Source organism: Passer montanus, unplaced genomic scaffold (genome assembly GCF_014805655.1).
Source record: "Passer montanus isolate IOZ18808 unplaced genomic scaffold, ASM1480565v1 scaffold30, whole genome shotgun sequence".
Lineage (NCBI taxonomy): Eukaryota > Metazoa > Chordata > Aves > Passeriformes > Passeridae > Passer > Passer montanus.
The window spans coordinates 6,922,185-6,994,273 of record NW_024367708.1 but is presented as its reverse complement, the minus strand read 5'-3'; the positions used below and the strand labels follow the sequence as shown (position 1 = coordinate 6,994,273).

The 72,089-nt window shown below is 41.3% G+C and overlaps 2 protein-coding genes across 2 annotated transcripts; both read left to right on the top strand.

Annotated features, from left to right (window-relative positions):
- Positions 1 to 32,116: 32,116 nt before the first annotated feature.
- On the top strand, positions 32,117 to 54,571 carry OBI1 (ORC ubiquitin ligase 1). The gene is made up of 6 exons (XM_039714641.1): positions 32,117 to 32,243; positions 36,873 to 37,008; positions 37,991 to 38,082; positions 39,707 to 39,955; positions 43,120 to 43,208; positions 52,231 to 54,571. The coding sequence occupies exons 1-6, from the start codon at positions 32,172 to 32,174 to the stop codon at positions 53,732 to 53,734; spliced, it is 2,142 nt and encodes a 713-aa protein (XP_039570575.1). The 5' UTR covers positions 32,117 to 32,171; the 3' UTR covers positions 53,735 to 54,571.
- Positions 54,572 to 63,035: 8,464 nt separating this feature from the next.
- POU4F1 (POU class 4 homeobox 1) lies at positions 63,036 to 65,192 on the top strand. Its single transcript, XM_039714634.1, has 2 exons — positions 63,036 to 63,358; positions 64,215 to 65,192. Exons 1-2 carry the CDS (start codon positions 63,236 to 63,238, stop codon positions 65,190 to 65,192), a joined length of 1,101 nt encoding a protein of 366 aa, XP_039570568.1. The 5' UTR covers positions 63,036 to 63,235.
- The last annotated feature ends 6,897 nt before the right edge of the window (positions 65,193 to 72,089 follow it).

Sequence of the window (72,089 nt, the reverse complement as noted above, 5' to 3'; positions counted from 1 at the left end):
CAGTCCCTTTCTTTGACAAAATTTTCAAAAATTACATCATTCCCAGGAAGAAGACTGATACAATATCCATTTTTCCTTTTTGAGGCAGGTATCAGAAGTGTTGGAATAGATCACTGACAACCTCGACCTAGCACTGGAGAGTATAATTGGCTAAGGTTATACTTACACTAGAAAATCAAGGCCATGATTGAAATGGTAGAGCAGAGTGAGTACCTGTATTCCAAAACACATTTTTTTCTTCCTTCCAAAACACCTACTAGTAACCATTCCTAAGTCTGTCTTCTGGACAACACTCAGTCATCATCTGGCAGAGGGCTAGTTTGTAGAGGGCTAGTTTGCACAGCTTCAAAGTCACAAGTATCAATTGATGGCTAATTGCAGGGCTCAGAGGACGCTAGTGTTGGAGACTGAAATTTGGTCCTGTTCAATTTAGTGGTGAAGATGTTTTTGACTGGATAAAACTAAAAGTGCAAACACCTCAATCTGCACAACATTGCTGGAATGGAAGGGAAACACAACTGGAACTACTGAGCATCCCCTGCCACAGAGAGGGAAAAGTCACCTTCTAGCTCCCAAGGGAGTGAAAAAGACATAAAACTTTTTTCCTTAGAACTCACTCACCTCTAAAGATAGGCAGTGGGTGACTATAAAACTGACTATGAGTAATGGGCCATTAATTTTCATTTGCAAAATGAGACAATATTATACCATTTTTTACCAGGATGATAAAACGGAAAAGCTATTTATTACTTTGCCACTAAGAAACTGGCTTATGCTATGGACAAATTATTTTGAAAATTTATTTTGAAATGTAGGTAATTGTGCACAAACAGTACAACTGGAATAAAATAGAAATTAAGTAAGGCTACTTCTTAGAAAACATGGCATTTATGGGTTGCTACAGAATCTGTACACTGCACAGTTTGATGGTACCTGCAGTAGTTTCTATGGAATAGAACCTTATTCAAATGGAGAAGAGGTCAATATAACTGAAGCCTGAGTAAATAATGCCCAGAATCCTCATGAGCTGAGCTTTTCTTGAAACAAGAAAATGCTTTGCTTGTTCTGGTTAACATCTGCAGGTTAACATCTGCATAACTGTAAACTTCTACATGAAAGTGGAAGATTTCTTTATAGGTGTGTCTGCAGATGAGGATGCACATTGATAAGGACATAGGTTAAATTCAGACATCCATGTGCATGAACATCTATATTTTTAATTGTGCACCAAGGGGAAGAGTTTTCAAACTATTTTTTAAAGAAATTTATTAAGCTATTTTTCATGTCTCAGGTGAGCTTAATAAATTAGAAACACCTCATAAAACATTTTACATACCATCTGATTTTACATAACACCTGAGTACTATGGTGGACAGATGGACATCATAAAAAGGGAATGTGATTTCCTGTTCTAACTGCACTGGTGTCTTCAACACTGTAGTAAGAGTACTTTGGTCAGCCAATTCACCCATTCCTGTTCATTCCACGGCCCTCCTCCACAAAATGAGTGAGAAAATAGCATGAGAACCTCATGGGTTGAAATAAAGACAGGGGAATCATCATAATGGACATTACAGACTCAATTAGGGAAAATTAAAATAAAAATTGAGTTGGAAGATTAAAAAAGAATCCATCCTGCTCCTCCCCCTTCTTCCCAGGCTTAAGTTTTTACCTTCATTCCCAACTGCTCTGCTCCACCCACTCCAAGTAGTACAAGGCAATGGGGAAGAGGGTGTTGTACTCAGTCCATTACAGCTTCTCTTTTCTGCCCCTTCCTCACTCTGATCCTCTGCTCCAGCTTGGGTCCTTCCTTTAGGCCACAGTACTGTGAGGACTGCTCCAGTCTGAGTTCTTTACATGAGGTGCAGTACTTCAAGAACACACTGCTCCACTATGGGTCCCTCAAACAAGGCACAGGTCCTGCCAGAAAGCCTCCTCCTGCCTGGGCTCCTCTCCATGAGGGGCAGTTCCTGCCAAGAGTTTGCTCTGGCCCAGGGCCATCATACGCTGCAGTTTGGTATCTGGTCCACCATGGCTCTCCCTGTGGGCTGCAGGGGATATCCGCCCCACCACAGAGCACCTCCTTCCCCTAATCCTTGGTGTCTGCAGAGTTGTTTCATGTTTTCTCACTCCTGTCTCACAGTTGCTGTTCTGCAGCATTTTTTTACCCTTTCTTAAATATGTTATCACAGAGGCACCATCAACTGATAAGTTCAGCTTTGGCCAGGTAGAACTGGCTCTGTCTGACACTGAAGGCAACTTCTGGTGTATTCTCAGAAAAAACATCACTGCCAGCTCCTCGCTGTGGACACCTAACACGAAGACCTGGCTTAGAGTACTACAGATCACTCTCTGGAGAGGCAGAAGCTTGACACCAACCAGCAATGTGCACTTGCAGCCCAGAAAGGCAACCAACCATGTCCTGGGATGCTTCAGAAGCAGTGTAGCCAGTGGGTCAAGGGAGGAGATTCTGCCCCTCTTCTCCAGCCTTGTGAAACCTCACCAGGAGAGGGGCATTCAGCCTCAGGGTTTCCAGCACAAGAAAGACATGGGCCTATTTGAGCAGGTCTGGAAGAAGGCCAGGGCCACAAAAATGATCAAAGGGCTGGAGCACCCCTCCTATAAAGACAGTCTGAGTCAGTTGGGGTGTTCACCCTGGAGAAGAGAAGGCTCTGGGAAGACCTCAAATAAGGTCTTTCAAAACTTAAAGGGACTTAGATAGAGAAAGACTTTTTACTAAGGTCTGTTGTAACAGGACAAGCAACAACAGTTTTAACTGAAAGAAGTTAGAAGAAATTTTTTAAGATTATATTGGTGAGACTCTGGAACAAATTGTCCAGAGCAGTTGTATATGGCCACCATTGGAAATGTTCAAGGCCAGGTTGGATGGGGCTTTGAGCAACCTGATCTAGTGAAAGACATCCCTGCCAGGGGACAAGCATAAGAGTGATCAGGAGTTTGGACTAGACAGTCCTTAAATCCCAAGTCATTGGGATTGTCCTTTTCAACCCAAGCCAACCTATGACCCTAAAAATAACTATTACATAATTCAACAGCCATTTCCTCTGTCATTAAGGGAAAGACTAGCACTTTTTCAGGTCAAAAGCTATTGAGAGATCATTGCACACAATGCTGAGACTGGAACAACTCAGATACATTCAACTTGTTGGCAATGTAATTTTATGAATGCTTGACTAGACCAGCAATGAAGGAATTGCTGCTGTGTGACCCCAGACAAGCTGCAGCCTGTCTTCCCACCAATTTCTAGCCTATCTGCTTTAAAACTAAGTTTTCTGGGAAGAGATTATCTTTTGTCTATATTATTCCACATTTGGTATGATATGGTGCCTTCCAGCTGGAACCACTAGACACTATCGTGATACAAAGTGCAAATAAGAATATTTTGAAGTATTTCTATTCTTCATGGTTATTCCTTAAATTTGATGTTATTCCCAAACAACTTATAACAATATAATTCTTCTCCTGAAATGCAATGTTTGCAATAGCACTGACAGCCTACAGTATCATTGTCTCTATCTACATGACATTTTCTATCTATCTATCAGTAGTACTGAAATACCTTAAAAATATTTTTTCATTGTCTTATTTTCAAGTCATACAAAGCAGAGGCTCTCTTCCAAACAAAGAAACAAAAGCTGTAATAACAGATGGAATGTATTATCCATATGTATTTTCACCATTATTTCACAGGACTGTTTGAAGAATCCATCTTCATGGCATTGTTCCATCCTGCTTGAAAGATTATGGCTGTCAGTGTTCAAAGGATGAAACCAATCTGTGGAAGTCCAGCCACCTCCAGTGACGTCCTGTGTTTTCTATCTATTAAACACTAAGCTGCTCCCTGGAGGTCCTTATTAGGCCTTTTTATTTTTTTATTTTGTCTTAAAAGTTGTGGTCAAACAACCATTTTAGATTTAGGATCACAGTACTTTCTTATGCGTGGGACAAGCAAACTGCAGTAACCAATTTGCAACTCCATTCCTTGATTTCAAATACATGCAATGGTTAATTGCTTGCTTCTTATTTTTTCTGCTTTTTCACCATAAGAATATAAGTAGATGTGTTTTTTGACCTCCCCCCTTTCCTCACACCACCACCTGCCAATGAAGATGCTTTACAGTGTAAATAATTAATGCTGTCATCTTAATTCCTAGGCTGCTACCAAGAAGCATGGCCTCTTCACAGTTTCCTTTCTGTTTCCTCAGTTATTGTTGCATCCATAATGAAATGCAACATGGATGTAAATTAAAGCTACAAATTTGAACACAGAGATGTTTAAATACATCCTCACAGTAATGATAGGTGAGCAAAGCTGAACATGTCCACTATTTCTGACACTCACCAAACATAAGGTCTTGCAAAACAATCTGCTAGTCAGAAGACTCCACACAACATGAAGATTCGCTCATTATCCATGATTAAGATCTTATGCCTCTGTTTGTGATTTCCAGAATATTGCTGGCAGATGCACTGTGAAAGTTGCTTTCCAGTTTGCCTCCAAGACCCCCAAGCCTCAGAAGCAGAAAACAAGAATTCACTTTCTTCTGCAATTACAACATAGACTGATACAGAGCAGTTTCAAATTTTTTCAGAACAAGTTATCGGTCAGCACTTCTTATGAAGTATCATTAACTCAGATCCAGCATCAGTAAAATTATGCTAAAGACCATGCAAGAAACTTTAACAAGATCTGTTCTTGGATAGATTTTGGGTTCTAAACAAGTGTTTACCCAAATATGCTTCATAGCCTTACAGAGGTGTTGTAGTGTTGTTGTACCATTGTTGTGTTGGTTAGGTTGCCAATTTTCAGGTAAGAGACATTGCCCATAAGATTGCATGCAGATCCTGCAGTCATTGCTGCTGGCACAAGCTGGGGATGATAGGGAATATGGGGTGGCACTTACATATTTAGAATTACTTATAGGACCCTAAATATTGCATGCCAGGAAAGAGTAGCTTGAAAAACTGGTGAGCAACAGTACTGGTGCTTCCAGAATTTCAGAAAGTACCTTTATTTGTTCAGGACGTCAGTCACCAGTTTACATCACTAAAATTGAGATGATCCCATTAGTTTGATTTAGCTACCTTCCACAGGCACCTGAAGCTATTTGGGATACCCCAGGGCACTCCACCTGCACTTCTGCTGCTGCTACAGAGAGTCACCAGTCTCCCATGACTCCTGTGTGGTATCTGCCAGCCCCATGTACAGGTGTGAGATATTTAGGGCGCTTACAATGGTCAAAGGCACCTATAGATGCATGACCAACTTGAGCCCATAGCAACAGACTAGAATCTCACCTAAAACATTGTTTAGTCTAAGATGCTTTTCCAGGCTTTGGTCTATTATCAGTGGAGAAATACAAGCACCTTCAGAGGATATTCATTCCTTACTAAAGTACATGTCGAAGATGACTGAGATGAACTGTCCTCAGAACATTATATTTCCTTTGTCCAGGAATGCAAGACTTCTAACAAGTGACTATTCACTTACTATAAATAAAATGCCTCATTATAGTAAGTGAATATCCACAAATGTAATTTTAAGTATTTTCACATGGACAAATGTATTAGAATTAGATGGAATGTTAAAATTATTAAGCTCTTCAAACTCAGTATTTTTACTTCAATTTTATTTAGTGCCTGTGAAGTTTTGGACTTTCAACAGAACAAAGCACTTTTTTCCTTTAATGTTCAAAATGTTGTTTTCACAATGTGGAAACAAGAGAAATTTACACTTTGGAGCAGTATCATGAGGCCTACCCTTGAGTTATATCTCCCAATTCCAATTTAGTGGTGCACACAGATGGGCCTGTCTTAGTTTAAAGATTAATATCTAAAAAATGTGGTTTTCTACAGCAGCAGTTTCCAGACTTTTTACCATACTGAAAATCTCTCAAATATATTCCAGTGGAGGCTCCAATCTATAAAAACAAAAAAAAAAAAACCAAAAAAAAAAAAGAATTAAGGAAAATACCTACAGCATCATTTTCATGTATAATTTAATAGGTCTTCATATTTGTGGATGAAGTCCTTAATATAGACTATTGGTTAAAGAAGATAGGCTACTAGAACCCACTTTCAAAACATAAAAGGGTAACAACAGCTTTCAGATGTACATTTTAAATATAATTAATGAAGTAACCATCACAAAGAAACAGAAATATGATCAACCCTTTTACTGGCAACTAAAAGTCAATAAAATTGAAGCCACATTCTATCAGAAGCAACACTCATTAAAAGGGTTCAAGTTGCTTTTTGGTCTTCTTTTTTTCTAAATTAAGATTTCTTAAAACTCTGAATAAGGTTTTTATATTGTTTTTTTCCCCTTAAAATCAGATGAGATGAACCCTGCCACCCTTTCTGTCTTAAAAAAAATTGCATGTAAAAGTAGCTGGAAATTTCATCACAAAATCACTAAATACATAAGAAATTCTGCTAAAAATTTAACCACATAACACACTTTGGATTATCCAATAATTTTCCTTCAAATACAAGAAAGAGCAATTCCAATCAAATATCATTTTTATAAATCAGTAAGGCTGTGAATCTTATCAAACAAAAGTGACCAGTTTTCTTAGAATGAGTTTGAGGACTATAGAAGCAGATTTCAGAGAAAAAGTGCATGTGACAACAGAGGGAGTCTCTTCACATTTTGTTGATGATGATGACATTTCAACATCTTCTGTCAAAGCTTTTGTGTTCCTCCAACTTCTCACATGCTAATACATTAGATAACTCTAACTAATGCTAATAATACTCATAATTAGATAACTCCAATTTCTTAAGAGATTAAAAGTCTGGACAGTTAAATAACCAGTCTTATACAGCTAAATAATCCCAAATCAACACAGAGTTGACTTGGGGTTATTTAGCTCTATAAGAATAAAAATATCACTGTAAAATACATGCATGTATTCCACACCAAAACCTTTGTATTATGATGAGTCATCCCTATCATATCTCAGTCCTGAGACCAGAAAATTCAAGGGAAAAGGTAGATGCAACAAATACTGAACATGCACTGGACACCATGAGCAGAAAAGCATGTGTATCCATCACTGCCTAGTGAACTTCCCCAGAGGATTCACCAAGTCTTGTCATTGAGGCAAATACATGAAGGAAAAATCCTGTTCACCTGAAGTGAGTTGGGGTTTCACCCCTTAAATCCTGGATGAAAACACAAATCAGGACTTTGGTATTATGTAGAGGAATTTCTCATTTTATATTGGTTAAGTCTTGACACTTCAACAAGAGTTACACACCAATTAATTTTTCAATATGTTTAAATCATGGGATCTGCTAAAATATGCAGGATTTCCTTCACTCCGCAACACAGTTTAATATTATCCTTAAAGTAATTATTTCCATTTTGTCTTTTTAGAGCAACTCTTTACAATATCAAAGTCCCTGTATTCTATCCAACAAGTGTGCACAGGCAGTGGAGACTTCGCCTTAGACACTAATTCCAATGAAGAAAAGCAAAATTTCTCCAGTTCTTAATTTCACTGGGATTTTTCACCACAAACAAGATAGGAATAAGCAAGACAATTTGGATTGTTTTTTTAAATGTCACACCTTGGTCACAAGACAAATGCAGAAAAATTCTCTGTTAGGAAGGTGTTAGGCAAACTGTGTACATTGGGTTGCAAAATCCAGTCTATCGTTAACAATGCTGAAAGCATGAACAGCTGAGAAACCTCAAGTATATTGGGGAAAGCTACCCAACACAAAGATAATGAGGAAAAAAGAGAAGGCTGCAATTTTCAGGAGCAATACACCTCAAACACTGAGTTACCATAATCCAGAAAAGTGGGAGTTAGTATGTGCTACCTGGAAGGAGGAATGCAGGGTAGGAAGAAGAAGGAAATGTGGAAGGTAGCTCACTCAGGTTTGGGAGTCCTCTGACTATCAAAAGAACGAAAGAGAAAATGCATAAATGCACTGAATTCTCTATCCTGCAAAACAAGATCCATTTACCCTTAGAATTTCCTTTTCACCTCATCCTGCTGCACCAAATGTTGTGAAATACAAGTCTCTGCATAAGCTCAGGAGTAGCAAGTGTCTGGTTCCCAGAGACACAGAGAACTAACTCAGTATTTGGAGACTCTTCCCTCTTTGCTAAGGCTGGCTTTTTTTATTGCTGTTTTAGACTACAGAGGAGAGAAAGAGAAACGCTGTCATGGTATCATCAGGGGCTTTTTAAGACTCTACAAGGCAAGCAACCAATACAGTGCAACACAGTCCTCGTGCTGCTTTCTTTAGTAACTCTTCTATTATTATAATAATTGAAAATTATAATTAAAAATCCACCCCTGGTATAGATTAATCCAACTTTAATTTACAACAATTGCCACCAGACTGCAAACTGTTTCCACATACAAAGTGTTTAATATAAAATCACTATCTAAGAATAAGAAAAGAAATTGTACAATGTTTAAGAAAAAACACAAGAACAAGTCATAATCCTTGAACACATTAGCAAAGTCTAAGGTAAATTAGAGAGCTGATAAATATATTATCACCAACAGTGCATAAAGAAATATTTTAAGTAACATAGGGAAAAGGAATAAAGTTATTAAAATATAAATGACTTTTTCTACAATGGTATATGCAAGAGGTCTCCACTGTATTAAAGCATATAAATATAATAGAAAAGAATGAGCTGTGGGTACTGAGGTTTTCTACATTTGATTATTTTTAATGTAGAATTCAGGCAGGTATAAAAGGCAATATACTACAGTTTCATATATAAATGAAGCAGTAAGTTTCAGTAACTTGAAAATAATTTAGATTCAAATTGAAGTTAGCTCCAAATGGAATTGAGTTGTGAAATAGTGTTGTCAAAAACGAACAAAGATCTAAATCTAAAGTTACTATTGGTTAACAGAATATTGGTTAAAGACCGTGATTTGAAGCCCATATTACTTTAAAAAGAGACAAAACCGAGTCTTTAAGGAAAAGCATCTGGTCCATGTAAGACATAATTTCAACTTGTTAACAAGTTAGCAATATTTATTTTTATTACTAGTTTTATAAATACAAAAATCATATTTAAAATGCAACCACAAAAACTTTAATCTGATTTTTAGAGTAATATTTCAGAAAACGGTCAAAAAAATCAAATATTTTCTTATCTACAAGTAATGTTTTAAACTCTTTTTTATTTAAAAACTCAGTTGCCTTATGACCGTAGTCACCAAATCATTTGGTTATTTTATTAAAATATACATCAATAAGAAATGTTAAAATCAGAAGTGACATTATTTTGGAGGGTGAATTTCTAATGAAGCAACACAGATTTCATCCTGTGTGAAACAGCTGGACCATGACGAGATCGCATTAGCACTAATTAAAATGATATTTTTTTGGTGCAGTTTTTGTTAATCCAGCTTCATTGGACTCAAAAGGATTTCTGAAATCTGTAATAAAAGCTATTATGTAATCTTACTCCAGTTCTCTTGCATCAGGTTACTGTGTGAAATTTCCCTATAATAAACAATATTTTCTTAAAACTCTCATTCAATAAAATCAATATTAACTTTTTACTATTATAGCTGGTTTTTCCCAATATATGATCCTCATTTAATTAAAAAAAATTAAAGCTCTAATTTATTTTTGCTTGATGAACAAGAAAAATATCATATTAAAAGCAACATTTTGCCATGTTTCTCTTTCTCCCTCACTTTCCCAGGTCCCTGTTGTTTCCAATGTATAATTTGCAAAACATATTGCTTCAATACTTACAATGAGAGAGGCGGCCCAGCTGTGGGAGGGAAAGGACAGCAGTCTCCAATATTACCATAATAATCTGCCTAAGGTCCCATGAGCCCTCTGGAGTATACAATTCTCTATACTGCAGGCCCCAGCTGGAGAATGTTCTCTTGACATGTATGCCAACCTTTGCCTGCAGGCAAAATAAAAAAAAGGCAGAGAAGTAATCATGAAAATAAAAAATCTTGTCAACTGTGGTAGGATGCAGTTTCCATGTTTTTTTTGCTCACGTAGGCAGTCGTGCTAACAAAATGATCGGAGACTTTAAAAGACTGCAACTGGTATGTGTTTTGCTGGAGAGGGGAGAACATCATATGCCACACTAATTCTGCAATTTTAACTTTGGGGCAAAAAATGAGCAGTGATATTGTATTACTGTCAATATGCATGACAGCTTTATTTACCTCTTCTTCTGATGGCTGCTCATTATGGGATTTAAGCAGGAAAGTGAAACCCTGACAGTGTGGAGCTAATTGCAAAGGGCCAGATTGTGATCTCATTGTTTTGTGTTGGGTGGTTGGGGTTTTTTCATGGTGATGAGGGCTCTCAGGCAAATAGTCCTGCTGGCTCAGTGGGACTAATTGGGAAATAAATGCCCATTCCTGTGAAAGGCACGCAATTGGCTCAGCAAACTTTCAAAAAAAAAAATTTAAAAAAAAAGAGCACGACTTTAAAATAAATGAAGGGAAAAGGTGGTTACAAGACACGTGTATAAAATCAAAGACCTAATATATGCTTTTGCCCTTCAGTTTCAAACCCAATTTGTATGCAAGAAACCAAGGTCTTCTGATTTCATTCAAACAGAAGTAAGAGAAACACCAGCACCAGAGAGCTCAGAAAAGTCTCATGTTGTGGTAAGTTTCTAAAACATTAAAAATAGCCTTTTCTAAAGAAAGAAATAATCTGTGTGCACCAGTCAGAGGTTGCATTTTCAAAACAGAGTTGTCAAAGTAGGACAAAGAGCTATTTACCATTTTAATTCTAATTAACAACAAAGCCAGATTTTCGTTTACTTTCTTTTCCTACTAGAGGACATATTCCCACTGAAAGGCATAATATTTCATCTCACATATGAGATGAGATTTCATCTCACATCTCACAATAACATCATGGATTTTGCAGGACAAAGAGCTATTTACCATTTTAATTCTAATTAACAACAAAGCCAGATTTTCATTTACTTTCTTTTCCTACTAGAGGACATATTCCCACTGAAATGCATAGTATTTCATCTCACAATAACATCATGGATTTTGTAGGTTGTGCTTGAGATGGAAGATCTTTTGTATTAAACCAGTATTCAAACTGAAAATGTCATACCTCCTGCCTGAACGAATCCAGAATATACCACCCACCAAAGAATTATGGTATATTTCTTAATCTAACATATTTTGGACAGAACAGATTTGTGTAACCATAAACCATTTTGTAAGCAGAGTGAAAATGACTGCGGCAAGGTAACAGACGAGAGATGCTCCAGGCTCAGAGGACACAGGCGTGGGAGACATTCAGAGACAGGAGCTGCTCCAAGCAGGAGAATTTTTAATTCAGTCAACATCTCACTCCTTCCTTCCTGCTCCCCACTAACCCACACAGGTTTTGTTTATGCAGTGAACAATAACAAGCTTGTTAATTTAAAAGTACTTTTCACCTACCTACCTATATGTAAACATGGGTAGGATTATTTAATTCTACAAAATCTGTTTAAATCTCCTTTGCCTCCTATCTTAAAGAAGTAACAAGAACATGTTTAGCCCAATAACTGCTCTTGAAAGGTATTCACAGAAACAAGGCAAAGAGTTCAATTTGTTGTCTGAAGTGGAAGTCATTACTTAGACTGGGTGGGCTTGTGAGAGACCCTGTCTGTCTGGCACATGAATGAGGTCATTCGTTAAGTCTGCTAGCCATGTGGAGCTTAACTAAAGATGCTGGAAAATTTCAAATGAGGAGAATTTCAAATAGATATTGAAACTACTGGGCCAAGATTAAACAGTGTAGAGAAAATTCCACGTGACTGCAAGAGAACGAAGGAATCACAGCCAAAGTGCATTTAGACAGACTTGAAAAGTATTCCCTCACAAAACCACTGAAACTGAAGAACATAAAACTCCAGAAAGAAGGGGCTTTTGGAGTCCAATGCACTCACCATTAGGAGAAGTTTTCATGTAGTGCAGCTTGGCACCTAGGTTTCTAAAATGTCCTTTTGTCACCTGTAATGGGATATGGCAGTAAAAATGCACAAATAAACCCCACTTATTACCACAGAACGAGCTGGAAGTCTGGTTACAATCACTGAGGCCAAGTATATAACCTTGCCACCAGATTCATCTGTGTATGCATCTGTGTTTCTACAAGAATGAATATAATTTTAGGGATGTTTTCCTTCTCTGTTTTCTGGCTTGTGCTAACTACTTACTGCTGTGAAGCCACAGGTCCATCAGTAAATCAGATACTCCCTGGTACACTCACTTGCACTGCAGCCAAACTGCATCACACAGCTCAGGTGACCATGTTTAAACCCAAACCCCACTATTCACTGTAACAAGGTGGCCTTCTTATCCAAGCTGCCTGCTGGGAATCAGAGATGTTCTTCATAAACTCCCATATCATCCCCAGGAGCAGTATGAGAAAGCATAATTCACCATGGGCCAGAACCATGGGCAGAAAGATTTCTGACATTTACCAGTACAGATGTAGTACTAACACAATTTGCTCATATTTGAAATAAATGTAATGGATTTTTTCAGGTTAGTGAAACCTCCATAAACATATTAAAAATAGTTATCATCCTGCAAAGCTACTGTAAGTAGTTCAAAAAAGTAGTTTATAACTGGGTTACAGATCTCTGCAAAGCATTCGTGCTTTATTTGCTGTTTCAACCACCCAAAAATAAATAAAGTTTGATACGTATGTCATTGTGAAATAAAAGAAAAAAATGAGTTTTCACAAAATGTAACTTGAAGATATGCTAGCTTTAAAAAAAGTGTTTGGTTTACATCTGATACAGTTTTATGAATCCAACCAAAAAAACCCATAAAATTTGGACTTACACGTTTGCATTTTCCTTCAACTAGAAGTTATTGCTAGAAGTAACTAGAAGTAGTCACTGATATTAGGCAAGGCAGTAAGTATTTTGATTGATAAGCACTAGGAGTAGGACAGGAGGCCAGAGTCAATAGCCACAAAAAAAAAACAGTGTCTGGCAGAAAACATATTTCAACACGTTTAGTCCTCCCATAAAACATATTAAAAATAGTTATCATCCTGCAAAGCTACTGTAAGTAGTTCAAAAAAGTAGTTTATAACTGGGTTACAGATCTCTGCAAAGCATTCATGCTTTATTTGCCGGTTCAACCACCTAAAATAAATAAAGTTTGATACAATATGTCATTGTGAAATAAAAGAAAAAAATGAGTTTTCACAAAATGTAACTTGAAGATATGCTAGCTTTAAAAAAAGTGTTTGGTTTACATCTGATACAGTTTTATGAATCCAACCAAAAAAAACCCATAAAATTTGGACTTACACATGTTTGCATTTTCCTTCAACTAGAAGTAGTCACTGATATTAGGCAAGGCAGTAAGTATTTTGATTGATAAGCATTAGGAGTAGGACAGGAGGCCAGAGTCAATAGCCACAAAAAAAACCCAGTGTCTGGCAGAAAACATATTTCAACAAGTTTAGTCCTCCCATAATCTTCGAATGGCACAATTTCATAATTCCATAGTTTTGTCTCAATAGCCACAAAAAAAACCCTGTCTGGCAGAAAACATATTTCAACAAGTTTAGTCCTCCCGTAATCTTCGAATGGCATAATTCCATAGTTTTGTCCTGATAGTAGTAATACAAGTAATACATAATTTTTGCAAACTAACTTTGTCTTACTTTTATCACGCAGTGGGATATGAGGGACTGGTCTAATCCATTTGTCTTAGCCAGCTATTTTTGTTTGGGATGAAATCTGGAAGTTCTTGTCTCTTGTTAAGATATGATTACTGAGAGATGCCTCTGCCCGAACTGAGCTGCAAACAAGACCATAGGCCAAAGTCAATAGTACAGATTTAATGTAACCATGAAGGGTTAGTAAATTAGAAACTCTATTAGAAATTGAAAAGAAAGGAGATAGTGAGGGAGAGACAGACAGATTGTGCAGAATATAGTAACCACACGTGGATCCAACAGCATTCCATGGGTTCTTCCTCATTCTGAGCTTCTCGATGGTGAAGGGTCCCAAGGTTGTTCAAAACTTCTCACTCTTTATACATTTTAGCAAACAAATTAATGCTCATTGCCTAGACATTTCTCCCATGCTTTGGGTTAAATGACTCTAATGCTAATCATTTTGCATGTTCAGCCTTCTTTTTTTGAGTTGGTGAGTATCTTGGGTAGATGGATTGAGAGTTGGTGATCATGGTCACAACCCCACTGAAATTACCTTTTACCCATTCTGATCTGATTTCAGCACAGTTGCTGAATCGACTTTCCTTGTGGCCCATAAGTTCTGCACTCTTTGTGTCCATTATCACTGATGCATTCTTCTCCCTGAGTTTTGTTATCCTCACCCTAGGTCTGAGATAACACTCAGACAATTGTATCACCTTTATGCTATCTGTGGTATCTTATCTTACAGTCGAAGTTCCAGGTATCTACAGAGGCATATTTGAAGGGGTGGGGAGATGGGGGCACAGTTCAATGCTTGGTGGTGGTTAAAGATGCCATCTGTCCCATAACTTGGGGTGACCTTTGTTTGACCAGTGGTGTGCATGTAAGCAGTTTCTTCTTTACAAATTTTGCCACAGTGGGAAAATTCTGGAAGCAATTTTTTTTTTTACTTTGTTTGTCTGGCTGCAGTACCCAGGTTGTGTTAGACAGATCTCACCTCTACTGGGCCTGGAATCAGCACCATCCCGCCCCTCCCTTCTGTGCTTGTTTCATGGCAACCTCCTTCTGTGGCCTTAACAGTGTTTGAGACAAACAATTGTGGGGTTTTTTTTAAGTCCTCACATGTCTCTGCAGAGAAAGTCTAGTCAGCCAGCTGATTAGACAGTTAAAGTTAGGTAAAACAAATGGCCTGTTTCTGTTACTTCAAGTTGATTTGGAAAATCTTTCTAGGCATGAGGTGTGCCAAGTGCCTTTAAAAATCCAGCTCCAAATCTCTGCAAAATCCCAACCACCTGTGTTATGAGCTCCGTCTGCAAGTACTTTTTTGAAAATACTTTTCCACGCTTAACAAAGTCCCTTGGCTCATGTCAGCAGAAAATATTTGCCACCAACCCAAATGGTTCAAAACTGCAGATGCTGCTGAGAAGCTGGCTCACTCTGCATGAGGAGTTCAGATGGCACAATAGTGCAGGACACTGACAAAAAACAAAAACAAAGCAAAAACATGTACAGCCAGGAGTTGCCCAACAGACCTGAGATGAAGAGAACATACCTCTCAAGCCTTCCCAGCACATTTTGGGATTGGGTACTCCACAGTTGCTACAGACTTGATGCTGAAAAACTTTTCATTGAGTGTCACAGAATCATAGAATGTTCTGAGTTGCAAGAGACTTAAACATCCACACAAACAGAAAGACAAAATATCCATACAAGCATTTCTGAAAGTGGGAATAAATATTTCTACCCTGCATTGAGAAACAATCTTTTCCCAATAGGCCTTGAGCACCTAAACTCAGCCATGCAATATAATTGTCCAACATATCCAGTTGTTTCTTTGGGGATAGCCAGCTTACCACTTTTACTCGGAAAGAAAGTAGACAGAGATTCATCCTAGAAGAATAAAATCCCTACATTTTTCTGGATATAGCTCAAGACCAATCACTGAGTCTTAGCAAGTTAAAAAGAAAAAAAAAATTACAATTAATGTCTTCAGTATTTGCACTGTCAAATAGTCTTCTGTCTTCTCAAAAACTCTTGGATGATTCTGAAAATGCTCTACATCTGTTATGATGCTTATCCCACATCAAGGGACTATATCTGCTGAACGCAACACACCATTCACACACATGACTAGGAAGATAGAATTTGTGAGATGCTACCCACAAGTTATAAAGTTAGTGATAGGATTTTAAAACAACCTCTCACATAAAGAGGATAATAAGCATTGATTATCAGGAAAAACTGACATAATAGATACATTCCAAAGGTGCAGAGATTTTTGTTTAGAAAAAAAAGAACTCAGACAATTGAAGAAAGCAGGATAATGATGTTAATATCCAGGTGAAAAGAAAGCTGTGTCATGTCTCACTGTCTTTTCCTTTTCTGAATTGTCTAGTATCAGTAAATTTTATTCTCTCCTTCCTAATTCTGTCAGCATGCTGCGCTCAGTACACCTCCAGTTCAAGAATGAGATTGTGATGCTGTGATTGAGCTGGTTACAAAAAGAAAACTGACTGTGATAATTCAGATTAATGTACAGGCATCGGTTTCCTTGGCAAGCTGTTAGCACAGGTGCAGGTCTTTACAGATGCTCAGCTCTCTTTTTTGCTTCCAGAGTTTTCTCTTGTCTGATTCTCTGTCTCCCAGTGAGAATGAAAGGGACAGTTCCATCACAGGTGATTTTACTTCTTAGTTGTTTTCCTTGACATCCACTTACAAGCCTAAAAGCATATTTATTCACTATTTGTTTTGCTGTCACAACTAAAGCCTTCCATCAGATACAAGAACCTCACTTTGAAACATACCAGAAGATTACCTCTGTCTCAGAAAGCTCTAGGGGGCAAGTCTAATTTACTACTGTAGACTCAAAGGCAGGGGAGAAGCTAGTGATGGAAATGTCATTCACTGGGGGGCCAAAACTAATAACATTCCACAAGAATGGAAATATAATTCCTTCTGAACAGGAAACATAGGAATGCAACTCATACAACCATAACTCAAAAATAAAAAATGTTAGATTTGGGAGTGGAACAATGTGGAGCCAATTTACTACTTTGTCTGAGAGATACAACAAAAAAAGTGGCAGGTCCTAGGTAAGTTATTAATAAAATAATTTATAATGGCACAGAAGGCTGATCCAAACAGCTGAATTTACAGCATCCCAAACACAAGTTTGCCGAATCCAGGAATTCAAATCAGGACTGTTCTTTTGGTGTATGGAACAGTGCTCCTATGGTGGAGCAAAGGTTAGGAAACCATAGCTCCAGAGTTACACCCAGGAAGAGACTTGAGGAACCCTGTGACAAACAACACTGAATTAAAATCCTTCATAAAAAGATCATTAATCCCAAATCCCAAATTCAAAGGCTGAAGCATCAAGTTGAAAACATGTGTGAAGATTTACTATGGTGAAAATTCCAGAAGTGAGAGTCACTGGAATTCATGTTGTACACAAGAAAGTGTAAGGGTTTTCAATTTCAATTTCTATGCTTTAGAACCCCTTACAAAGCAGTGTGCGAAGACAGCAAGTAGCACAAGGGAGTTGGAGCCACAGAAAAAAGCATGCTCAGGTTGTTTGCCCTTACAATGCTTAAGCCAGAACTTACAGCAAGAAATCACTACCCATAATAGCACTGTCCATTATTAAAGTCCAGGGACATGTTCTGGCTGTATCTCAACTACACACTGGGAGCACTAGGCCGCTGCATGCAGCAGTCTCACATGTTTTTATGCTGCTATTATTACTTTCAGTTCAATATAAGGAATCCCAGACTGCTGCCCAGACAGGATGTAGCTGGATCCAAACTATAATCATAGAATCATTGAATCATTTAGTTTCACAGAGACCATTAAAATCTTCAAGTCCAACCATTAACCCAGCACTGCTGAGAACACCACTAAACCATGTCCCTAAGTGCCACATCTATACATATTTTAAATACCTTCAGGTGACTCAACCACTTCCCTGGGCAGCCTGTTCCAATCCTTGACAACCCTTTCATTGAAGAAATATACAGTCTAAGACACAACTTGGGGCTGTTTCCTGAGACCAACCCTCACCTCACTGCAACCTCCTTTCAGGAGTTGTAGAGAGTCATGTCACCCCTGAACCTCCTTTTCTCCAGACTAAACAACTCCAGCTCCCTCAGCTGCTCCTTATCAGTCTTGTGCTCTGGACCCTTTGCCAGCTTCACTGCCCTTCTCTGGACACTCTCCAGTGCCTCAATATCTTATTTGCAGTGAGGGGCCCAGAACTGGACACATCTGAGGTGTGGCCTCACTAGTGCTGAGTACAGGATTGAGTACAGCATTGAGCGGGACGATCACTGAGTACAGTGATTGTCCCCTGCACTCACTAGTGCTGAGCACAGGGGAACAATCACTGCCTTGGTGCTGCTGGCCACACTCTTGCTGATACAGGCCTGGATGCCACTGGCCTTCTTGGCCACCTGAGCACACTGGTGGCTCATGTTCAGTCAGCTGTCAAACAAGGCCCCCATGTCCTTTTCTGTCAGAGAGATGTCCAGCAACTTTCCCCTAAGCCTGTAGTGTTGCATGGGGTTGTTGTGACTCAAGTGCAGGACCCTGAAACTTGGTGGTTAGACTTCTTTCTGGAACTCTTCCACAGCCCAAAAGATATCACAGTTAATGTTATCTAATACTGGATCTCAAATGTTTTTCTCTCTCCACTGTACCCAAGTACCTACAATGCCATTTTTTTCAGAAAACCTTGTTCAAGAGTACCTTGAGGCTGAGACCTAGAAAGAAATTAGCTTCATTACTCTTCACATTTCATTTCACATTCATGAACAAAAGGTATTTGTATCCCCTCTGTCACATGTATGGCAGTATTAACTTGCACAACCATGTGATAGGCAATAGTCAATCATGTCATATTTGCCTTTAAAAAAAAAATTCACCAAAAGTGGACTTGTACCACAATTGTAAATATCCACAAGTCAAATGAGAAGAATCCATCTCAAAGTGACAACATTTTTTTGTGCATAAAAATGTTAGGCACTGTTTTAAGCCCTTTTCCCCAACCTACTCATGATAGAAATGGGAGTTCTAAGAGAAGGAGAACCTTGACTTTTCAAGGGAATAGTTCACACATTTTTTACCCTGTAGTGTGATGAGGTAACATAGCTCAAGATCATGCAATGATACACATTCACAGAAGAGCTACTGAAGATGACCTCACAAGAGGAGAAGTTTCAAACATACAGTTTTAAGAAATAATGTCATCTAAAACACTATAAAATAGTGAACTCCCTTAAAATAACTTGATGCAAACTCTTTCCCAGCATGTGACTGCTTGGCATGGTCCAAACCTTCCACTGGTATTCATCTGCAGATGACCTGCACAGTTTATTGTGAGGTTTTGCTACCTGCTGACTTTGCACCTACACTAAACACAGGTTGCTAAAATTCTCCACTAGATCATCCCACAGTTTGTATATATAAAGGCTGACAGAACTTCTTTCAGAACAGATGTAGATGTTGGCTTCCTCACCTGGGGCACATTTGATCACAATCAACAGCCTTTTACTCTCCAATAACACATTATTTCAGTTGTCCACTCCAGCCAAGGAAATTGGGACATCAGCAATGAAGGGGTGCTTTAATCCTTGAGCACTGATGTTTAAAATAGACACCCTGATGCACAAAAGTGTTCCAAACATGATAGCTGGCATCAGTCCCTACTTATATACTGACTCGATTATTTTTCCAGAGAAGATTATTGGTTTTCTTTTCAATGAATATCACCTTCCTAATGAACACCTGAATGCAGCATGCTACTGCCCCTAAGAAAGGAAACCCAGTCTTGGTGATATTCCGTGGATACCAGGGTTTTGTCCACAGTTTCTAAAGTCTCAACAGAAACATTCAAATAATACACACCAGATACCTGGACCCTAACTGAGCAAAACACTACTTTTTCTTGCTTAAGATAACCCTAAAAACAAATTAATGGATCTTTCTTGACTGAAGTGCTACAGACATAGTATAACCACTTTTTTATTCTTCAGAATAGGCACCCTATTGCCCACTATAAACTTAGCCTATATATAAGAGAAAATGTTGGCATTCAATTTTTTTGCTAATTATTTCCCTGTTAAAATGATAATAAAAAAATTTCTTATTATTAAAAAGGTAGGAACATATGTTGGAAAAAATGACTATGTGAAATACGAGCAGTGACAAACTTGAAAAGTGGTCTCACAACATGCCTATTGACATATGGTACCCTTGGCAGCATAAGTGGTCATTTAATGAGGCCCATTGTAGACTGCATGTAACTTATGCTTTAACTTTTGTAAACAGCACCTAGTTGCTATGGCTTGAGGCTCTGTATAAATCATTAAACAAATATATTCAACAATTTATACAAAATCAAGAAGCAGGAAAGCTCCATTTCCATATTTAAATCTGCCTGTATGTACATCATTATTTTATTAACTTCCCAACAGATCCCCTCCATCTCAAACTGTGTTGACAACAGTTGGCTTTTATTTAGCCTATACTTATAGAATTTTGTATGGAGATGTGGAAGCATAAGTTACATTGGGGTTTATAACCTTTCTTTAAGTAATCAAGTCAAGAGGGGTCCATGACCAGATTAATAAAATGGCTACTTATAAGGAGATGAGCTATGGCCACAAGTCACCATCAAATCAAGAATTACAGAGCGAGCATATACAATCTTTTCCAAGCTCACATCAGGCCTCTTCCAGAAATTGAAAGAGACAGCCCTACAAGGGCTCGAGCACAGTCTTTAAACTTAATGTGAGTAATCACATTAGCATCAGTTGAACTTCTCTTGTGCTTAAACACATGTAAGTCCTTGTGGTATTGGTATCTAAATTCATATGGTTAGACTTTATGGAATACAGAAACTGCAGAGTGCATAAGTGTAAAAAAATGTCCTTCTACCGTTGATTTTACACCCAAAGAGTTCAGTTCTAATAAAAGGCACACAAAATAATGGTATAAAATTATTCTTATCCCTTATTCTCAGAAGCATCAGTCAATGAGAAGAAAAGACTATAGCCTATCCATATTTAATTATAAAGAAGGTTTCTCTCTGATTAATTGAATCATTAAACATGCACAGATACATTTCATGGTATTAAATATTAGTTACCTTCCAGTATATTAAGAAGTAAAAATCAGAGTGGATTAAATGGGAAGAATTATTCTTAGAGTACATCTTGCAGTGCATACCACCCCTCACTTGTTTCCCAGGAAACCAAATGAAAGCATAGACATTTCACACAGAACAAGAAAATGTGCATAGGCTGCAGAACAACTGGCAAAAAATCTTGACTTCTTTTTAATTTATTTATGGTTTAACAATTGTACTGTTTATTCTAGCCTTTACAAATGAACAGTTTCAGGAATACTCATAATCTGGTGCTGGCAGTTGGTGTCGCCATTAAAAATACAATAAAAACACTAGTTTAGGCATTAGGAGACATGGAAAAACATACTGAACCAAAATATTCACAGCATATGTTCATAATAACAGAGGATTTATCGAAACAAATATTTTTATCTGAGAATCCATGTTTTAAGTGGCAAGTAACTGTGTTAGCAAATGCCATGCCTCAGTTCACAGGTTTGTTTATATATATATATGTATATGTTTATACATGATTTACACACAGAGAATTTATTTCTGTCCTATAACTTAATTAAAAAAGAGTATAAAGGAGAATATTAAAAAAAAAAAAAGGAAATTAGATGTCACTCAAAGAAATGACAAGGCTGAGAGAATAGTTTGGAGCAGAGGCTTTAAGCTGCCATGCTGTGCCTTTCACAGCTGCCTACACTTCATGTCATTAATAACCAGTAAATAAGATCTGCAGGTGGGCATATAGGGCACCCTGAGCCAAGAAGCTGTAGCTAGGGCTTCTGTCTCTAAGATGGGTGGCCAGGCTCATTTGCACAAGGCTGCTTATGTTTCCATACAGAAGTGTAACCCTACTTAGCATAGCTTCAGGGAAGCTGCTACAATAGAGAGAATGCTAATTACTGTAACCAACTGGCAATGATGCATCCAAAATTAAATGGCCTGTGACTGAGCAGATGAACAATTTTTATAGCCCTAAGTTCAGGGAACATGGATATTCTGTCAAATTAACAGACAGTCTATTTGGTCTTAATAGGTAAATTGAAGTATTTTAAAACACATTTAAATGTGCTATTAAGTTATCAGTTATTAAGTGCAGTTCTCCTTTCAGCTTAAAGGTATACAATTTGAATCTAAAATGCCTCTAGTTATTACATTAAAAAATGAAAACACACAACCAAACAAACAAAAATAAACTTACAACATTTTATAGTCCCTAAAAGCTTAATTTTCAGGTGAAACTGCAACATTGCCTCTGCTCCTACTCTTAGTTCCTGTTCATCTCTTTGTACTTCGGCAAAATTCCCACTGAAGTCAGTAGCAGCTCTGGAGACAGAGGTCCTCAGGTACAGACACTGGAGGCTGCCTCCTCAGTTTTCAATTCCAGTGAAAGCTGGGTTTGTTTTTTTTTTTCAGGAGAACACTGTAAGATCAAAGTTCTTACTTTACTTTCTACAGTGAACATTCATAAGAAAATCAAAACCAAGGCCAGATATAAATAGTCCTTGATTTTTCCTCATTGCACTTAGCAAATTAATTAGCCATATATTTCAGCACAGATGATACAGCAATCCAGGTTTCCTATAAGCACTTAAATAAATTCATATATTCCTCAACTAACTTTATTATATCTTTAAAGTTACCAAAGATCTTTGTCTGAATACTAGAAAATACTTGATAAAATGAAAAAAAAAAAAAGTGAATAAACTATGTACAAAAAAGTTACAAAAGGCAAATTTTATTGCCAGAGTACAATCCTTTTCAAAGGATGTTTTGTAGAAAGTAAGACTCACAAAGAAAATTATTGGTGCAGTATATCTGGAAAAATGGTTCATTTAGAGAATTGTCAGCAAGCAAGACTGGTTCATTTCAGGAAAATACAATTGTAAGCAAGTCTGCCTTAGTGTCCCCCCAGAAATAAACAGCTGGCTCTAAAACCCACTGCACTTAGGATATTATTACAGAAATGTCACTGAAATCAAGATCTTTAGTTACTGGTCAGACTTCACTTTTTTGTCAACTGAATTGAAGCAGACATTTCTTCACCCAGCTTTCTAATACCAAACTGTGGGATTCACCTTGTCAGCCGTAAAACAAATCTACAATATCTGGCAAACTCACTCTAGCAACCCTTTATAGGCCCTGGGTTAAAACTAGACACTTGTAGAATACAATTCAGCAAATTGATTTAGGAAGTTTATCTGAAGATGTGATGTCATATCCTAGAAAGCTCTCTTTCTTGGCAGTGACTCCTAGATGTGGTTGGTGAAATTTGCTTTTTGTTGGATGAAGAGGAATCTAAAAAAAATTCTTACTAATTTTTCAGACAGCCAAGTTGTGCACCCTGCACTCCTTTCAAAGGGCTCTTTATGAGTTCCTTGAAGAGAGCACACCCACCGAGGGAGCCCCTCTCAAAGCTACCGGGACACCACCTCCTCCACTCCCATGAGCATGAAGGGGTGGAGGGAGCTGCAGGGATGAGCTGCAAGGAGCAAAGCTGGCAAGAACAGCTTCAGCCATCACTCAAGCCAGAATTGATGGATATTGATAACATCACCACGGCATCTCTGCAGTTTTATCTTTGGTTCCTCACCCTCCTATTCATTGTTCATTCCAATTACTTCTATCTTCATTCTTCCGTTTCTCCATTTCCTTCCTAACATAACCCCACAGACAGATTTGGAAAACAATAGCACAAAGTTTATAAAAATGCAGCAGTTTCTGGATACATGTTACATCCTTCACTCCCTTCTCTTGTCAATTTAAGATCTGTACAGCAGCCTATTTCTTTATTATGTTTTTTTTGTGAAATTTGCCTCAGTGGCTAAGACCACATTTACCTGAACTGTGGTGTCCCAGTTATTATAAGAAGTAACATCTGACAAGCTATTATAAAATACTAACAACAGGGTGGGAGATTTCTGTTTTAATCCGGTGACATTACAATGACAGACAAGAAGAAAAATTACTTGAATATTTAACATCTTTGCTAAACATTCTCGCAATGAAGAGATGGAGAAACTGGGATTACAGATTTCAGAGGTAAATCAAGAAGGAAAGATCTGGGACTGATTTGGATCTGTAGCATCTTTTACATCTTTCTGGCAAATGCCTGGTCCTGCAAGGAGCCATGTACAATGCCCTGGTTGCCACTTCACTCCAGAGGTCACTGATTTTGAGCCAAGAATAACCATATATATATATAAACAAAATACAAAATTCCACTTTTTTATATTTTTAACAATAAAGGTTTTTCAAATATCAGCTGAATTCAATCAATTCAATCCAATTAGTGCAAAAACAGGTGTATCTACTGCATATACTCACAGGAAATGCATTGTTTTTCTCTTACATTATTCTGAAGTTTAAAGAATTTCACTGAAATACACAGCTTTGCATATTTTAGACTAAATGAACTCTGCATGTTTAGGGAAAGATTGATATTTTTTAAAGGCATTTTCATAAGCTAGTACCTTATATTCAACTACCATATTCATTCTCAGAAGTACTGAAGACTGTTGAGCAGTGAATTAGTGACACAATAGTTCAGTGGGAAAACACCAATTGGACCATTTTGCAGGTGTCTGCAGCAAAAAGCCAGGAAGAGTTGGGGCACTGTTACAATCATCTCTCTCTATTGCTTTGCAGCTTTTCTTTTTCTTCTTTTCTGCCAGAAAAGATTGTCTGGGATTACCAAACTCAACATAAAGCACTGCTGAAATTCACAGTAGCATCTGTCAAACCACTGGATAAACTGGATAACCTGGTTCCAGCCATCACACTATGGCAAAGAACTGGTCAGAGAGTCATATATTTACTGGATCTCCTTGGCATCCCTCCTGTTTGAAGACATTAGCTGCAACTGGCCTCAGAATCCACTTCTGATTACACAATACAGAGAACAGACAAGCATTTTTTAAGGTTACAGCTGAAGCAATTTAACATGTCCCCAGTTGCATACCCTTGCTAGCTCTTCTCTGCTGGAAATAACTGTGCCATAGCAGACAATGCCCTTCTAGATTTGCCATAATGCAAAACAAAGAAATTTTGTCCAGCATTTTCATAGTCCATGGATAATGAAAGTAAAAACAGTCTAACTTTGTAGCAAACAGCTTAATAGCAGACAATGCCCTTCTAGATTTGCCATAAATGCAAAACAAAGAAATTTTGTCCAGCATGTTCATAGTCCAACGATAATGAAAGGAAAAAAAGGTCTAACTTTGCAGCAAACAGAGTGGTAGCAAACAGCTTAGAGATGAAAATATCTTAAATCTTCACAGCTATTCATAAAATAAATGGGTTATCTGAATGCCCTCTGCACACGTTTCTGACATGATCCTTACAGGCTGACTCTGAAAGTGCAGAAAAGCAGTGTGTGTGACAGATTTAAAGGAAGGGGTCTGATAACTTGCTGCAGTGTGATTTAATTTTTTATGGTAAATGAGTGGTATATTTGATTGGGGAATAGGACTCTGGAAACTACATCAGCTTTCTGCAACTTTAGATAAATGGATAGTCACAAAAGTGATCCATTCTCCATCAGCCAAAAAAAGGAATGCTAACAGGGGTCTGCATGACTCCATACTGATGCTGGAGAGCACACCAGGACACTCTGCTGCTCATGATTTGAAACTGTATTTCAGAGCCTCTCAGAAGAGCTGTGCCAGGATAAATAAGAGTTTTGGAGTGACAACAACGGGCAACCGTTTTTGATGTTAGACATTAAAGATGAATCATAGAATTTTTCAGAGCTGTAAAAGATAATAGTCATTACATGATCCCATTACTCTGAAGTCCTCAGTCAAGTGAGATTTGAGGGAACATTGACTTCGACACACTTTTTTCTACCAGAGTATGGGACAAAGAACCAAATGTACTGCAGAAGCCAACCAAGAAATTTGTCAATCTCAGTGTGAAGTACAACATTCAAAGTAAAATACAAAGTAGGGGGTAGAAAAGGATGCGTCCTGTGTGGTGAATGCTTTAGGTCACTCTTCAGATGTGTGATCTTACTCCTGATATGTCCTGATCTGTTTCTTAAACTACAAGATCAGGCATACCCACAAATATACTGCTTCAAGTGTGATGAATGTGCTATAAGGAGGACTGTGTTCCCTCCAAATGCTTTGATCAGTCCTTCCTCTTCCTTGCAGCATCTCACTTCAAAAATTCCTAAATTTCTGTTTACAGACACAACTTCTGCAAAAGTAAGCACTGGATTTTTTCCTAGGCAGAAGAGAGACAGTAGCAGGCCCTGCAAGAGCACTCCCAGGTAGCCTCACCATCCTAGAATGAGTCACAAGTCATGTGCGACCTCCATGACAGGGACTGCAGCAGGGCTGGGGACATTCAACCTATGTACCCACAAACACCCCTCCCATGGCTTGTGGGATGTCTGGCAGAGGCCAAGGGGCGGCCAAGTGCTGTATGACAATCACGAAGACAACATCATCTGTGACGGACTACCAGGAATCAGGACATGGCCACTGAGGGTGGGAAGAGAAATGTCAGAGCCCTCTTTGCTCCTCTCAGAAAAATCCACACTTAGTCACAAATTTACTCCTACCTGGGATAAGTGGTATGTATCTTTAACATGAAGAGGTTTATGGGTGACAGATGCCAGTCAGCAAGCCCTACAGGATGACTGTGGGCACTCAGGGCCTTCCACGAGGAGGTGACAAACCTGCCAAAAGGTGGCACAATGTGCAGTGGCTGCACCGTTGGCTGGCTGCTCAAATTAAATTTTAATAGAACTTTTAAAAATAATTTCAGTGTAAACCACAATGTATGTGAGTGAGCCTAAATTAATAAAAAACTATCTTTCAAGAATGAAGAATAAATGTAATCTGAGATCAATATTTATGAAGCTGTGATTAATTGACTGATGACCAAATGATTACAAACTTCTGTCTGAGGCAGCTACTCAAATGTATTAGCTTTGACAAAAAAAATTTAAAAAAATACAAACTGGGTCAATGAAAAAATGCATTCCTAATCAATTTTTAATAGCACTTAAGATTTTATGATTTTTTAAACTTTCCTTTTAATAATTAATCAGAAAAATGAATCTAATTTAAACAAGGTGGTGTAAGGTGTTCTGTATCTGTTTGATGGTGTTCTTAATGAAGAAATTCAATTAGGGCTGACTTTTCACTATAAATCTCTGGTTTTAAGGAATGCTCTGATTGGCTGGTAAACATTTGAGACTGGGAGAATAATGGAGGTGAACCGCACTGCTCAGCACAATCTACTCATTAAGATTTTACACTGTTAATTCCAGCCTCCCCTTGCTTAACAAGGGAAGGGAAGGGAAGGGAAGGGAAGGGAAGGGAAGGGAAGGGAGACCATGATCTCTGTAATCTCTGTAACTTTATCAAACTTTTCTGATGTTTTGCATTTTTTTGCCTCATTCACTACATCCTGGGGGACAGATCCTCCACTGCCAGCAAGCACCACAAGGTTTTCTGAAAGGCTTTTGTAATTACAATTTAAATCAAGACCTGTTGCATCAAACCATCAAACACTTGGAGCAATGCCAGAGATAAGGTAGCAACCAAAACTTGTAGAATAATGGTCTAAATTTGAAGATATTCCCTGCAGAAGCAGTCTCCTAAGTCAGTTAAATCTATGCAGATGGGTTAGCAAGAGACTTTCTATGTATAAAAGATAGCTAAAATTCACCCCTCTTCACTGTTATATGGCCTATTTCACAAAGGCTCTCTATGTACTAGCAAATAAAATAAGCAAATAAGATTAGAAAGTCTGTTTATCCATACCTCTTGATGGTCAGCACCTCACGTAGTACATGTGTGGCTCATTGCAACCAGCCTTCATCCAGACAGTCTCCTGTCTGGTGAAAAGTCCATGGAGACATCCTTAGGCTGAGATATGCGAGCAGGGTAGAGAGTGCCTGCACAGCACAATATTTGTGGGGCTTCTCCCTGCCCTCAGATGTTATTCTAGTATAATACAGTTTGTTTAGATAAAATATCTGAACACGGGTCTAAAGGGAAATCAAGCTCTTGCATGACCCTCAAAAAGAAAGAAGGGCACAATCTAATGTCCTAAGTATGAAAGCTTCATCGACTTCAGGTACAACTCAGCATTATCTATTTACTTGTTTGACTCCTTGCTGACACATCAAGAAAAATGGAAAACATCAGAACTGCAAGATCAAAAAATCTAAAACAGATCATGAAAAATGGGGTTTTTCTTACTGAACTTTGGATGCCTACAAGCAAGATGTCTACATCTGAGCTAGTCCTTGAATTCCCTTGTGGGTTTGGAACCTGAGAGCAGAAACATTCTTCTTTAAGAAGGTAAAGTTATAGCGGTTAAACTCAAAATGAAAACTTTATCTTTAAAAGTGATTTGCCATCTTTTACTATTTCTTGTGAAGAAGACTAACTGCACCAAGCTTCCACAAGACTATCAATCTCAATTATTAAATCAACAAGATATTCTCTTTCTCTGTCCCAGTTGGCTTACCCAATGGCCAGAGATTATTCTGGCCTCTAATATAAATTTTATTTCCTTTCTGGAAATACCAGGGTTTTTTTGCAGTCAAACCCCAAAACACTCTTTTAAAGAGAGTGCTTACATTTTAAAATGAAAGCCACATGGGAACTCCCAAAGAGCAGGTGGCAAGAGCAGCCTACAGTCCCTCAGGCAGCATAGACAGGGATAGCTGAGAGCTACAAATTTTCACTGAATGGTCTCTGAATGGAAGCTGGTGAATCCCCAAGATAGTGTCTCACAACAGGAGTCAGTGAGGCCACCACTCTGCAGGGCTCCCCAGCACTAAAATCCTGAGCAGGTGGAACCTCTTTTCACCCTTTAATAACCACAGGTCTGAATTAGGCATTTAGAATCCAATGCTTCTTTACTCAGTTTGAGGCAAATTTCACTCTGTATTCCATTAAATCATGCAAAACCACCTGGGAAACCCTTTTATAAAAGCTGAAGATCCATCCAGTCTTGCTTCTGAAGAGGAAACTCTTCAAAGCCAACTTGAACAGATTTCGCTGTTGCAGAAGTGGCCACTGAGGGTGGATAGTTTGACTATCAGTAGTTTATATCTATTTGTATTGATACAAAAATGTCCTTTAGGTTAGGTTTTCACAGCATAAAGCCCCACACCCAAATATATATATATATATATATATATATATATATATATTTTCAAATTATTGGAAGTAATGCAATTGCATTATCTGTCACTGGGCTAGTCAGCCAAGAAGACAGACATCAGACATTTCATACCTACACCTGCTCTTTCCTCTCTCTGCACACTGCTGGGAAACATGCACAGATCCAAAATGCAGGAATTTATGTACTTTAAGCCAAAAATATGGTAACTCTATTAATCTTAATGAATCAAACAATATGTCTCAAGCAGAAAAGACTTAATTGTCTCAGTTTAGTACTCTGATTAGTTTTTCTTGTCCTATATTGGTTCTTTTCAAGCTCTCATCAAAGAACTTTTCACATTTTGTGGCTATTTTCATATTTCCACTATTAATCCTCTCAGGTTTCTGAGATTTCAGGAGCAGGTAGTGAAATTGCTGAAGCATTTCACAAATGAAGCCCTAATCCTAGGAGATCATTCATGGTCAGAGTCTCGGCTTTTAACCCATCTTTCCTCGATAGATTTACCAGCAGTGGCCAGACTGTTGGAAAATTGCGTGACTGTTTGATCCTTATGCCCCAGTGCCTCCACAGAGGCATGCCAGGCATTCCAGGAATTTTTTTATCTGTTTCATCCTGGCTCCAGCCCTCTTGCAGAAGTATCCTTCATGCTATGTGGACTATGGTGTTCAATAGCCTGGACCTGTTAAACATTTGTTACCTCCTGCATTTACATGGTATTTCTCAGCTCCCCTCAGCTGCAGCAGATTGTTACCCCTCCAGCTTCTTTCTCCTTGCTCTCTGAGGTCTCGCTTTCAGTACTGCAGAATTAAGTATTTTCCATACCCCTGAAGAGTTGGTAACATCAACCCATAAATTTCAACAAAACCTGAGGCGCTACTAGATCACAAATAATTTTTTTAAGTATTCCTTCACAGACTATGCATACAACTTCAGCAGAAATCCACTAAACAAATATGTTTAACCTCCTTAAGAGAAAACATGTTCCTTTTAGCAGCTTATTCAGAAAAATAAACTCCTTTACAAGTTATTTTTGGTTGAGAGAAAATATATTCATCCCAACAGAGCTTGTTCTCTAACAGGTCACTTTCCAGTTACATATACTTTTTTGAAGCAGTGGAAGTCATGTCTTTGAAAGGGTTCCTGCTTCATCCCAGATTCATTTAAAAGAGTTTCACATGTCAAATGTAAGACACATTTCCTTGCTTTTGATTTCTCTTTCATGCATTTACCCTTTCTACTCTCTATATTGTCTATTCACATTTTTTCAATAAAAGTCAATATAAAAATAAAGCTAAGAAAAATAAATAAGAGGGATTTGTGGCGTTCCTGTGTAGTTTGCTGGCTTCACAGTAAATTTACTCAATGAATTTTTAGACTTCAGTGGTTCTCTTTCAACCTCAAAATTCTCAAAAACTTTACATTTCTCTTGAAAAAATTTCTCTGAGCACCATCACACCTAAGCAGCACATCAGTAGTGCCAAGACTAACAGAATCTCTACGTGGATGTCCACTCACTCCAGCCTATCTTAATTAATGGTATGTGCATTATGTTGGTAAATGGTTCTTTTCTTATTTGACAGCAATTTTTCCTGAAGTTTACTAAAAAGTGTTGTAACTTGTAATTTTTATCAAGCACACCTTATTTAAATCCATCCTCTCCTACCCAAGCATTGCGTTACCACCAAATCCGCTAGGTCTTGTCTGTGCTGGAATGTCACCATGGATTAGTTCCCTTGCTTTATTTGCAGTGACTTACTTATATCAAACTGAAATGCATCCCTGCAACTGTGCTATGTCTGTCTAAGATACTTTCCTTGTTAGTCATTGCATCCACAACTTTATGCTTGTTTGAATTAGCTGCTCAGCATTATAAGCATTTATCTTGTGGTGCAATGTTAAATCACTCAGGTCTATAATTTTCAGCATGCTGTGGCACATTTACAAGAAACTACAGGAATCCTGGGACTGAGGTCAAGCGAGCAGGCTCCTAGGAGCCTCATATACCCCCAGCACTGCTACCCAGCTGCTCTCCAGCAGCCCAGAAAATGCAACACAAATGCTCCATGATTTGCAGAGTCGTTGGCACAAGCTGAGCAGCAGATGCAAAATTTTCATCCTTGGATTTGTCCCCTTGGAAGATTCTGATGGATCAGAATCTTCCACATGGTATCATTACATGTAGCACCTTGCAGGGCATGAGGGCTTACTCCAGTCCTCATTTTCTTCTTGTCCCCAAAGCTGCATGGGCTGTGCCAATCCCACCTGAGCTGCTGGGCAATGCGGTGGGCCAAGAAGCAAAGCTGCCCATGCAGCAGGAGGGAACCCAGCGGTGATGCCAGGTGTGACTGCAGATGGACTGGAGGTAATGGGGAGTGGGGGCTCATGCCCTGGGAGCTTGCCCGAGAACATGAGAACATGTTCCCATATCCCAGGAAGGACATGTGGGAATGAGACCATAGGAGGCCACCATGTTGGTTAGAGGGATGGAGCACCTCTTCAAAGGCTAAGAGAACTGGGATTCTTCAGGCTAGAAAAGGCTTCAGGGTGACCTAATTGCAGCCTTCCAGTAACTGAAGAGATCTTACAGGAAAGATGGGCCAAGACTATTTACAGGGGCACAGGAAAAGGAGGAATCGATTCAAATTGAAAGAGAGCAGGTCCAGATTAGATATCGAGTGGTGAGGCACTGGAACCGGCTGTCCAGAGTTGTGGATGCCACGTGCCCGGGAGTGTTCCAGGGATGGGGCTCTGACAGCCTGGTCAATGAAAGGGGTCCCTGCCCGTGGCACGGGGCTGGGAACAAGACCATCTTTAAGGTCGCTTCTATCCCGAGCCATTCTACGACCCTGTAATTCTATAACTCTGTAATTCTACGATTCTGTAATTCACGACAATTAACAGAATTAAAACAGCCGTTTATTTAATTCAGCACGATGAAACCTGAGCACAGCAAAGGTTTACCAGGGGAAAGGAGATCACCCTCGCTACCGCGTCGGCCTCCTCCTGCACAGGCACCGTGCCTGCGCCTCCCCATGGCGCCGTGCTTCCCCCCAGGAATGCCGTGCCTAGGCCGAGACCTCCATGGACCCCCGGGCCACCCCCTCGGGGGGCAGCAGAGCAGAGCAGAGCCGGCTGCCGTAGCGGGGCTGGCGGGGCCGGGGCCGCCCGCGGGACTTCCGTGCTGCTGGCGCCGGGCCGCGCCGCTCGGGCCGCCATGGCGCAGCACGGCCCCAGCGTCACGCTGTCCCTCACGCTGCCCATCACCTGCCACATCTGCCTGGGCAAGGTAACGGCGCCGCCGCGGCCCGGCCCCGGGGCTGGGTGCGGGGCAGGGAGGTCCGGCCGGTGGCGGCTGCTCAGGGGCCCCGCCGCGGCTCGACGCTCTGACCCTCGCCGGGGTTCTCTTCTAAGGCTCTGCGGCTCCGTGCGGGGAAGGACATTTGCGTGTGCGCCGTTCCCGGCAGTGCCGAGGCTTGCTGGGACCCTTGGGATGTTGGGAATCGCGCGTTGTCCCGGCGGGAGGTGTTGAATGGCCGGGGGGGCGCGGGTGCGCAGCTCCCGAGGTGCGGGTGCCGAGGTTTGCGGGGTTTGTCCCGTTTCCAGGAGGATGCTCGGATATAAAATGCTCGGGGAGCTTGTGTTTGAGTGTCGCGGAGGACAAGTGAAACAAAGAGCGGGTGTACAAGCAAGGAGATTTAAAAGGGGTCGAGCAAAACTGCAGCAGTCTGGAGAAAAAGTTTCCGTTTCCTCTCTCTGACCCTTTCTCAGTTCCTTTCTCTTCTCCCTCGGGAAGCAGAGGGCTCTTGCTAGTCTGTTCTTCTCTAAAAGCCCCAGAGCTAATTTCATGGCTGTCACTAATTGCTTCTCAAATTCTTTGCGCATTCCTTACTACTCTTTTTTTTTTCCCCCTCGTTTTCATTTCTTAAAACTCAACAATAATTGCAAGGGGAGACGTAGCCTTTTATGTTTGTACTCTGGCATTTATTGTCTGGTTTGTTTCTATCTCACCTGGCCTTTACTCCCAGACCTTCTCTGTTGGAGCGATAACAAAAGAGCAGGCACATTTGATGTGTGACTCGTTTTCATTTCTTAAAACTCAACAATAATTGCAAGGGGAGACGTAGCCTTTTATGTTTGTACTCTGGCATTTATTGTCTGGTTTGTTTCTATCTCACCTGGCCTTTACTCCCAGACCTTCTCTGCTGGAGCGATAACAAAAGAGCAGGTACATTTGATGTGTGTGTAGGTGTGTAGGAGTAGGTGTGTAGCACTGGTAGTGAAAGTACTCAGACGTCTCTCTTTTCCTTAGCCTCATAATTCTGACAGTGTGTTACTTTTAGAGACCGTGTTTACTCATTTCTTGGCTTTTTTCATGGAAACTGAGCAAGACTTTCTGGCTGTTGTCCTGTTACTTTTCTTTTTGTGTTCATCTGTCTAATGAGAGTGGAGGAGAACCCAGGTGTATTCTGTATTGTAATGCAGCGTGGATCCCTTCCACAGAGAGAGTGAAACCAAACTGACAAAGATATTTGCGATTTGGATCCGTTCCTAGTTACTTTCTGCTCTAAGCACTTAACAGTTTGGTTGGGTATTCATTCATATCTTGCTATAAAGCCACTGTTTCAAACTTTCACTTCCTTTTTAGATGTTCCTGAGTTTGTAGTGGAAGAGACTTCCACCCTCTTCCTTGCTGTCTTGCACTGAGATAATACATTAACATACATGAATGAATTGTGAATCCATTGGTGGTGCATGTAATAAAGATACTTGAATGCTTCCTTTTTTAGATGTGTAAATCTGTTTAAATTTTGGCAAAGCTGACAGCTCTGACTGCCCTTTCTTTTTAATACACATCTTTGTCTCTAGCTTGGAACTTCATTGAAAAACTTCACCAGAAAAACCCATTTTCTTAGGATTAAGGTTGGAGGAAGGAATTTGTTTAGCCTGAATTAAGGAAAAAATCTTGTCAGTTTTACTGTCTTTTGGGGGAAGCAGGGAGTATCATGGAGGATTGACATAATCTGATACTTTTGAGATTTGTAGTGTAGACTTCACATCAAGTAGAAGACCCACCCTAAACTCAGAATGTATCTCTTGCTATCCCTGCAAAATTTGCAAAGGTCTGACTGCAAGACACAAACTATTCACTGAGCAGTATGGTAAGAGGATAAAAAAGGAGATATTGCAGAGAAACTCTTTCAAGGAGTTGGCCACTCATTGTTTTTAATGGAGCTGAAATCTTGGGCAGCAGGGACATATTAGCCCATTTTGTTAATGTGGGCAATGTTAGAAAGTATATTGGCAAGATGTGCAATAACCATTTAAAATAACAGTGAATTGCTTGGATCAATTTCATGTTTGTTACTGGAATATTCTTTTGGTACAGTCGGAGCTGTCTTCTAACATACCTGTATTTTTTTAATTAGATAGCAGATCAGGAGCCATCTGCTTCAGACCATTTTACTTGTCCCAGGATGTCTGAAGATCTCTCTTGTTGGTTCTAGTGTCAAAAGGTTGCTTTGGCTCGAGACACACTTCTGTGTTGCTTGAGACAGTGTAGGATGTCTGGGGATTGGTTCACTGCTGTGTGCCTGATTTTCCATGTGCCTGCTCCTCCGTTAGTGCTGCCTGAAGGCCCAGAAGTGCCTTCAAAGTGAGGTAGATGTGTACAGGATTGGATGTTGATCTGCATAAGAATGGCAATATGTTGGAGGGAAAAATTAGGAAATTGCCCAAAATCACCAAGCTGATCAAGCCTTCTGAAATAAACTATAATATTTCTAGACATTGTCGTCAATAAATGAACTGGAATTGTGCTGTAATTCAAGTAAAATGCTTTTTTAGTAATAGGTATGTCCTGATGTCCCACCCCCTGGGCTTGTCACAGTTGGTGGGAAGGGCAGTGGCACCACCAGCCATTGCGTGACATTTCAATAGTGGCTTTTGCTGTTCTGGTGTGCCTTGCTTTGTGTGGATCCTGAGCCAACTAAAGTATAAAACCCCAGCCCTGAAATGAAACCTGTAAAGGTGTGTAAATCAAGCACTGTACCCTGGAGAGTAATAAATGTGACTTACTATTTTGCTAGAGATATGGAGTAATCACTCATGTGCAGGAAGTGTGCTTCTGTGTCAGGTTTGGGGTAACTGAGGGTCTCTTGCTCCCCGGGGGGAAAACCTGCACTCATGAAACGTCTTTTCCTGTTTGGATTATTTTATGTTATTCTGCTCTGTATCTTTTCATCACCATCCATATAACTATTCTCAGGCTGCTTTAGAGTAAGAAAGAAGTATGGCTAGAGAAAAAGTCTTTCTTTTTTTTCCTGCTAGCTGCAGGTGAGAAGGCTATTCTTCTTGTAAAACAAAGCAATAAGTAATAGGACTTTTAAAATTAGAAATAATGGAAATTGTGGTATTTAAATGTTTCCAAAGCATTGGTGTGCTAATGCTTGCAATAATCACAAAAAAAGTCTTCTTAACTAGAGGTGAAAGTTCTGTTCATACCTTCAGTAACTTGAGTTTCTGTTTATGTATAGATACTTCCTTTGACTCTCAGGATATTGGAGGTCTTAAAAATATTGTGAGTCCTGTAAGGTAACAGAGGCATAGAGAGTGAATTGAAGAAGGAAGTGACAGATCTGGGCCTTAATTCATATCCATGAATATTTCAGTGGTTAAACAGTCGGGGTTTAGCTTGTGCAATGCTGATCATATGGGTACAATTGCTACAGGACACGTCTGGTCTTTTGGCCCAAGTGGTTACTGACTGTCCTTTCCAGGTGCTTGCTTCTCCCTGCCAACATTTCATTTTTCCTTTTTAGTCTGACTATTAACAGAATGAAAGAGGAATATCTTGAAAATTATGAGGAACTTCATTTTAAGATGAAGATTCTCTTGAACTTGGGTTTTAAATGCAGTACAGTAGAAGTTACAATAATATATATTGTCACTTCTGTGTCTAAAAATACATTTCTTGGAAAATGACAGGAGTGAAGGAAAAACAATTATTTGAAGACCCCCAACACAAATACTAATGTTAATAAGTAAGAGATTCAAGAGTGTATATTATAGTAAGCTGTAGCAAACTGCAATAAGGCATAAAGCTTTTCTTCATCATATTTGGTCCCTCTATGCACATTTACTTTCAAACAGGGTTTGTACTTAAATGACAAGACAGAATAGTGCATTGTCATTAATATTTTCTAAAAGTTTGTTTACCCTGCTGTTTTGGAAGGGGAGGGAAAGCTTGAAAGAATCTGTGTCTGATTGGAATATTTAATCCTTCAGTTAGCTGCCCCATTCTTGGCTAATGACTTATTTAGTAGCAATGCATATCTAGCAGGAGACTTGAATTAGTGATTGCTGGTTCACATTTCAGCTCTGTGGTTTTGGCCCTGGTCCTTTTAAAAGCTGATTTCCATGAAGCTGCTTATCCGCAGGCTAAAGTTAATCTGTAACACTTTATGTTCCAATGATATCTTTTCCACAGTGAAGTGTTGGATGGTGCCAGGAGAGATCCCTCCGTGCCTCACTTTTGAAAAGACACCTATTTTGGTCGTGTTCTACCTTGGGAGGAGAAGGCATTTCTCTGGAGTAGCTGGCTGTAGTTCATGGAGGTTGTGGGGTAGAGGAAAGGTGCTGCTGCTGCTCTGGTTATTAACAAGCTCTTGCAAACAAGGACCCCAGTTCTGCAGAAATTGTTATAGCTTTGGTGCCTTTAATAAGAGGGAAACCTGGTGTTGTGAGTCAGGAGATTACTCCTAGCCCTGCAAAACAACAGTGTCACTTTCCTGCAAGGCCAGACTTGCTCTGAGAGATGGGGTTGTGTGTTTTCGTATTTTGTTACTTGAAGAAGTTTTTAGGTATTCAGAGTCTGTTTTTTCTTTTTTTCTTTTTATGTCCTCTTTAATGCTAAAAGGTCCGTCATCCAGTTATCTGTGTGAACAACCATGTGTTCTGTTCCGTTTGTATTGAAGTGTGGCTGAAGAACAATAATCAGTGCCCAGCTTGCAGGATTCCCATCACACCTGAAAATCCCTGCAAGGAGATTATAGGTAAGGACAGGTTTAGGCTTTGAAAAACTTTCTGGTGTTTACTGCTGGAGGAGATTGCTTTGAGTCCAGAGATGCCTGGATACCTTTTCTTCTGTGTGTTTTTTACCAACATCTAAGGAAGAATTAACTGAATCTTTAACCTTGTAGCTATTAGAGATGTTAGTGGAAAGTTCCAAAGACATTGTGTATATTAATGGCTAGATTATCCAAACACAAGAAGTACCCAATGGCTCTAATCATTGTTTTTAAATCTTGGTTGGATGGTGCCTTTAACTGAAAAAAATGCATTAAAAATGCATTTTCACCTATACATTGCATCCTATTCACCTAAGAGACCATCAATTAGCTGAGAAGTAGTGTACTTCAATCCAGAATCTTGAATGAGTATGTCGGTTTTTTTACTTGTTGTTCATTTGTTTTGTTTTGTTTGTCACTTCCTCCTTTTTTTTATTTTTAAGAAAATTACTCTTAGCACAGAAATAAGACAAAGCTACAGCAACTGCATGAGGCTCTTAACTTCCCCAGAGCTAGGAAATACTGCACTCTTTATTTGACATAAAATATCAGCCCTGCTATTTCATTCTAAGAGAAAAATTATCCGTATAATCTCACTTTAAGAACTTATAGTAAGTTGTACTAATTAAATGTATGCTTGATACCCTGCCCCTTTCCTTCAGCTTTGTTTTATTAGTATGGTCTTAAATAACATAGGATTCTGTTAAGGAAAAAAATAGTTGAAAAATGTAAAATTTTCTTCCTTCTGTGAATCAAGATTTTGGCTTCTAAACATCACTAGTAGGTACTCAAGTTAAACTTGTTTTGAAAGGGAAAGGACTTTAACTCTTCCATGGTAGCCAATTGGTCCAATATGAGATGCATTTGTAGTTGATAATATGAAAAGTTGTATAAGGCGTATTACTAGTATTGAATTGACTGAAAAGGAAACAGTATCAATGCTTCTTTCATCCTGTTGTTGCTTTAGGAGGAACAAGTGAAAGTGATCCTATATTTAGTCCAACAGTCAGAAAACACCTACGTAAAACAAGGCTTGAATTGCTCCACAAGGAATACGAGGTAAGGACAAGTGGGAGTGTTGTGACTTTCACATACGAATGGTCCTTTTGCTTGAGTCCTGCTGTTTTTAATTTGAGTAAAGGTGTATACTGTATCTACATGAGACTCAATTGCATTAAAATGCCACCTTTTGACTAAAGTTACAAGAGAGCATTTGCTGGTGCTTCAAGTGGTCCCACTGAAGTCATGGTAATAGTCTTTCTAGACAACAGGTAGCCAAGCACAACCAATTCTTTAGTTTTGTGGGAATTTGACCCCCCAGGTGGTATGGCATTTTCTTTATGCATATTAGGTGTAGGGAACTTTTTGTTTTGTCTTCAGTACAAACACTGACATTTTCTGAAATAATTCCCTGTTGCTCAGAGAGACTAAATTCCGTCTTAAAGAATACTGCTCTTTGTAACCTTCTGGCATAGGTTAATTTTTAGCATTATTGTTTTACTGTTTTCTGAAAGTGAGTAAGTGCTTGAAAGTAGAGCTGAATGCTCCAATCTCCTGCTGGAAAAATACTCTCTTGGGAAGAAGATGGAAAGCTGTTAATAAGGAATGTGCTTAGTTTTTTTTCTCAGCTGTTGTTTCCTCAGTAGCAGCAGTGTGAGGACATCACATATTTTTGAAGGAAACCTGTCATGGGGAGGAGAATGAGGGAAAGGAAATGGACTCTCTCTATATCCTTAACACTGGGGAAGAGCTATCTTTTATAACATGCTTGCCCATAGCTCGGGTTCTTTTAGTCTCTCTGAAAGAAGGAGTCAGGAAAAGATGCTTCCTGCCTTTCTCTTGAATCAACTCAAAATTCATACAGCTAGTCCTACAATAACATAAATTGCTTCTTAAAAAATGCTTATTTTAAAATGGTTGTTTCCATGCTGGGGGCAGGGGTGATTATTTGTGAAAATATGCCTTGGATTTATGTAAATGCTGTATATGGCCTCCATAAGTAGTGTTACCATGAACAACTCATACACTTGAATTGGTAAACAGTGTAGAAGGCATGTTTTCAGGATAAATTATTTCTTTTATCCCTTTAACAAGAGGCTCTGGAAGGTTTTTGCTTCCGTGTAGCTTCAGACTGATACAGCTAGGAGCTTTGTTCTTTGCATTTTCTTTACAGTCTTCTGTAAGATGTAGCTGCTTTGGCATAGCTGGAGCGGCCTTTTCCAGGCAGTGTTCTGTCTGTTTTGAATTTGGAGACTTTCAGCATCCCAACGTGTGACGTTTCAGAATAATATGAGAGAAACACTCTTAAATAACAGCAAATGAGTCAGCAGAGGACGACCTTAAGAACACTCTTGATACAAGAAATCCTCCCACAGAGTGCCCTAATAATAGATTCATGTTGCTGAATGCTTTGAAGCTTTTGGTCTGCTCGACAGTTTGTTCAGGGTCCTTTATGTAGTCAAGGGATTCCCTGCACTAAAACCTTCAGTATGCTTGAGTGTGCAGGTTGATTAAAATCCTGCCTAAAGCACAGTACATAAGCATACTTAGATATATGTGTAAGTGAAGGCATGCATCTGGGCTTGCCAGAACCCGTGTTTCTAAAGTGCTGTGGGAACTTGCCAGTATTATTTAATTAATCTCACAAATTATTTTAATTCCTCTGAATTTCTGACACCTTTAGGATGAAATAGAATCCCTGCAAAAAGAAGTAGAAGATCTGAGAGGTAAAAACCTCAGTTTACAGGTACAGCTGAAATCTCTTCTGGATCCGGCGGCATCAGCTTTGTCTTGCCAAAATGAGGAAAGTAGCCAGTCAGCAAATGAAGCAAATACCAGTGGCCCAGAAACCCCAGAGGAGTGGAGCAAAAAGCTGAAAACTGCCAATGATATGTGTGAAAAACTGATGGATAATGTGGAAAAGCTAAGGGAGGTAATAAATGTAACATTCTTTGTCTCTTCTTTAGTGTAGCTGTTTTGTGTTCATTAAATGAGAGTAAAAGCTACCATGACCTTCAGGTACTTCATAGATCTAGAAGAAGGAGGAAAAAAATTGAATTCCAGTGACTGTTGGTGTATCATAGTATTTCCATATAGCCCTTGCAAGCATCAGATGTTATTGCTTGTTCTAGTGAGTCCTGTATGTGACTCTTAGTCAACTCCTCTGTCACTTTGTGACTGGGTAATTGGATTATAGTAGCACTTGTCGACAGTATTGATGACCAGATTTTTCAGGCTTGCAATAATCTATACAATATATCTATTTTGCAACATCCAGTGGGCAAACAGTACAGTTGGCTAAGGCAGATTTTGCACTATTGCCCTCCCTGCTAGCCGATATTTTTGGTGCAATTTGCTGAGACAGAGTAACTTGACCCTTTGACCGAAAATAGACAAGCTTCAGCATTTTATGACCAGAATATCCTTTACTGGAAACCTGCAGACTTTTTATACATCTTGATGTAATACAGAGGTAAATCTGATACTGCAGAAGCAAGGATGAAGGAGATAGGTATGTGAAAAAAACCTCTAAATAAAAGTATCTTGCAAAATATACCTGCAGGCGCAAGTAAAAGCACCTTAAACATTGAAGAAGAGTGAAATTTCAGATTAATTTGAAATCAAGGTAGAAAAAACTGGACTTGTATTTATTCAAAATGCTGCCTTGATTTCTTCTATTAACAATACTGGGTTGCTTCCTGCAAAACTGAAGTGTGGTACGTTTAGGACTTCTTTAAGAAGTTTTTAGCATTAATAGTGTTCACACTTTTTCTGTGCTGTAAATTCGGAGGCACACATTGTGCTGTTCTGCCATTTTGTTAATGTGACACTTCTAGGACCCCAGGAGCTTCAGATTCATTTGTAGATGGCAAAATAGGATTCACAGCAAGAAGTTCTTGCCTGCATATATTTTGGTTAGGTTTCTTTTCATCAAGTTAAACTGTACTGCTTCTTTTTCTTTTTTTCTCTTTCGGGATGACTAAGTTTTTAACTTATTCTCTAGGTAAGTAAAAAGAACCCTGTAACAGGAACTGAAGAAGGGATTTGCTTGGATATTTTTTCAGTATAACTTTAGCCTTAGCAAGAAAAGAGATTTAAGCATATTAAATCTCTGAATTTGGTGAAGAGTTTAAAAAAAAAATAAAGGCTTAGGTTTCAGGGAAGAGTTCTTAAACTGTTGTCATAGAATCATTTAGGTTGGAAAAGAACTTTAAGATCATTGAGTCCAACACTTTTTTCCCATCTGTTCCCTGTCCAACAGCTGCTCAATTCCATAAGTACCTAAAGCAGTTGGCTCTGGCAGAACTTGTCTCACTTGTCAGTGTGCACTGCCCATCCCTATTCTGAGCAGCAAGACATCTTCCCCATGCACACACTGTCTGGAACCAGAAACCTTCTCCCTTAAAGTACCTGACCCAGGAGTTTCAGCCAGACAGCACTTCCCAATTAGACAAGATCCCTCAGTAAATGTGGTTGCTACCACTTTCTTTTTCAAGACCAGACTGAATCTGGAAATAGCAACCACCTTTATCATTTAATGTTCTAGAGCAGACAAATATAGTAATGCCCAAGGTAGGTATTATTGCTTTGAGTGGAGTCATAAAAGCTGTGGAATTGGTGAAACAAACTCCATGAGAGAAAGCCTAGACTAAGTACACTCATTAAAAATGCAGTTACATGAACTCATTAATGTAGACATTGTGCTGTAAGTGGGGGTCCCTTGCAGATTACAGACTTGTAGGGTAGACACTAGAAGAAAGAGGACAGAAGGACACCAGAGGGGTTCAGTCCTGCCTTGCCATGGGCCACATGGATGCCTTGCCTATCAGCGCTACACAAGTAATGAAATTTTTTACTTTATTATGCAGCTGGGGGAACTGTGTTTTTGGAAAGAGAGAAAGGGCTTGTCCATGTTGTCAAATGGTTTGATGATACTTTGGAACTGAGCGCTCCTGAATTCTCATTCATTGCTTTCAGGATGATTTTTAGTGCTTTTATTTTTTAAATACCCAGTAGTTGACACTCAACTCTGGGCTCACCCTTCCCTTCTTTGCCACAAGTCTCTAGTTATTCTTTCTGTCCTTAGGAATATTGTGGTGTTGGGGATAGGGGGTGTTTGTTTATATTTTTTTGCTCCATTTCTCCTCCCCCTCACTTGGAAAGGTTGCTAGGGATATTTGTATGAGCATTTAAAGTTCTCTGACTCTCTTCTTGCACCATTTGATGCTTCTGAAAAAGTACATTTCACTCTGAGCCAAACTGCATAGCTCTTTCTTCAGATCTAGCTCTAGATAATACTTTTATTATGCAGTGGAAGCGTTATCTAATTGAGGCTATGAATTACAAGTCCTGGACTGGTGGTGCTGTTTTTAGCATAGGGAGATTGAGCAGACTCTAGGAAGTGCAAAGAGTGTATTCTACCTTGTTAGGATAGTGGCATTCATTGTTCTGAAACAGGGCGGCAGGAAAACTTCTCTCTATGTGAAGTGTATTGTTAACAAGTGTGTCTGCTGAGCTGAGAAGAAGGAATTGACCTCAATTCAAGGAGTAAGAATGGTTGTGAATCAGGAATCTTAATCAGAATGTCTTGGAAGAAAGTGAAGACTGCAAATAGCTTGTCATAATGGATTTACATCCACAGGATAACTATGCTTTAAAAACAAGCCAAAAACCCACAAAGTAATCTTGCTCTAATTTGGAATGGAGGAAGCTGTTCAACATTAGTTTTGCTGATACCTGCACATTGTAATGTTAATGTACTTAACGTATTTAGTCATGTGGAAAAAAAACATGGAATTGCCATTAGTACATCTCCTTAATGACTTTCTGTGCTAACTAACATAGCTGTGTTTATTTCCCTAGATAGGACACTTGCAATGTATTTTGGGAATATAAATAAAAAATGTCTGTTCGCCATTCAGTTTTGCAAACCATTTCCCGTGGTGATTTTTAAGTGGTGTCCCTGTCTGAAGGCTGTTTCCTGCCTGCACATTTCTAGTTCTGTCTCTTTAAAAAGCAGAAACAGCTTGTCCTATAAATATTAGAAGTCATTTCTGTTTCCCTGTATACTTATTTTTTTCCTTTTCTTTTCCTTAGGCAAATAAGAAACTGAGCGTGGAAAACAATAGCCTTTTAAGAGAGAATTTGCGACTAAAAGCTGAAGTTGATAGTAGATCACCCCAAAAGTATGTGAATATTTTAAAAGCTACTATCTTTTATTTATAGACTGTTTAACTGTTGTAGGCCTGTTTAACCTAAAACTGTGGTGGTGTACGTGGGGTTGCATATGTGTCTCCAGGTAGACTTTGGAATTTTTATCCTCATGGACTTAGGTGAAAAATGAAACTTAAAAAATAGCAGCAAGTGGGTGAGAAATGCAAATTAGAGTATCGCAGCAAGTCCACAGTGAAGGAATATGACTTGATTACAAGTGCTGTTCCTTTGTTACATGGCCAGTATTGAAGTACTGGATTTGTATGGAAACACTGGATTTGTGTCTGGGCAACATATGCAGAATTTAGCTTCTGCAGCATGAGAACATTCCCAGAACTGACATCAGTGTTTAATACTCTGTTTTAAACAGTTATAACACCAAGAACAATACCCTCCAAAATCAAAAACTTCACCATACTCATTAGAGCTGTGTTCTAAGGTACCTCTTCTTGGGAGTACTTTGTGAAGCAATATATTGATAGTTTTAAAGTTCTTTTCTTTCATTGGTTTTCTCTACCTTTCTTCTCTCATTTGTTTAGATATTAAAAAGCTAATAGCTATATTGTCCAAAGGTTTATACAGAGCTTTTGAGGAAGGGGATTGGGAGGCACCCATGTAACGTGAAAAGAAAGCTTTCTGGATTTTGTTCTAGTTCTGGCAGCACACCTGCTGGAAGAGAAAATTCCTCCTTGTAGAAGAGCTTACTTGACAGACTGCTTGTTATTAGAGACAACAGGAAAGAAGATGCATGATCCTTGTGCTGTGGCTACATTGTGCCCTGAAGACCCCTAGTAAGATAGAGCCCTGTTTAAGGCCATGGCAATGGCTTTTATGGTATGGGATATCTTTTCCATAAGACTGAAGAGTGAGTTGGCAAGGATGGCAAACTTAAAAAGTAAATATATATAACTAAATAAATCCTAGAAAAGAAGATCTAGAAGAAACCAGATAATCTAAATTGATTTGTACTTTTCTGATATCAGGTAAACACCCCAGTGGAGACAATTTCCCTTTCTTCTAGCTTGTGCATGCTTTACCATGTTTGCCTAAAACAATAGCCTGTCACTTTCTGCTTTAGAAGCCCAGATGTAGTCAAATGTTATTACAAATTGGACAGTGTCAGGGTCTGTCTTGCAATCCAGATGCCCACTAAATTGGCCTGTCTGTGTCTCTGCTATTATTTTTTAATTATTATTTCTTTAGTCTCCTGAACAAATATGACATTCTGCCTGCCTATTGAGAATTATCTTTGGCCTGTGATAACTCTAGAGCTGTGCATGGGATTCAGGACATTAATTCAATCAGGCTTAAAGTGGGCTGGGAACAGGTCAAACACTTCAGGAGTTTGTATTTTTACTTTTAAGAGAGAATTTGCGACTAAAAGAGTTTGTATTTTTGTACTCTGATTCTGCTATATTGAGGCTTGCCTTTGCTTTGAGCCCAGTGGTGTGCTACAAGAATTTAAGTACATGCAAGGAAAAACTTGTCCTGAAAGAAACCCTTCAGCACATGAAATCTAGCGATTTTGATTCATCCAGCCTGTACCCCTTCATTCCTCATCACATCTTAAGATTGAATTTGTCCAGGTCTTCTAGATACTTATGACTTGAGAGAAAAAGTAAACATGTGTTTATTTGGTTTTGCTCTGCACTCAAGAATCTCCAGTGTTGATGGTTTTCTGAAGTCATAATGCTTAGAACTGGTACTAGACTACAAGTAAAGTCTTCGTAGCACTAACTAGAAAAACTGTCTTCTGTCCTTAAAACATCTTATATCAATACCTTGCAATACCTTTTTTGTTGTTTCCTTCTACCTGACACTTCTAGCACAATGGCCAGTACCAGTTCTGCCAAATTGCTATTTAAAAAGTTACCTTCCTTCCTCATTTTGCATTTATGCAGTTAATGTCCCCTTTCAAAGTGTGGGAATTAACCCCTTTATTGGCTTTCTTTAGGTTGATGTTTTGATGCATATCAAACTCCATTCTTTCAAATCCCAGGTACATCCTTCAGATGGTGAGAAATCTCTCCTATCTTAATGTTGTTAGCAGAACTTTTAAATTAACTTTCATCCTTGTGGTCATTATTCTGGTCAATATCCAGATCAGACCTAACATCAAGACATTTTTTAAATATTCTTTCAGCTTTGATGGCAAACTTTGATAATATTTAAAGGGTATTTCAGCTAGGTTTCACACTTCGGACAGGGCTTGCAATAAATGGGTTTTTTAACTTGTCTATAAAATCAGAATTGAAGGCATAAGCATCAGAGCCCAACAATGTCACTAGAATTAAGTTTATGTGCAAGTACATGGATTTACAGTAGTAGAGTTGTTTCTGTGTGCTTTATTCAGAAGTTTTCAGAAGGTAATTTTTGGAAAAGTGTCTGAGTAGGTCTTTAATGTAATTTAAAATAGCTACTGAATTAGATTTCTGTAATTTAGTGTCACCACTGTTGTTTCATTTTTCATATATTCTTTAGCTTCAGATTCTCAGGTATAGATTCATGCTGAAACAAATAATTAAAATACCTAAATAAAACTGGTATCAAAGTATTTTATAAAGGTTTTGTCAGTATTCAGTCCCTGTATATCCCACGTGTAGTTAATTTTGTGCATGATGACATTGGAGCTAAATAAGCACAACATAAATTGTTTTAGTGGACTTTGCTTTACAGAAGAGGGAACACTAATGGCGGGTGAATGATCCTTTTGTAACACAGACTTTATCTCTTATATCACAGGGAAAAGTATAATTAGTCTCCTTCAGTGGTCAATAAAGAACTTCCCTTTTATCATAGACTTGGATTGTTTTTTCTTTGTTCTTATCCATTAAAACCTGCTGGAAAATGTCATGTATGCCAATAAAATCAATTTTTCAGTCAGGTCAGGAATTTTTATACATTTTTTAAACTGATGATGCTGATTTATTGATTAGCTTTTTATTTTTTTCCTGAAAACATTTTTGAGACTAGATCTTCACCAGAATACCATACCATCATATAGTTGGGACACAGGTCTGAAAGGCAAATGAGGGTAAGTTTCTAGCTCTGATTCTTACCGAAGACCTGCATAAGTTGTCCATTTCTCAAGCAAATCAAACTGATTTGTGGTTGTTGTTTGTTCTTTTTTTTACCTTTTCTCCTGATGAATTTTCAGTGACTTCCACTTCCACGGTACAGAATAAAAAAAAAAACTTCTGATACTTAAGTTTTGCAGGATAATAAAGCCCTATTACTTCCAGCACTACTTGAAATAGAAAACTGTTAGGTCTATTGGCAGGGCACAGTGAATCTAAAAGCATTTTTGGCAGAGGGATGTTTGCTTTTTACCTGAAGGAAAATAACTAGCAAGTCCATCTACTCCAGGGTATAGTGTATTTTATGAATGGTTAGATTCAAATCAGTTTGAACCAGACTTCTAGGCTTCCTAGGAGTCTTTTCCCTAAATATTTAATTCCTTCTGCCAGTTAAAATCCCAGTCTGAAAAACTATCTGTAACATGCATAAAATCGTTGCATTATCTCTTTTCTCTGGTTTTGCAAGTTGTTTTATTGTTGCAGTTTTGGGAAGGAGGAGCAGTTCTTCAGTTTTACTGTTTATCTTGTCTAGATTTGTGACTTCCGATACACTGAAATCTAAACCTGTTGACCTGTTGACTTTCTTGGTCATTCTTTACTACATTAAATTTTTACCTAGCTCAAATATTTCTGCACATACCAGACTACAAAATTCAATCTGCACTTCACCAGACGTACAAATTAGCGTCTTAAAACCCATATCCAGGGTGCAGAGGGTAAGAACATTTGCTGTCTTCCCTGATAGAAAACTGGACTATGGTCTCACCTCTCTGCAAGTTTGCTGGTCCAGAGGAATGACCATTTTTTGAAGACTAGCTGCAGTGTGGCCTTAAAAGTAAAGTAGAGAAAAGTAGCATATAGTAGCCTTCAGATTAACTCTTGAGTTCTTGAGTCACAGCATTAAATCCTGAGAAAGTGCCCACTTCAGGCATGAAGATGTAAACCTTAGGCAGATGAATGAGGACATTCAGATCACACTCTGGTTTTGTGGGTTTTCCAGTAGGGTTTTTTTTTAGTAATTCTGAAATAATTCTTTCTAGCTTTTGCTATTTGCTGACCCTAGTGTAATCTGCCTTTCTTTCATGGAAAACCAGGAATGAATATTTGTCTCAATTCAGTCAATTCCGTTCATGACAATGGAAGCTCACTTCAAAGAATGTACCTGACTTGTCTGTTCCCAGTGGACAGTACGTCTTGACTTTTTGTGGATTTTGGGGTTTTTTTTGCTTGCTAGGAATAGGCCCTCATCTGACAGTAATGGGTTTTTTTTTTGGTTCCGATGTCTGTGGAAATATGACACACTTTTAAGACAGTTGTATAAAACCTGAAATGTTGCCAAGATGTTTCTGCAGATCACCTTTCATAGGTGATATAGAGGGGAATTGCAGAACTGGTACAGCTGGTATATGATACCACCAAAGAACTGTAGAAACTAGTAGGTATTTCAGCTGGTTTGTTCTTGAATTCCCTGCCTTTCTTCCCATCTACCTGCAGACAAGGGAAAATGTGTATGTAAATGATGTCTGTGGAAATATGACACACTTTTAAGACAGTTGTATAAAACCTGAAATGTTGCCAAGATGTTTCTGCAGATCACCTTTCATAGGTGATATAGAGGGGAATTGCAGAACTGGTACAGCTGGTATATGATACCACCAAAGAACTGTAGAAACTAGTAGGTATTTCAGCTGGTTTATTCTTGAATTTCCTGCCTTTCTTCCCATCTACCTGCACCCAAGGGAAAATGTGTATGTAAATGATGGAGCTGGATTTGGTAGTACACTCTGGCATTGCCCTTACCTCAAACGGTAATAAGCCCTGAGTGTACCTTGTCTTTTTCCACTTTTCACCCTTTGTGTCCTTTGGAGGATGCATCCTGAACTGCAGGGTGATCCCTAGCCTGAGCCATCAGGTGATTAGAATTGGAGAGTCAATTTCCATAGCACCCTTCCAGCCCTAGTCCTGGGGGAGTGGCTGTACAAGAAAACTGTCCATTGCAGCTGCTTGCTGTCCAGAGAGAGAAGAGTTCCCAAACAGTTTCTAAAATGAAAACTGACTCAAGGGCTCAACCACACAGACATGCAGCAGTTAGTGGTCACTGATGTGTAAAATAAAACCCTAAAGCTGAATTTGCAGAGCTGATAGGTAAGAAGAGAAGGAAGAAACAACTGAAAATTTTATTCTTCAACTTCCCAAACAGTTTCTAAAATGGACTTCTTCAGAAGTTGTTGTGGTTTAACCCCAGGCAGCAACTTAAGCCCCACACAGCCTCTCACTCCCTCCCCTCTCAGGGTAGAGCAGTGGAGAAGTGAAAAAACGCATGGTTTGAGGTAAAGACAGTTCAATAGGGAAAGAAAAGCTGTACACAAGCAAAGCAAACCAAGGAATTCGTTCACCAATTTCACAGACAGACAGATGTTCATATGTCTCCAGGAAAACAGGTCTCCATCTGTGCCTAACAGTGACTTCAGGAAACAAACACAGTCACTCAGAATATCCCACCTTGACTTCTTTTCCCAGCTTTTTATTCTGAGTGTAATGAGTTAATGGTCTGGAATATCCCTTTGGTGTGTTGGATCATCTGACCCAGCTGTGTTCCTCCCCAACTTCGTGTGCATCCCCAGCCTTCTCACTTGTGGGTTAAGAGGCAGAAGATGCCTTGTAAGAACTGCACAGGAGTTGTTGTTGAACTCCACAGAAGTTGTAAGAAGTTGTTCTTACAACCGCACTGTTGTAAGAACTGCACAGGAGTTGTTGTTGAACTGCTTCTTCAACAACAGAAGTTGTAAGAAGTTGTTCTTACAACCGCACTGTTGTAAGAACTGCACAGGAGCAACTAAAATGTCCCTGTGTTATCAGCATTGTTTCCATCATACATGCAAAACATAGTCCCATAGTAGCTGCTGTGAAGAAAAGTAACTGTATCCCAGATAAAATCAGGATAGGAGTACTGGATTGTCAGGTGAAACTTAAATTTATTTTCATGTAACTGTATTGCATTCTGTTGTTACTGTCATAAGACCATAATTTTTTGGCTGTAGCAAGGCTCACTGTATATCTGAAGGGAAAAAAGGAAAAAATCACTTACAAGTGGTTTGGTTTGGGGAGATGGGGAGGGTTCTGATTTCTTTAGCCAAAATATGAATGTTTTCAAACTCTCTTCTGGGTTGCTAGATCAGTCACTAAAACACCTATATCTGGAGTAATCGGCTGTCTTAAAAATCTATGTCCTTGAAAATTTGGGAAATGAATGTATGCAAGTCTTTAAGCAGGAACAGAAAGTGACTACTGTTCTAATGCCTAACTGCAGAAGTAACTTTGTAGGCAGCTTGTCATATGTTACATTTCTAAAAACCAAAATTCCCAAGCACATCCCTCTGCAACAATTAACATATTAGTGATGCTATTTGCCTTTGAACAACATACTGTATTTTTTTAACCTGAGGACACTTGTTATAAAAGTTACACTTGAGAATACAGTGCTTCCTCATAAGCAAATCTCAGGCTGTCACTAATGCTATTTGCATTAAATAAACATATTACACCATTCTTCCATTAAAAAGGAATTACCAGGTATGCATATAAATGTAAACATGTTTTAATTTTTATGTCAGCATGTCTGTTAGAGGAGACTCCAGAAAATCTTCCTTGTTTTACAAAAGCATTTTTCCTTCTCACTTGGCTATTCAGCTAAATTGTATTTTTCGTCATCTTTCTATCTTTTATTAAGGAGTGTAGGGTTTGCTCCTGTAAGACTGTGTGAATAAGTCTGTTAGAGAAAGGCAAAATAAATACCTCTGGATCACCTTAGGAAGTGGGAAAGCTCTTGCTTGTCCTCTGCTGTGCCGCAGTAACTCTGTCCATGTCAAACTAAAATCTGTGTTCCTTTAACTGGAGGAGGAAATAAACCAAAATGTGTTGTATATAAGGATGCTTATTTCATGTAACCCCCTTCCCCTGAAAATATAATGGAAACATTCTTGAGCTGTGATTCTGCTTTTACCTAGTTTCATAGGGGAGAGAGAAAGTCTTCTGTGCCTTTTTTCCTATTTCCCTCTTGTGTACAGCTAGAAATGGACCAACTGCTATAAGCAGTTGGGAAAACTTGTTTTCCAGAGAGCAAGCAAATGAAAAATTGTCTGTCTTCTTTTTTTATGAACATGAAGATAATTGGGTAGACGTCCTGTGGAGGTGAAGGAGTCCTTGCCTCCATTGAGTTGCAGTCCAGCTAGCTTCTTTTGGGGAAAAAAGAAATCTTACTAAATATAAAATTTCTACATTACCGTTTCTTGTCTACGAGGAAGTGATTGGTATGCACCAAAACTGTGTGAAGCTTAGGCTAATCTAATTTAAAAAGTGGTCTGCAAGCTGTGACAGAAGTGACTTAGACTGTTCTGTAAATCTTATCCACCACTGAACCATCTACACCAAAGCCTTCAGAGTTCTTTAAATATGCAGAAGCAGGTAAGAAGTGAAATATATCAGTAGATCTGGTCACTGCTGCCCAATTTTTGGGGGCTTATGATAGCCCTTATTGCTTTCCCCAGCTGTCCAGTTAATTGTATTGCAGTTGTCAGCATACAGCAGCTTCCAGCTGTTTCGGGCTCACAACTTGAAGAAGAAGAATATGGTTTGATTGTTTGCTGGAAATGCATGCATGGATCCGTGGCTGTTTTGCCAGCATAGTTGGAGGCCACAGATACACCACCTTCAGGTTTCACTGATCGAAGAGTTGCAGTGGGAGCATTTTTTGAAGTGAGCTGATGGAATGGAAGGAAATTCAGTGTGACTCTGAGGGAGGGACAGGCAGACAAAGAAAAACGTAGACGTTTCAGACAGTGTTTATGCTGAAAGAGCAAATAGATGCCTGTGTTGTAGCATGGAGCTGCAAGATGGAAAATGGAAATTCACTGTAAGCCCACATACAGAATTGTCCTTTCTTTGTGATATAACACGTTATTTGTCAGAGTTATAGGGTGGCTGCAGGTTTTTCCCTCCTTCCTAATAGGAAACTTCATCAGAACTTTAATTGTTTTTTTCTTTCTGTAAATTGAAAGCCTTGAATAGAGCAGGGAATTCCCTGGTGCTCACCTGTCAGTGACAGGTTAGAATTAGTCAGGGCATATAGCTGAAACCTTCACCTGCCCTCTGGGGAAGGTCAGTCTTGAAAGCCTGGTGGAGGATGAGGGGAAGGCAAGTCCATATCTTGACAGTTGAAAATGTGCTCAAGCTGGAAACCCCACGAGCAGAAAACGTTCACAAACCACAAGCAGCACGTTTTTGTATTGGAGTTAAGACAGAAATCAGATTGTTCTGGTTGTAAAGCTCAGAAAAACAAGTAACTCGAAGTGGATATGCCATCCACAGGATGGGTGAGGAAAAGCTGTATATCTAATGGGAACATAATTGAAATTGTCTATGTAAGTATTTAAACCACCTCAAAGGACTAATGCAATTTCGGCATTTCATATCAGCATTTTGTTTTTGACAAGGTGACATTGTGCAAGAAATGTATTGTAAAACACTGCTGTACTGTAGGAAAATGATTGAATGTAAATATTTCAAGATGTGGACCACTGTTCAAATGTTATCATAAATCTTTGCCATTGTTTTAGGGGATAATTCTTCATGCATATTTGAGTTGAATTGATAGAACCAGCCCCTGGAAGGGTAATCTGCTTGTTATTGCCTTGCTACCACTAATACTTTAATTTTGTCTTTTCATGTATTACCTCCACCTTTATGTTATTTGTGATGATTTCAGTATTTTTTTTATAACTAGCAGAGAGAAGTTCTGACTTGTTTTCAAATTAACAGAGTGTTTAATAGCTTCGTTCTGTCTTGAAATGAGCTTGCAAACCTTCACAATAGTGTCTTTTTCCAGCTTAATATTTTCTTTCTTTTTTACTTATTGCAGGTTTGGTAGGTTTACAGTAGCTGCACTTCATTCCAAGGTGGAACAAAGTGAACGTGAAATGAACCGTCTGAAAAAGGCACTGGAAAGAAGTGATAAATACATAGAAGAAATAGAGTGTCAGCTTTTACAGCTGAAAAAGGCAGGCAAAGGAAGCCAGACAGTGAGTGCTGTTAGTGAGAGAGTGCTTTCCACAGATGCTGAAGGAGGTGAGAGCAGTGAAGATACAACATGTTTGAAAACCCAAGCTGAGGAGAAAAAGGCTTTGAATACCAGTCAGAGTCCTGACAATCTTGAGCAGCTGACAAGTGGTGGAACTTGTTTAAGCTCTTCCAGTCAAGATGGCTTGAACAGCTCAAATACCCAGTGTGCCCCAAAGAAAGAACTATTTCCAGGATGTCACAGCGTTCTCCTGGATGAAAATAGTACAAATATGGATGCCTGCTTAGAAGACCAGTGGAATAAAATTGAGGAATGCACCCCGTACAAAGATGAAGAACTTTATGATCTTCCACCACCATGCACTCCTTTTCTGTCTCTCAGTCGCCTTCAGTTGAACACTCCTGATGGAAAAGAAAATGCAAGAAAACCATTGACATTCCTGAGAAAACTGAAATTTGAAGAGTTTCATGACACTTCAGATGATTGCAGCAAAGATTCTTCTGAGCACAGCAGAAGCAGCTGTAATAGCGAAAAGAAGCTAAACTGTTTTACTGCAGGAAAATCAGGAGTTTGGGGCACCTGCCCAACAAATTTTGCTGAGAACTTAGATTTTGATGGATCAGAGCAAAATTCAGTAGCTGGTCAGTCAGATGAGACAAGAGCAAAGTCCAGTGATAAAACAAGTTCTTGCTTGCCTAAGAGGTTGCATACTCTCTGCTCTTCCGAAATGAACCGCACAAGAACCTCCAGCGAGACCTCTATGGATGCTGCCTACCTCGATAAAATCTCTGAGTTGGACTCAATGATGTCTGAGTCAGACAACAGCAAGAGTCCGTGCTATAATTTCAAGTCTTCTGATCTTGACGGTTCTTCAAAGTCAACAGAGTGTGCTAAACTTCTGAATGGAACAGAGAAGAATCTGGAAGAGATGAATGAGGAGCAAAGTATGAAGTGTCCAGAGACAAGCGATCTGATAGCTGACAGAACTGGCTGGAAACCTGCTATGTTTTCCAACCTCTCTCCGTCTGATGTAGATATGAATGACCACTTTCCACTGTTTACAGGCCAAAATGTGGTGGCTACTGATTCCAAACCTGCAAACTCTTTATTTCAAAGGGACTTTTCCCCAAATGTACTGTTCAGTAACTCACAAAGGTTATTTGACGAACAGAAGTTTGGTTCATGTTTTTTAAAGATGTCATCTGATCTGCAAAGTCAGATTAATCCTCCATGGGTGTCTTCCTTTACAGCAGAAAGGAAAAATAAAAATGTCAGTCAGTCAACCAAGAGGAAAATTCAGAACAGCCTTTCCAGTGCTAGTCCATCAAAAACCACCAAAAACTGATTCTGTGTAGGAAATCAAATGTGACTCAAAGTTATAAACCTGCAAATGTTTAATATTTACAGGTGAACTTAATTTTTAATGACTTCCATGTAGTTCTGATCCTGTCGTTTTCAACTATGTGAAAACTGAACATTCGCCTGCCCATTGCAAGCTCTCTCCCAAGGAAGAACCATTCCAGATTCTTTTGACTGGGCATTTTATTTACCTGGGAGCTTGGGAGTTTTTGATGCTCTTTAAGTTATCAGATTACATACTCTTCCAATTGTGAGCACAGCTAATGGCTCCTTGACAGTTCTAAGTGGTGTTGTCAAATTAGTCATTTATGTAAGAATTAGTTTTAAAGGTTACATTTCCCATTCCTAAAGATTACATTTTGTGCATGTAAGGCAGCTACTGGTCATATATCCTATGGATTTGTGAAATTGCTATAAATTAATGTCAGTTTTGCCATAAAACTTGCCTCCCAGAGGAAATGTTCCTGCTTAGACTATTTCATATCACTGTACTGTACTGAAACTCTTGTTTTAAGTGGGTGTAAGGTAGCAGCCCCTTTCTTTTCAGGGTCACAGCACTTCAGTTAGAAAACATCACTTTTAACACTGCGATTATGGCTTGTCTCTTTTTGAAGTTAAGCACAATTTTTAATTTAGTTCACAAAAATCATTGTTATTCTAAATGTGTTTAGTATGCCTGTATAGACCATAAAAATGGGTTTGTATGCTAATGATTTGTTTACCTAATGTGCACTGAACATCTTACATTAATACTGTACCATTTTACATTAATACTGCATGCTTTTCTATGTGAATTGAATAAAACATGTTATAAGCACTGTAATCCTTCATGTTGCCTCAAATATTGAATTAGAAAAAAAAAAGGGGAAACTTTTTTTTTCCCTAATTTGGAAAATACATATCTAAGTTTTGTAAAGCATAAACCTGAGCTTATTCACAAAAAAAAAAAAAAAGAAAAAGAAAAAAAAAAAAAAAAAATATTAAAAATCTCTCTTCCTCCTTCTTGTTAGACATAGTACCATTCCAGTGTCAGCGTCGATACAGTTGATGGAAATGGCTTTCGGCCTCTCTGGAGGTGACTCTTACAGAAAGTATTGCATAGGTCAACATAATGTGATGGCCTGCTACAGGCAGGAGACCTAATTAAGCAGCAGAGCAAAATTGGTTTCTTTGCATTATTGTGTTTTAAGTTTTTTTAAGGCCATATTTAATTACAAGATGCAGTGGTTTTTTCTTTCTATATAGGACTCTGATGGCATTTCTTAGAAACAGACATCCTCACTTCATCAATACCTATGATATGAAAAATCCATATGCTGCCTTTTGTCCCTTTGAAAAAAGAGATAGCCACTTGGAAAATTTCAATGGATTGGCTCATCTTGTATAGTTAGGTTCTGTAAGCTTTTTGAACAAGAACTACACCTCCCATTGTAATTTGAGCATGCATTTGTGCAATTGATGTGTTCATTCTGGGACTTATCTTTTCTGAGCTTTACCAAAGAATCATCATTCAAGCCATGCATGCAAGGACTGTTTTGTGGTTACAGGCAGGATGGCATTGTGCTTGCATATACTACCTTCAGTATACCACCTGAATTTTTAATCTTCACAGAAAAATCTAGTCGTTCAATTTTCATATATTTTTCAGAAATTAGAGAGCTCTCAAAACCATCTGTAAATTAACTGTTACTTGATTTGAGTTTTACTAAAAGTCAAAAAACTGCTGCCTTGCTTCAACTCTTTGGGAGAAGAGACAAATACTTTCTTAAAACATGCTTGTGTTGCAGAGCAATTACAAACACACAGTAAGTGCTGTGTGTTGTGGGTTTGTTTCCTTGTAGTGTGAGGGGGTGAATTTATGGGCTTCATTTTACACCCAGATTTTTCACGTTTCATTCCAGTTACAGAGGCATCAATAAAATTGGTGCCATGCCTGAAATTAAGCTAGAATAAAGCAGGTTTTTTTTCATGTTACTTGTCCTTTGAGCAGGAACACCACATACAGGCTTGCTTTTCAATAAAGATGTTTTGACCACATGTGTCTTGCAGCTTGAATGGGTAGAAGAGCCAAGCCTAAGCTTAAAAAAAAGGTTGCATTCCTCTTGGCTTAAAATTTGGTAGTGTGATCAGTGCAATATCAACTCCAAAATTTCAACTAAATGTAATGACTGGGATTTCTTCAGGTATAAATTTCTCAGCTGTACATGGGGTTTCAGTTCTCCAGGTTGTGTTCTGTCAATACCTTCCTTGCCTAATCTCCTGCACTTGATAAACTGGCCTAAACTAGAGGTCATTGCTGTTAATTTTTTATGGTAGTTTCCTAGTTATGTAGTAATGTAGAACTGGAATACACAAGATCTACTACTTTACTATTAGAATTTTTATTGAGACAATAGACATTTCCAAGTGATGTACAGATGAGATTTATGATGTCTAATGATATTTAATAACTCATAAAATTTTTACTTCATCTAGTAATACCTGCTGTGTTAAATACAAGGCAGTTTGCAGATTTTAACACATGAGAATGCTCTCCAGGACTTTAAGTAGCTCGGGGAAGTGAGTTTGCTACCAGTCTAAGTTTGTTGTCAGTTAAATCCTTTGGGTTATTTGTAAAAGCAGAAGTGCTCAGGTCAAGTTTTTACTTAGTTATCCTCAGTTTTATCTACACAAAGTCTGGCAAGTGACCTGCTTATCCACCGTTCCCTACAGGCCTTGTGAGAGTCCATTTCTGCTTGGTAATGCTTCCTCAGGTGAGGGGCTACCAGAATAGCTCTGCCTACGAGCACCAGACAAGGACTTGGGCTGTGTTTGGTTTTAAATGTGCTCTTCTGTCTCTTCTTGAAGAACCTTTAAAAAGGAGCCAAGGGGGACAGTGCAGTTTCTATATGCAGTACCAGGTGTGCTAACTTGGTCACTCAGCACCAGACAAGGACTTGGGCTGTGTTTGGTTTTAAATGTGCTCTTCTGTCTCTTCTTGAAGAATCTTTAAAAAGGGGCCAAGGGGGACAATGCACAGTTTCTATATGCAGTACCAGGTCTGCTAACTTGGTCACTTATCCTTCAACCTTCTTCATTTCTCACCTGTTTCCCTCACCCAATAATGCCCTTTCAAGGCAGTTTAAACTGAGTCTGATCCTAATTCTTGCATAGCATCCAAATCATGCCTCTGACTCCTAGCAACTGTAGGTTTGAAATACAGTCCTTACACACCTCTTCTGTGCTGTAGGTATGGTTAAAATTTTGCAGACTGTGGACTCTCCTTCCTTGCTACTTTTTGGCATAAGAGCATCCCCATGTAAACAGACTAAGGCTTCTATGCTTTTTCCTTCCCAGGTCTGAACCAGGGAAAAGCAGCTCTGAGGTAACTCAGTATGGAAGTTTGTGGTTACTCCAAGAATTGCCCCTCTGGCTACTAATCCAGGTCCAGCCCTTCCTGCATCTTGATCGCTTGCAGCAGTCCTCTGCTGCTGTGACAAGCTGCCTGCTTGTCAGGCCTGGCCTAAAGGGGTGCTCTGGCCATCCTGCCTCTGTGGCCCAGCATTGAGTTACAGCCTCAGTGTCCCTCAGCCCTAACAGGAAAAGCCATCTTCATTAGCTGAAGGGTGAAGGGAAAAGCACAGCTGGCACAGGAGAAAGCTTGTGTGTGACAGCTGTGAATGTGGTGAGAGAGAACAGGAGAGTGAAACTGGGATGCAGAACAAATGAAGCTGAGTATTCCTGGTTTTTTCAGTTTTTCTCCTAAGTAGAAAACATAATCTCTCTAGAGCTCTTACAGACTGTGTGGGTGCTGATTTCCAGGGAAGCTAAAAAGACAAGTAGCCAAGCTACTCCTACATCATGCTCATGGGGCCATCGGGTGCCCATTCCAAGCCAGCAGAAAGTACCGGGGGAACCCAGGGACGGGATGAGGAGTCCCTGTCCTCTCCCGAGTCACTCCCCTTGGTAGCATGCCTGGGAAAGCAGTACGGACTAGCCACAGGGCTGGGCGGCTCCGCGGCCCCCCGGCTCTCACAGAAAACAGTGTGGGGGGTGCTCTTTATCCTGACCGCCTTAGAGCTGTCTCCAGATTTTGGGAAGTGTTGGCGCTGTCTGCCAGCCGGGAAAGCGGCACGGAGCCCGTATGTCCTGCCCAGAGGGGGTCGTGGGGATGCGCCTGACCCATCCCTTCCCGGCAGGGGCTCGACCTCCGCCTGCTCAGCCAGGATTACGGTCCCCAGCACGGAAAAAAGGCCGGGGAAGGCCGAGTGTCCCCTGTCCGTGGGCCGCGGGCTCGCTCCTCCCCGGTGCTGTCCTCGCCGGGCTCCCCCGCCCCACACAAACCCTCATTGCGGGGTTTTTTTCCCACCTTCACTGTTAACAAAACGCAGTGATTAAGACTTGAAACCAACAAAGAGTTTTTCTTCCACCTTAACCTTGCACACAATCCTTTAACAAATTAATTAATCCTAATGAATTAACACTTCATTTATTTAAACGCGCTACAGTTCATGAATTAAATTTTCATGCAGTGATTAAAGGCTGTTAAAATATGCATGATTTCGTTAAAATTTTATAATAAATCAGGGCAATGTGTTACATGACAAGGCAACTACTTCCCAGCCCCTCGGAAGGTGCTTTGATTCGCGCGGGGGGCGGGGGGAGCCGAGCGCTCCGCTCCCGGTTTGGGCAGCCGAGCGGACCCCGGGGCGCGGTGAGACGCGCCTGGCGACCGGCCCCTGCCCCTCGGAGCGCTCCTCGTGCCTCTCCCGGGGCTCGCAAAGCTGCGTTTTCCCGCTGCCCCACCGAAACGGGGCGTCCGTGCGGAGCCAGCGATCCTGGACGAGAGTGAAATCCAGCAGCCGGTTTGCCCACGGAGCGGGGCTGCAAGGGAGCAGGGTCTGGGGTATTTCGCTGGAAGGGCTTCTCGGTGTGCTTTTTTATTCTTCCGCACAGCTTGAAAGAAAGAGCGAGAAACTTTACTTACTGTAGTGTTTTCCACCGGACCTCTCCCTAGCTGCTCCGGTCTCCTTCCTTTCCCGAAAGGGGACGTTGCGAACTACCTTGGGACTTAAATCACCATCAAGCGTTTCAATTTTTAATATGACAACATTCTACACTTTGGCTGCAAAAGCAATTATTGCGGCTTGTACACCAGTAATTAGCAGGTCTTTGCTGATGTAAGGAAAGTCCTCATTAGGACAAGGAAATACTTTTTGTGCATTCACCCAAAGCGTTGGTTGTTTTTTGTTGTGCGTTTTGGTTTGTTTTTTTTTTTCTTCTGAAGGTTAATTTTGATCATTTAAAAGGAAAATAGCTTTTATTTTAAATGGGATATTGACTTTCTGTGAACTTCACCAAATAACACATGTACTGTAGGTTTTGTCTCAGTGCTCCCAGTGACACTCAGGGTAGGACAAATACCGCGACTGCAAAGTGTAAAGCTAACATTTGCTGAAATGAAGATATCCAGAGGGTTTAGAGTGAGCGGTGAGACCCACATTAGCTATTTTTTTTAAGTCGGGATATATAGCAAACTATGATCAGACGTTAATAGTTAATATCATAAGCTTTAGTATATTCATCTTTGGGGAATCCTAAAAAGAGAAATCAAATACAATGGGTTACAGTAATTAATTTATAAATCGTTTCACTGTGGGAATAAGGGGTTACTTTATTGCTTTCTCGAGATAGGCAGTTCAGTCAATTAAGGAATTCTGCCTATTTCTTGCATTTGAAGCCGGAGAAAACTACGGGAGACAAGTAAATGTGTATATATATGTTCCTCCCTTGCTTTATTGAGCATCTCGGGCCATAAACGTCGGGCTACAGCATGGTCGTGTCGCCAATGAACTCGCTCCTCAAAGCCTGCGAGTTTATTGCCATCAGTATTCATGAGGCTGGGCGTACCCACGAGGAATAGAAACAACAGCGAACATTAAAATAAAATCTATTACCAGGCCCGCGCGATTCTGAGCCTGGCTCAAGCCGTCTGTCCGGGGAGCTGGCAGTGTGTGGCGGGGAGAGGGGGGTCACCGGGGGCTGGTGACACGGGGTGCGGGTCCCGGCGGGCCCCGGGGAGCCCCCTCGGGCAGCAGCCCCTGCACTCGCTGCGGCCAAGCAAGCAGCAGGACAGCGGCGGCTGCAGCACCTCAGTAGCGGGAGTTACGGTCAGGCTGCAATTTTTAGCGTTGCTTTGAAAGTTAGCCTAAAGTTAGCGCTTTAGCTCTTGAGGAAAAAAAAAAACAAACTCCCAAGGACCGAGAAGAAAAGTTTTTCCTCAGGGACTTGATAAGTGACAGACTAAATGGTGCTCCACAAAAACCCGTCTTGTCCTTCTTCTCCCCTCTCCTGAAAGATAGGACAGAGGGAAGACTTGGCTGCAACGCCCTAAGGAGGCGCCTCGTCTGCCTCGGGGAGGCAGCGGGGAGCGGGGGGCCGGCAGCAGCCCGCCTCCTCCCCGGGGTCGGGAGCCTTCGCTCCCCGCACGCCGTCACCCCGGTGCCTCGGGCGGCCGCCCCCGGGCGGCTTCAGTGAGGAGCGAGGAGCCCTGACAGGGGGTGTGTCTCCAGCCGGGCGGGACTGCTTCCCCCGAGGAGAATCCAGTAGGATGTGTATCGCAAGCTGTGCATGCCCAGATGTGCCCACCGCCATCCCAGGGTTCAGAAGACATCTCGGAGGTGGGACCCTTCGAACTCCTAAAGGTCCTCGCCTCCTCAGCCTCCGGCTAGCGCTGCGGGTGGAGGTGAGAGAAAGGCTGGATTCTCTGCCTTCATGGCCTTAAAAATAAGCCAGTGAAGAGAAAGGGTCGTTTTAAAAGTACTGGTGGGGGTTGATGCTCCTCCAGCCAAGAAGGTCTCGCCCAGCCCATAGACGTGTGTTCCCATTCCTCTGGCGGCTGCCTGCCCTGGCTGCCCTCGCTGCCCGACCCTGCCCCTGCCAGCCCAGAAGTTAAAGACCCGGCCGCAGAGGCAAAGCAAGTGCCCGGTGGTATGTAAGGCAGGTCACCGCTTAGCCTAGACACCCTCCCCTCGGCCGCCTTTGCCACCGCTTGCATAATTTTCCCCTCTCTGAGCGTTTTCCTTCGGGAAACCTGGTGAACTTGATCTGACAGCATCCCGGAGAGTGGGGTTCGCGCAGAGGCACACTGATAAGCACCCATGCATCCCAAGGAACAGCATCCCTTGCGTTCCTCCACGGGACGAGGACGTGATCCCGGGAATCTGCCTCCCTGCCCCGCCGGGCTCAGCCCAGGAGCACCGCGGCTCTGGGCTGGATCTCGCCATGGTCGGGAGTGGCAGCCGGCTCGGCTCGGGCCTTGCTCCTGGAGCTGGGCACTTTTCAGCAACTTTGGCGAAAAACCGAGATGTTTCCCACTTCCTTGCTCCCAAACCCTTTCCCAGGAGGGTTTTCCTTTACAGTGGATGGTAGCTGAGAAGTGGCTAGAATAACTTTAAAAAAATGTCAATAAATACACATAAAGTATGATTTGTATGATTTGTGGATTCTGATACAATGATATCGATAAATAAGGAGAGCCCAATCCCAGTTTCAAGTTCATCCCCTCCAGAGATGAAGTTGCATTTCGCTAACCCAGGAGACACGGTAATGGATGGAGACCTGGCTCCCTCTCGCACAAGTAATTGGCAGACGTTCCCTCCTTCCTCCTGGACTGGCTAGGGAGCTAGGGAAAGGCTTATGAAGACAAATGTGTCTTCACTTGGGGTTGTGGTGTGCGCTGTTGTGTGCGCCTGTGTGTTTTCCAGCGTGACCTTTCTGCTATGTTTATGCGCATAAATAAAAGGCGCTCAGGAGAAACGAAACAATTCCGATGCACTCCCCGGCTGTCACATCCCAGATCCAAACACCCCGCTGCCTGCTTGCCTGCAGCCCTGCTGAAACAAGCAAGGCAGCATCTGATCGGTCACCGAGGGACGGCTCCGGCGTGCCCCAAGGGACAGACAGGCTTCACCTTGGGCCGCTCGCTAGGGATTCATACTAATCTCACAGGCGCAGCAGCAGATTGGCTCCTTCCGTAGTTTTGCCTCCGACTTCATAAGCAACTACGAGAAAAAAATAGAATCTCCTCTAAAACGGGACAGAAATCCCGAATCACTCATAATACTAACAGGGTGACTCCTCTACTGTTTGATTCAAAGGCAAGAGTATTCTAAGGATAAACCACAGAAAAGGGAGGGAAAGAAGAGTAAGAAACAGAGAAGGGAGCGAGAAAGAGAGAAAGACAGAGAGAGAGAGAAAGAGAGAGAGAAAGAGAGAGAGAAAGAGAGAGAGAAAAGAAAGAAAAGAAAGAAATGAAAGAAAAGAAAGAAAAGAAAGAAAAGAAAGAAAAGAAAGAAAAGAAAGAAAAGAAAGAAAAGAAAGAAAAGAAAGAAAGTTGGTGACTGTTTCCTGTTTCAGGCCACGCCAGTGCCACTTGGGTTTTCCAGGGAGCAGGAGTTGGGGCTGGGCGGCAGGAGGAGATGCAGTCTCACCTCCGCGGCGCTGCCCGCGCACACGCACGCCCCGCGTGGGCGCAGCGGCTGTCACCCGCGGCGCCTGGCACAGCAATAGGCGCAATAAAACTACACGGGGTGGGGGAAAATTAAATTACAGGGAAAACAATAGCCTCTGGTGAGGCTATTGTGGTGAGGCAATAGTGGTTCAAACAAATGTCTGCCGCCGCCCGTCTTCTCCAGGAGCCGGTGTACAATCGGCGGCAGGAGCGGCCGGAGGGCGCCCCTTTCTTCGGCCAGCGCACCTTTGTGCTCCAGAGCCGAGGGCCGGGCCGGCTCCCTGCGCCGCTCCGACGGCAGGGCAGGGGCGCCCAGCCCCGCACCCCGCCCATCCCCGCCCCGCCGGGCGCCCCGGGCCGCGCTGGCGGCCGCGCAGCGCGCACGTGTGGCAGCCACAGGTGCCGCAGCCGCCCGGTGCTCGGCGCCGCTCGCTATAAGAGCGGCCCCGCCGCCGCCGCCCCGGTGAGACGGGCGAGGGCTGCGGGAGATGCAACAAGGCGCGGGGAGGCAAGGACCGGGGGCGGCGGGAGGAACAGGAGGAGGAGGAGGAGGAAAAGGAGGAGGAGGAAAAGGAGGAGGAGGAGGAGGAAGGGGGGGAGACAGCTGATGTCTGTCAAAGCCGGAGCCGCCGCGCTCTCGCGAGAGCCCGCCCGGCGGTAGCCACGGGATGCGGGGCTCAGGTGCGGGCAGAGCGCAGCGCAGCGCGCCCGGCGCCGGGCAGCGGCAGGCAGAGAACTGAGAGAGGGAGGGAGGGAGGGAGCGAGGGCGACGGCGGGGGCCGGAGGGAGCCTTGCCGCCCGCTCGCCTACCCAGCCCAGCCTCGGCCACCGCGGCAGCGGCGGCGGCGGGGGCAGGGTCCGCTGCGGCACCGCCGCCACCACCGGCTCCGCCACCCGCCGCTGTCAGCGGCTTCCCCCGGCGGGAGGAGAGAGCCCGGAGAGCACTTTTCCCCCGACTTTAGGAGTGTTTGTGGATTTACATGCCAAGCCTTCAAGATGATGTCCATGAACAGCAAACAGCCTCATTTTGCCATGCATCCCACCCTACCTGAGCACAAATACCCCTCTCTACACTCCAGCTCGGAAGCAATAAGAAGAGCATGTCTACCAACTCCACCGGTAAGGGACAGACAGCTGCAGCTCTCTTCTTTCTTTCTCTCCCTTACAAGCGCACACTTTTCTTTCTTTCTTTCTCTCTCTCTCTCTCTTTCTGTATACTGCATGTATGTGTATGTGCATTAATAAAAAAACCGCTGCGAGGCACATTTTGACAAGCGGCGCTTAATGTTTTTTTCATGTCTTCCTCTGCAATCATCTGAGCGCCTGTGATCTTTTTTGAAAGCGGTGTTCACACGAGTCTCCGACTTCATCCACTTTCTGTATTAATTTTTATGACTCGGCCTCTGAAAAGGAATGCGTTTTATGTGCTCTTGTGTTTGACACAATTCCCCAGCTGAGAGTTACAGATCCATTTCTTCTCCTCCTTTCTCTTCTCCTTTCGTTCCAATTCCCCCCCTTTTAATTTATTAATTTATTTGTTCCCTTCATTCCTTCCTTCTCTCCTTATCCGATTCCCTCTTGCTTCCTTACCTTTCTACTCTTTGCCTCTTTTCCTGTTTTGCTCCCTCTTCTCGCTTCTTCCCCCTCCCATCCCCCCATTATTCTACCCCATCCCCCTGGTTCCCCTCATTTCCCCGGGCTGTCGCCTGCTGTACCACGCTTCCCCCCAATCTCTTGGCTCTTCCCCCCGATCCCGCACTCCCTTACACGCTGATCCTACTGCCGGCTCCCCGGCCGTCACCCTAACTTTGCCCACCTCTCTCTCCCCTCCCTCGACTTCCCCCCTCCTTTTCCACGGCGCTCCCGCAACCCCACGCTGTCCCCCGCCCGTCCCCTTCCCCCCGCGCACTTTGCCCCCTCTCTGCCCCCTTGCCCTCCTCTCCCCGCACCCCGCTCTGTTTTGTGTCTCCTGCAGCTGCAGAGCAATATCTTCGCCAGCCTCGATGAGACCCTGCTGGCGCGGGCCGAGGCTCTGGCCGCCGTCGACATCGCCGTCTCGCAGGGCAAGAGCCACCCGTTCAAGCCCGACGCCACGTACCACACCATGAACAGTGTGCCCTGCACCTCCACCTCCACCGTGCCCCTGGCGCACCACCACCACCACCACCACCACCATCACCAGGCGCTGGAGCCCGGCGACCTCCTGGACCACATCACCTCCCCCTCCCTTGCGCTCATGCCCGGCGGAGGCGGCGGCGGAGGCGGCGGCGGGGGCGGCGGCGGCCTCATCTCCACTTCGGCCCACCCGCACTCGCACATGCACGGCCTGGGCCACCTCTCGCACCCGGCCGCCATGAACATGCCGTCGGGGCTGCCGCACCCGGGGCTGGTGGCCGCGCACCACGGCGCCGCGGGGCAGGTGGCCTCGGCGGCGGCGGTGGTGGGGGCGGCCGGGCTGGCCTCCATCTGCGACTCGGACACGGACCCGCGAGAGCTGGAGGCCTTCGCCGAGCGCTTCAAGCAGCGCCGCATCAAGCTGGGGGTGACCCAGGCCGACGTGGGCTCGGCGCTGGCCAACCTGAAGATCCCGGGGGTGGGCTCCCTCAGCCAGAGCACCATCTGCCGCTTCGAGTCCCTCACCCTGTCCCACAACAACATGATCGCCCTCAAGCCCATCCTGCAGGCCTGGCTGGAGGAGGCCGAGGGCGCCCAGCGGGAAAAAATGAACAAGCCCGAGCTCTTCAATGGGGGCGAGAAGAAGCGCAAGCGGACTTCCATCGCCGCCCCGGAGAAGCGCTCGCTGGAGGCGTACTTCGCCGTCCAGCCCCGGCCCTCCTCCGAGAAGATCGCCGCCATCGCCGAGAAATTGGACCTCAAAAAGAACGTGGTGCGGGTTTGGTTTTGCAACCAGAGACAGAAGCAGAAACGGATGAAATTTTCCGCCACCTACTAGGGGCGGGCGGGAGGGGCGGCCCCGGCATCGGGGGCACCGGGGGGCCGGGCCGGGGCCGCGGGGACGCCCACGCACCGCCACCGTCGCCTGAGACGCCGCGGGAGGCTCCTGGGGACCAAGGGACGATGTAGAAATTAAACGCGAACTACTCGGGGAGAGGGGGGGCGTGCGTGTGGGGGGGTGCGCTATCAATAATTAAAACAAAAAAGACACCGGGACGCCAACGAGAAGAAGGAGGAGAGAGGAGGTAAAAACGCTCTAGAAGCCCAGGGGGGTCACTTCTGCGGCCCTCTCCCCTCTCTGCCCCCCAACCCCCCGACAGAAAGCGGGAGAAAGAGCAACTTACAGCGTAAACACACACAGACACACACCAATAAATACCGTGACAGCAACAGCCACAAACCGAGAAACCTAAGTCACAACTTTCCGAAGGAAAACAAAACCGACCAACAAACCCGGAAGGCGAAACTGTTGGTGATGATGATGCTACGTTTGGTTTGGGTCTCTTTTCATTACTTTCTGCTTTTATTTTTTTCTTTTCCCTGGCTTAGTAATGAATGAGGACAGAGGTGGTTTGGCGCGGGGGAACTTTTTCTTTAGTTGGCTTGGGTTTGGGTTTTTTGTTTGTTTGTTTTGGTCTTTATTTTTTCCTTTGTTTTGTTTTGGTTTTTTCCTGTTGTTTTTTATTTTCCTTCGAACGCGGTTTTTGCGCGAGGCTTTGGCGATGGGTCTTGTCTGTGCCGGGGGAGCGGTGAGAGCGGGGCAAGGGCCGGGAGCGGGGCAGCGGCCCCCCGAGGCTAGGGAGCAGTCCCTTTCCTTTCCGTTGTTGCCTCAATAATCCAGCTGGCTCAAGGAAAACAAGGGGGAAAAAAGTTACTCCACAACCCCTTTGTCTCTCCTCCCTCGCCCGCGTGGTTTGCGTTTCCAGCTGTGTCCAAAGACAGGTCCCTCTCTCTGCAGAGATGCATCTGGAGGCAGATGCCAAACCTGCCAGAGCGGGGATGCTCTCCAAAAGATTATGCTCAGACTCATTAAGGCTCATGGTTAACTATGTTCTTTCTCCTCCCTCCCTCCCCGCTGCTCCCAACCGTATGCCCCCCGGCATCCCCACCAAATCTGCTGGATTTAGGCTAAGGTCCTCCCTTGGTTTCCTCCAAGGGCTGGAGGTTATTGCACCCGGTAGGCAAAAGAAATCACCGGTGATGAGTTTGAAATGACGTTTGTTTCTGAGGGATGTGCATGTTGGGAGCAAACACACGACAAAAAAACCACTTGGGCTTAAAAGTCGTTTATTGTGTATCATAAACCTTATGTGGAGGAAGGCTTTTGGAAGGGGTGTGTGGGGTTCAATTTGCACTATCACAGTCTCCTGGATTGGAAGCGATGATGTTGTTCTGTAATAACCATGCTGGTATGGCTAATAGTAGTCAAGGTGCGTTACACGCCTCACGGATTGAAAACAAACAAAATTATCAGGGCTTGTTAGGTAAAAAAGAGAGTGATGTGCAGAAGCCATCTCTGACTGTCTCTTGCCGAGAGACTGCTGAGGGTTTCAAATAAAAAAAGAATTTCTGAAAAGAAAAGACCATTTCGTTTAAATCAAAACAATCAATAGACTGCAATTATGCATGACATGATCTGAAAAAAAAAATAAAAAAGGAAAAAAATAAAAGGAAAAGAAAAGAGGGAGAAAAAGGCATAGAAAGATCCGTGATAAAGTCTCAATATTATTTATTTATTTATTTATTTATCTATTTATTTTGTTATTATTATTATTATTTTGTGTATCATTGTTTGCAGCGCAAACATTCTATGCATTTTGAAACTGAGCACTAAATAGACTAGCTTCTGGTAGAATCTTTTGTGGATGGTGTAATTTCACAGTTTAACTGCCTGTTTTCACCGAAAACACAAACGTTCTTGTCACGTTCTTGTATTTAGATTTAAAAGAAGGGGGAAAAAAAGAAAAAAAAAAGATAAGAAAGACGATTGTAAATATTTTCTTTAATGCACAAAACAACAACAACAACAAAAAAGGTTACAAACTGCAATCACGTGTGGATCCTGAAATGTCTCACTGAATAATCTACCTGTCCATGTATGTTTGCTGAGCTTTCTCCTTGGTTGTGTCTTTACTCTATTTAATTTCTATCAGAAATATTTCTGTACGCCAAAATACAACAGGGAGATGTGTCCCAGCATACTTACAAATAAAACAAACGTAAAAACAGAATAGTTATTATTATCATTATTGGGTGCATTTAAAAAAAATAAAAATATTTCCACGGCTGGTAAATTCAAGGTATGGCCGTTAGACGATAAGACTAATTCTACCAAAAAGAAAATAGTGAGAGATGTATTTTTCTGCTAAATCCAGAAATCATTACTTTGAGATAGCTCTTATGTGAAAATCGGTGCTCTGAATAAAATTAACTATATATTAGCTGCGTGTGTTTCTTGAAGTTTATTCTATAACTGCAGAATATAAATCAAAGTAAAATTTTAAGAAGGACTTCTGAAGTATTTCTTTTCAGTGTGCTGGAAAGGATTATGCACCTACAAAATATGTATAAAGAAGAAAAGCTTGGGTGGTTTCAGGTTTATATGTTGTTCTGACTGGCCTAATTGCACTTAATTATGTAACAAGATACTTTATTTTTATTTTGGGTTAATAAATATGAAAATCCTAAACTGATCTCTCCTTATGTTGTGAATGCAATTGTTCATTAGGAACGTATAGGATGCCACCTACTGCTTCAAGTGATCAAAGAACCTCTTTCTATTTTCTGATGACCTGTGACTAGATCAGATGCCAAATGTAAAAAGTTACTTAATAGCTGGGATTATTTCTTCTGTAGACATATTTTAGCCAAATCTTTTTAATTTTGCCGGTAAATCTGTGAACCAAGACACGTGATGTTCAGAAAAGAATAATACGTTTAAAAAAGCTGTGATTTTAAACAACTGTTGATGTTAAAAAATAAGCACTAAAGGTATTTTTAAAAAAACCCATAGATCTCGTCCACCGGAAATTGACTTGTTTCTGTTGTTATTAACTTGAAATGTCATCAGAATTTTTAATAAATGCATTTGTAAAAATATTATTTTATAGAAAAGTATTACCGGATATCATTTTTTTGGAGAGTCAGGAATGAACAAATAAAAATAATTACAAATGTTGGGTTTTCTTTTTCATCTGCCCCAAATGATCTAAATGTTGAAAGCGATACCACATTTGTATCATTCAGTAATGACTGATGTATGTACTGAAAAGCTGAGGAGTTTGTTTTGTAATAAGTACAATCCTTATCGAGTACAAAGAAAAAAAAGTATGTTAATAAAACAAATGGTGAAAATAAAAGCTTTGCAGAGTTTCCTATTTTTGATGGTAGGAAACTGTGCAAAACCAAAACGTCCCGCTTTCTGTCAGATGAATCTGAATAGCTCATAAAACCACAAAATTCTTGTGAGGCCTTTTAAATAAATGCCAAGAAAGAGAGAAAGAGAGAAAGAGAGAAAGAGAGAAAGAAAGAAAGAAAGAAAGAAAGAAAGAAAGAAAGAAAGAAAGAAAGAAAGAAAGAAAGAAAGAAAGAAAGAAAGAAAGAAAGAAAGAAAGAAAGAAAGAGTTAGTCTTTAAGGTTTTACCTAAGGACTATTAAAACTTTTGCATCCGAGGAAAAAAGTAAGATAAAAGACGAAGAGGCAGAACATGTGTTCTCATTTATTCCCCAACAGTACGCAGCCATTTGTGACCACAAAGATACAGAAATCCCCCCAGTCCCCCTGTGCCAGGGCCCGAGGCCGCTGCCGGGCGGCGGCTCTGACGACTCCTGCGGTCCAGCCTGTGCCCCTTGCCGGCGAACCTTTCGCTGCTGTCCTCCCTTGAATGGGCCTTTTCTCCACAACCCAGGTATCTCGCCGCTTTCCTAGTGTTTCCTAGCACGATTTCCCAGTCCTAAGTCTGCCAGGCGCGGTTTGGCTCCCGGAATTTCTGCCTAACACTTGCTCTCCGCTTGCTTTCAACTTAGATTAGGCCATCATAAGTGAGTAACAGACACCCACTGCCACGGTGGTATTGATTTTTACTCTCCTGTGATATTAAGACTAATTCGGTCCTGGTTCAACAAGTAAAAAGGCTTCCCAGAAGGAGAATGAAGTGTCCTACAGCACTGACTTTATGGTTTATGTGCCTCCCTCCCCGCCTCCCTGTGTTACCCCTTTCCTCCGAAGAGAAATAGATTTGTCGAAAGATAATTATTTTAACTCTGACGGACTCGAGCGCATAAAGCTTGATAGCGCCGGTGGTGCCCTGTGTTATTCTGGCATTTCCCAAACGATTTTAAATCCCTCCAGTTATTTATATCTCGCTTTTCAGCCGGCGCTTTTTTTTTTTTTTAAGCTTTATTATATTTACCTGCTGATTCCAAAGCGGAGGCGAGCCTAATTGATTTTTAAAAGATCAGCAGCAGAATTCTAATCCGCTTGGGAACCTGTTTCCACCTGCCAGACGAGGGTCTGATTATCGGTAATTATGTTGTTTAAGAGTTGATAAAATAGCGGGGCCCGGCGCTGCGCGGGCCGCTCTCGCAGCCGGGGCGCGGAGGGGACCGCGCCGGGAGAGGCGCGGCGCGGCGGGGCCGCCGCCATCACGTGCGCCGCTGCAAACACAATTACGGGGCCGCCGTTAATAATTCATGGGCTGAGATTTGGAAAATTAATAAAATGAATTATAACAAGAGGCTAATTAAAAACTTTAGTAATTGTTGTCAAGACAGCTTGATGGGAGGCGTGCTGCACGACGCTTCCCCCCCCCCCCCCCCCCTTCCCTTCCTTCTCCCTTCCGCTTTTGGGAAGCTTTTTTTCTTTTTCCTCCTTTGCGACCCCTTCGCACCTGAAGGAGGCTCGGTTTGGGAGAAAAGCAGTGGATGAATATATAGGTCAGCTGAATATATAGGTCCCAGAGATGAGACCGAGGTGGTAAAACTGCAAGCGAGTCTCTTCGCATCGCAGCAAGATAGATAGGCAGGCGGCGGGCGGGTGGGTGCGTGGATGGATGAATGAAACCCAGGGCTCAAAAGTTAATTTAAAATAAGATGTCACATATAAATCTTTGAAGAAGCGGTCGTGGCGGAAAGAGCGCCCGCACCGGAGGGCCGCAGCCCCGCCGGCGGGCAGCGGCTGGGGCAGGCAGCGCCCGCGGGCACAGCGCGCACTTTCCGCCTTGGCTTCCGCACCAGCGAGGGCAGCGGCAGGCGGTGCGGGGCCCCCACCGCGCCTCCGGCTCCGCGGGGGCGGAGGCGCCGCGGGATGCTCGCCCTCCCCCGCCGAGACCCTTTCCGCCTGCTGGTTTGCGGGGCAGCTTTGGGGCGGACTCAGCGCGGTGTTCCCGCGGGCAGAGGGGCCAGGGAGCCCGGTCCCTGCGCGGGTGCGGGTTTATGGCCGCGCCGCCAGCCAAGCCCTGCTCGGGAGCTCGCCGTGGCTGGTCGTCCAGGGACAGCTGCACATGCAAAATCTGCTTCCCAAATTGGAGTCACAGCCCCTCTGGGAAAGCAGACGTCCTCCTTTGAACCGCTTTTTAACTCCTTCAGTCTGCTTACCTAAGTGTGCCAAAGCATCTCTAACTCTGGGGGAAAAGTGGTTAAACACTTCTTTTTGTTTTAATATAAAATTAAAATTTATCAGGCAGTCGGGGGGTAGGGGAAATTACTTTTAAAAAATGATGTCTTAAGACGTTAATCACTCTAAACGCTGCACTTAAAGTATTTAAAAGGTTTTATATAAAAATTAATAATTTTTTTAAAGACACTCGGCCCTGCTACGGTGAAGATAAATTGTAACTTCTCACCGATTTCCACAAGAGAGCCATAAAAGACTCCAAAGAGCCTCGTTGGGTGAGAATGCCGACCGACCCTGCCGCTCGCACGGGCTGGAGCGCGGGGCGGGTCCCGGTGCGGGGACAAACCGCCCCGAGCCCGGGTCCGGCAGCGGGAGCAGACAGACGGCTCACACTGCAAACACCGGCGTGCCGAGAGGGTTTTTCATCCCTTGCCCGGGAGGAAGAAAGAAATTTAAAATTGTGAGGCAGAGCTAAAAGATGTAAGATCTGTGTGTATGCATTTTGGTTTGATTTTCTTTTTTATTTTGTTGTTGCTTTTTTACTTTATTTTGAAAAGGATGTTCCCTGACAAGAAGATAGCATGTCAACATGAACACATCTTTTTACGGGCTGCGCGGAAAGGAGACGAGGCGCCAATATACATAACTTAGCCCTTGATTATGGTCATTATATAAACCGAATTACTGACAAAAGTTTGTTTGGTAACTAATTATAGCTCACTAAATCTCTGCCTCTCTTCACTTCAGCATAATGTATACAAACTTTTGTACACGCGGATCAGAATAAAACAAAGTGTTGACAGCATCCAGCAGTGGAAATTCACTTACACAAGACTTTTTTTTCACTGAAGTGTTGACAATAAACATTTAATGAAGGCAGAGACTTGGATGTCTCCAGACAGTGTCAGAATACTTTAAACAGACCATTAGCATGGCTTCTTCTACTTCAAACAGAGCACACTATACCATAACATTATAAAAATACAAAGTATGAAACAAATAATCTGTTTATACAGATATTTTAAGCTGTTTTCACCAGCTCTGACATCCCCTGTATTTAGTAACAGAAACTTACTCATTTCAGATTACTCGCGCTTAAAAAATGTTAAATACAGTTAATGCAATATTAATCGCCCTTTGGTGATATAAAATGCAATATTTTCAGGCAGCTATTGAGCTTTTCTAGAGGAAGAGCTGATGAAAACAGTCACAGCTGAATAGTGGAGAGAAAAAAGCTCTGTATTTATTGCTTTTGTTTGGCTTTTGGCTACAGAGACAGGA

Coding starts and splice junctions, on each gene's coding strand:
- POU4F1 (XM_039714634.1), top strand. CDS start 63,236: ATGATGTCCATGAACAGCAAACAGCCTCATTTTGCCATGCATCCCACC. Junction 63,359..64,214: donor CATGTCTACCAACTCCACCG/GTAAGGGACAGA, acceptor TGTCTCCTGCAG/CTGCAGAGCAATATCTTCGC.
- OBI1 (XM_039714641.1), top strand. CDS start 32,172: ATGGCGCAGCACGGCCCCAGCGTCACGCTGTCCCTCACGCTGCCCATC. Junction 32,244..36,872: donor GCCACATCTGCCTGGGCAAG/GTAACGGCGCCG, acceptor TAATGCTAAAAG/GTCCGTCATCCAGTTATCTG. Junction 38,083..39,706: donor TGCTCCACAAGGAATACGAG/GTAAGGACAAGT, acceptor TGACACCTTTAG/GATGAAATAGAATCCCTGCA.